Source organism: Zingiber officinale, chromosome 4A, assembly GCF_018446385.1.
Source record: "Zingiber officinale cultivar Zhangliang chromosome 4A, Zo_v1.1, whole genome shotgun sequence".
Classification (NCBI taxonomy): Eukaryota; Viridiplantae; Streptophyta; class Magnoliopsida; order Zingiberales; family Zingiberaceae; genus Zingiber; species Zingiber officinale.
The window spans coordinates 26,879,616-26,951,704 of record NC_055992.1 but is presented as its reverse complement, the minus strand read 5'-3'; the positions used below and the strand labels follow the sequence as shown (position 1 = coordinate 26,951,704).

Genomic DNA, 72,089 nt, shown 5'->3' with positions numbered 1-72,089 from the left:
TGCTCCAGGCGCCCCGAAGGGGAAAGTCAACATTTTGTTGACTTTCTCTCCGGGCCTCCAGCTTCGACTCCTCTTGCTTTGGTCCGGATCTTCTGCTTCAGCTCCACTAGCTTGGGTGATTTCGGCAATCCGAAAGAGGGATCACCCGAACCCAACTTTCGACTTTCTCGACCAAGCTTCCGCTCCTGGCTTCTCGTCTCTCGGAAACGCCGTGTGCCTCCTTCTCGTCCACCCGCCTACTCTTCCGCAGCTCCTTGTCCCTTAGATGCACCGAGCCCATTGGCTCTCTCCCATGCTGTCCTTCTCACTAGCTACATCTTTTGCCCAACGCCCTGTGCTCCTAAGTTCCTGTACACTTAGATACAAGGTTAAACACAACAGGACCTAACCTAAGTTATTTAATCATATCAAAACAACCTTGGGGGTACCAACATGAACTAATTACCATAACAAGCATCCATGTTTAACTCTCAACATCCCAATGTCTCCAGTCTATGAGAAAATAGTTGCTTGGCAAACCAAGAAGTATAACCCGTGCTAGTCTTACAGAATTGATGATGTCTGAATGCATCAATTCTACAATTAAGAAAATTCTAATACGTTCAGAATTACACATGTAGAGATAATCACTAGTTATGATCCAATCATAATTTCTCTCATGCTATGAATTGTATTACGGACAATCAGTAAATGAGTTTAAGGCAATCAAACATATAATATGTACTCAAATAGTGAATCTATATTTAGTAAAAATTATAAGGCGGATTGCCTTAGGGCATCCTTCAAAATCTAACATTTAGATACCTTATAAGCATCTACCATCGATGCCCACAAGGTATTCCTTGGAAAAACATTTAGTGCATACCTAATGATGCTTCCATTCTCCACTTTTTGTCCGATTGCATGGAGGTCGTTCAGAAAATCTTAGATAAGAGCATGTAACTAGCTCGCTGACTCACCTTCTTGTATTTTAATGTTATACAATTTATTAATAATTAAATCTCTTTTACTTACCTTTGTGTCGGAGGTCCCCTCCTACAGTTCGATGAGTTTTTCCCTTAATTCTTTTGCGATTGAGTAAAGGGTCGACTCGGTTCAACTCTTCTTTAATTATGCCACATTGTAGTGTACATGTTGCTTTTGCATCTGCCTCGATCTTCCTCTTTGTTGGTGTATCCCACTTGTGGCAAGGGATGAGTACTCCATCTTCTGTAAGAAATGTAAATCCAAATTGGATCATAATCCACATTTCCACTTGGGTCTTAAGATGGTACTCCATCCAACTTTTCTAGTATCTGAAGTCCTCATCAGAAAAAAGAGGCGAACGAGTGGTACTGTAGCCTTCTTGGTGGGCCATTGATAGAAAGTCTCATACACAAAAATAATGAAACATGTTCCAAGACTTAGTCTTGGGTTAGTAGTGCAGTATAAAAGAGATAAGACAAAAGAAAGCGACTTAACTAGTGTTGCACCAATTTTGAGTAAAAATTTGACAAATCAACAAATTTGTCAAGAGAGATTATTAGACCAATTCTAACTTATAGTAAAAATTTGAAAATGAAAAAAAGGTATAGTTACCAAAAATGGACAAGAAAGCAACGATAAATAATGCTTGAACGGTAGTTATACTGATTTAGAGCGTCCCCACTCTGATACCCATTATAGGATCGAAAGCCCTAGAGGAGGGTGAATAACACTCGTGACTTTCATGTTCATTTTTCAGAAAACAAAGTAAATACAGTAGAATAGTAAGAAAGAAAACCAAGCAATCGAAAACCAAGTTGACGCTTTTGGTTTTACTTGGTTTGGAACCTGTGACGACTCCTACTCCAAGACCTACACTCGTTGAGTCTTTACTTTAAGCAATTCACTATCAATTTGAAGAATTACAAAGATAAGTGCAATTACAATTGAGTATATTAAGTACAATAAATGAAAAACTATACTGACGACTTAGAGGGTTGAGATGCGAGCTTTCGGTCATTGGAACAGTGTTACGGCTTCGTGGACTTGTCTTTGGAGAAGCTCACAGGAGCATAAGATGTTTGAATTCGTTGTCTCGAAGTGCTGGTGAGGCCTCCTTTTATAGCCGAGTTGGACTTGATCCTAGTCCACTGATCACGGGGTCAGTGTTTGACTTGACAATAATGGGTAGATCGATCCCCCTAATCGATTGACTGATCTTTCCTGAATCAGCCCGGCTTCCCGTCCAAATGCTGCGGCTTCGGATGAGTCTTTGTTCGGTTGACTGATCCCGCCGTTTGATCAATTAATTCGTCGACGATCCCTGACTTATCTAATCTAATCAACTTGTTGTTTATCCACTGTTCAGTTGACTGAACTTCCTTATTCGATTAACCGATCCCTTGGTCAAAAATCTCATCGTGAGCTAAAATCTTATCCTTTTTTTAGGGGGTTTGATCAACTGATCTGGTCGTTTGGTCGACCGAACAAGGAAAATTCTGACCCTACAAAATGTTAATCTTCCTGTAAAATAGAGTTAGAATAAAGGTATATAAGAAGAATTAACTTTTGACAGCCTCTGGACTGTTCGGTCCTGACTTTGAGTTTCGCATGAAACTCCAGGTCAGACCGACGCCTACTGTTCCCTCTTCAAGGAACGCGTCCTCACCTACTCCTCTTAGGAGAAATTACCTTTTGTCGAACCGGTCCTCCAGATCGTCTGGACTTTTGTTCAGCGTCCGAGACTTTAGGCCTTCATGCTGAACGTCCAATCCATGACCTGTCTAGTATTCCACCTGGTGTTCGCGACCCTCAGGATTTTTACCTAGAGTCCTCAACTCTAGAATTTTATCCAAAGTCCTTGACCCACCAAGACTTTGCCCAGTCCCCCAGACCAAGACTTTGTTGCATAATCACGGCTAGGACTTTCCATCTGCTTAGAATCCACTAGGACTTTTATCTAAGATAACTTAGAACTTTCCTGCAAATTCAGTCACACTTGTTAGATAACAAGACAACTTAACTTTGAACCCTTTGTCATTATCAAAATACAGATTTGATTGTCTGGTACTCCCTGCACTAATAGAATAAAGCAACTTACAACCATTACGATGTTGCACCGCTAGACGTTAAGATAACTTTGTGACTTGTCTCTATAGATCTTGAATCTCGTCTTGAGTGCTACAACATTGGTGTGAGGCTTCCTCAGTCGGAACCTGTCTTTCACGACCACGATGACCATCCATGGGATCCAAAGAGCTCTGATACCAACTGACACCGGATGTGATAGTAATTATCTTGTGGGCAGTATTGATTCCATTGGTTCGACTGCGAATGATTAAATCAATCTTCTAAAACTTGTTGATTTTGAAAAATAGTAGGAAATAGGAAATAAACGACACCATTGAAAATATTATTAAACTAAAAAAAATTCTTAAATATCAATTAAACAGACCCTTATATAGATTAAAAACTCTAAAACACGCAAAAAGGTAAAAATCTTAATAAAAAAGAAAAATCTTAATAGAAAGGAAAAAAAATCCTATTAGATTCAAATCCTAAAAATTCTAAATAGATTAGAAATAAAAAAATTAAAAGACAAAAATTACTAAAAATAACTAAAGCACTAAAAAATAAAAATTATAAAAAATAATAATTTACTAAAAACAATTAAAAATGATGAATGATATGTGAGTTAAGTTGGGTATTTTGTGATCTAATTGCGTTACCAAGTATGCAGGAATTGACAAGTCCGAATGACCGGACACCACGCTGAAATCCAGCTAGGTCTGCTGGACCAGATAACTGGTGCAAAGTCTAAATAGGTCAACGGACAGACCGGATATTTGACAGAAAGTCCAGTTGGGTCCATAAAATCGGACAACCGACAGAAGTCCAGTTAGGTCTGTGGACCGGACAACTGACATAAAGACTTGATGGGTCAAGAGGCTAGTCAACCAACAACAAATTAGTAAGTAAAGGTAAGTCACTGGAGGAGAGTAACTAAGTGAGGATACATCCCAATTGAGGGACAGTAGGCGTCGGTCCAGATTATGTCCATTTTGGATTCCTAACTAAGACATGGACTAGTTCCTAGTCCTAGGGGGACAAGAGCTAATTACTACTACTTATTATCACTATGTTAATCTTGTTTTTCAAGTTAGATATTTAGTTTTGGACTAACATAACTTGTAGGGCAAAAGGAGCAAAAAACTTTCGGATGAACAGTACCCAAAGGCACCTTTAAGCAATGGAAGGTGCCTTCGTACTGTCCATGGAAGGTGCCTTCAATGGCTTGAAGGCACCTTCCAAGGGATAAAATTTGTACATTGTCGCAGATAAGGCATAGCGAAGTCGAGATCAGATTTCTCACGTCGAAGGCGCCTTCAATGCCTATGGAAGGCGCCTTTCATGGCCTTTATAAGCCAATCTCGACTAAGTTTCTCACAACAACTCACATACAAGCTCCTACGCATCTGGGTGAAACTCCAACTACTTCGACTTCCTGCTACAACTCTGCTACGCTCATCTACTGCTAAGAAGCTACCTAAACACCGAGCTTGAGCAGATAATCTTCTGAAAAGTGTTTGGTAATTTTAATTTTTGTACTTAATTACTGCAAAAGGATAAGTATAGTGTGTTATACTTGTACTGAAATTCCTTGTACTTGATTTCCTCTTCCAAAAGTACTGGAAGAGGTATTTTAGTGAATTACCAATCGATAGGTCCGCGGGACCTACGTCTTGGAGTAGGAGTCGTCGAAGGCTCCGAACCAAGTAAAACTGCTTGCGTTCGTATTTTGTCTGCTTGGTTTTTTCTTTAAGTTCTTAGTTTTTTGTTGCGTACTTATCTTTTAAAATTTAAAAAGAACAAGTTTTCAAAACCATGTGATTCACCCCCCCCCCCCTCTCACGTGCGACTCGATCCAACAAGTGGTATCAGAGCAAGTTCTACTCTGAATTGGTGCAACCACCAATCAAGCAAGGGGGAATTGATTTATTTTTGGATTCCAATTTTTCACATTCTATTTGAATTGGTAAAAGTTTACCTCTTCAAATAACTCTTTTTTCATTCAGTTTTTACTCGAAGTTGGTGCAACACCACTCGAGTCGTCGATATTTATTTTTTACTTCAAATTATACTAATCCAAGACCTAATCTTGGGGCATTCCTTCTAATTTTTTTGGCAAGATATTTGAAATGGAGCACAAAAAGATGCTCGAGTGAAATGTCAATGAACCACCTTCAATGAGATGTACATGAGGCATGAATTTAATTTGTGGAGGATGCAGATGGAAAGCTTCATCCTTATGAACGACTTCGATGGTGGTATGACACTGAGGCAATCAACCCAAAACACAAAAACCAACAAAGTAATAAATTCAATTGTAAAATTATTACCTAATGAAATCACATGCAGAATTGGAAAACACCGAGATGCCTATGAGTTCAGACTCGTCTGACCAAGCTTCACAAGGAGCTGATGGAGCTAGAGAATCAAGTTAAAAATGAATCCAGACTCGAGTTAAATCCAACGGAGAAACCTACTGAATAAGGGGGTACGCTCAAGGTTAGTAATATTTACCAAAGTACCATTTTTAGTAGTAGTTTAAAAAAATATGCATGTTAATTTAGATATCTTTGAAATGTATGTGAAAATAGTGTATTTGACAATACTTCCGAAAATATCCCTAGGATATTATCTAACAAAATAAATCTAATTAATTTAGAAAAATCCAAAAAAAATAATAAAAATTTAATTAACCCTAAAAATTCAAATGATGATCAAATCAATATAGATAAAATCAACATATTTCTTAATACAACATGTAATAATATAGATAAAATCAACTTGAATAACTCTACCCCTAAGAAAAATTTAACTAATAATACTAAAAATATAACATTACACAAAAATAATTCAAACAAATTAACAAATTCAGAAAAGTTAAATATTAATCTTAAAAATTCAAATTTAAACTTAAATAAATCTGAAAATTCAAATGATAATAATGACAAAGTTAACATTAATCTAGATAAAATTAAAAAACTTCTTAATAAAATATTTAAAAATCTAAATAATGCTAATCTTGTAACTACTATCCAAAATTAAGATAAGTTAATTAATAAAAAATTAAATCTGAAAGATAACTCAATTAATTTAACAAATTTGAAATTAAGAATTAATAAAAACTTAAATAATCTTTTAAACAAAGATAACTTAACTAATTTAAAAAAATCAAAATTTAAAATTAATAAAAAATTAAATATTAAAGATAATCTTTTAAAGAAAGATAATTTAACCAACTTAATTAATTTAAGATTAAAAACTTAAATTAAAACTTAAAAATTAAATAAAAATTAAACCTTAATACAAACTTAATTAAACTTAATAAAATCCAGAATATATAATTCAGGGAGAGGCACCAAGCTAGCTGGCACCTCCAAAATAATAATTTACCCTGCTGAATAATTAAGACTAGTTCAATTAGGGACAAAAGTTTAACTTCACCAACGGTACTGGTAAAGTTTTGAATGATAGTAAGTTAGGAAAATTCTGTCTATGCATGTCTAGGAAGATATGACTTCAATCTGGTGCATTTGGCTTAGTAGAACTAATTAAAACTACCCCTTACGAATCCTAACTAATTAGACCAAAGTTTTGTACTAAGTTCAGTAAATATAACTATTTGGATTTCAAAGGAATGGTTACTCTAATGATATCCAGGTGACTAACCACAGCTTAGAAGCTTATTCGAAGAATAACTATTTATTGAACCCAAAACTAAACTTGAATCTAACACAAAGTTAAGCTCAACCCTAAAATTTAATTTAACTCATCTCACAAAATTCTAGGATATCCTGACTGAAAACATAGATCGGGTGATATGACTAAGGATTAAAATTAAATTTTAAATTAAATTAAATTAAATTACATTAAAATAAATTAAATTAAATTAAAACTAATTTAAAATAAATTAAAATTAAAAATTAAAAATAACTTTAAATTTAACCTAAAACTAATATAGATTAAAACCAAATTAAAATTAAAATTAAAATTAAAATTAAAATTTGCTTTAAAAAAATTTATTTTAAAAATTGTTTAAAAATTCTGTCACCGGACGTATTAAGACTTCATTTGTCAAGTTATGAGTACCTTACATACTTGTTAATCACATATATTAGATCCACAAACAATCTAATTTTAATCTTACCATACATTAAAATATTGGTTCGATACTCCCTATATCAACAAAGTGTACGTACAATTATTGTATAATTGAAACTCTTATTCAGTTTTTATTTTTTCTCATAATCAAAGCATACATTTAATCATTTAAGAAAACTCTCTTAAGTTGGACCTAGAATAAGTTTATTAATTAAGTCGGTTACCATATTTAATTAGTGTTAAGAAAATAAGATACATTGTAATAAACGATAATATTCATTTTAACAAAACCCATCGCCGCGATTTAAATAAAGTTTTCTTTAGATTTATTGATCAAGTGGAAGAACAAAATATTTTAGGAATAAAAACTTAATTCACAAAATTTTTTCATAATGTGCGTAATTTATAATTTATTCTAATAGATTTATTCGGCAAATTATTAAATCATAGTTACAATTGTCGAATATCTAAATCTTACCTATAACTTTTAAAATTATCAAATCACCTACTCTATATCCATTTTACCCCTTCATATTCATATGCAATCTCTTGTGTCCATCATGTGCATCTAAACTGAAAGAGAAATCCAAATTATGTGCGGTTTTTCTTCATAACTTGCGTTTGAATCAAAATCGACCATTGACAATGGTGCACCTTCTTCATGAAAAAGGCAAACATAGAAAACATAAACCTAAACACCATGTCATCTCTAAACGATCGACGATGTGTTTTCGACAATTCAACGAAGACAAACATCCTTTTCCTCCCAACCACTGAAGTTCTAACTGGTGAAACACAACATTCCTCTTGGTCGCTTCGATTGCACCAGTCGAGCAGCACTCAGCTTTGTTCCTATTTTGGATCAGTGCTCAATTCATCTAACCAGGTGAAGCATCCTTAAAACTAAAGTGTCCGCACTTAGCTTTGGTGTAAATCATTATTCTGATAGCTTCAAAGCTCTCAACACAGGAAAATTATTCCAAAATTCTAAGCATTATAAAAAAACTTCAAAGTACCAGCGACATCTAAAATCCTACCAAGCACAAAGCTTTTCACTCAGATCAATTGAGACATGTATGTTTTTCTTCTATCAAATTTTAGATGTCATTTTCCCTATTTATAAATTAACATTATCAATGTCTAGGAAGATTAACATTGTTAATTCTTTTAATAAAAAACCTAAGTGTGTTTATGATCTAAAAATTAATTGTTTCTAAAATGATAAATCTTAAAAGGTCGAAGTACAATTTTATGAAGATGTGCATTTTATGATCTATCGACTTTCTCCACTTGACTATTGTGTTTTCGAAAATATTTACAATCTTAATAGAATTTTGTTCGCAATATGGTTAATTTCTTAATGTATCATTACAGGAAGATCTGATTTTTATTGATTGTTCGTAGTTACGATGTTATCTATATATTCACAATTAGAGAACCGAAACGTATCTGTTACTTCAAACATAAATATGAGTATTGATAATGTCACCTTCAACTCCCTCTAGTGTTGCGATGAATATTAGAGAGACTATTAATTATAGTTTCAATTTGAATGAACAGATCATGGTTTTCAGAATGACCCCGTACATATGAGTACAAGATTGGTAGATCTTTTTGAAGATACGTGAACTGAACACAAATATAACAACAATATAATGGAAGCAGAAATTAAAAGGGATGTCCTCGATGATGAATTCTTACCAAATGATATACATCATTCATTAGATGAACCAACCAACATTAACGAATATAGCAACCTTAAAGAGTAGTTTCCATTAGTTGAAGATGCATATGTAATAAACTCGAGACTTGTTCCATTGTAAATGCATGAACTCAATGACTCTCTTGAGGAATTTTATGTTGGTCAGGTGTTGTATTTTTGTTAACTTTCATAATATTAATTCACTAACATAAATATATATAAATTCTTGTTGTAGATTTATGTAATACAAAAATATTTTAAAGATGCACTTGCTAAGTATGCTATGAAAAAGCATTTCATATACAAAATAAAGAACACTAGGAAGAACAAAGCTAAGCAATGTGTAATGGAGAAAATTGCACGTGGATAATAATTACAAGGTGGATATTGAGTTCATGGTTATAAAATATTTAGAACATCACTAGTACGGTCTTAGCTTGGAAACAACTGATCATCCTACATGCACATATTCTTTTATAGCTTCTTAGATTAAAAGTCATTTTGTAGCATTAGAAGATTATAGACCCATAAACATTTAGAATGAGATGAAATGATGATTTGAAGTGCATATATCATATCGAAAGGCATACTATGCACCTGTAAAAGCTATAAATAAGGTGATAGGTGTTTTCGATAACGATAATGGTGATCTCCCTAGACTATTTCATGAGCTAAAAGGACATATGTTGCATTGAAAACAAATGGTGATAAATTCCAATGTTATTTTTGGGCTTTTAGTGAATGTGGAAGAGTTTTTTAAACATATTTTCGTAAACTTATTAGAATTGATACAACATACCTGAGTGGCAAGTATCCTAGTGTATTATTGATGGTCATAACAGTAGATAATAATAGAAATCTTCTTTGAATTGGCTTTGCAATTATTGAGGTTGAGTGTGACTCTACATGCGAGTGGTTTCTAAATCATCTAAAGATATTTCTTGTAGTTTATTAATCAATTATGACAATTATATATGATAAACATTGTGAAATATTATTTGCAATGAGTAAAGTTTACCCTACTGCACACTATAAATGTGTTGGTATAGGTTGCACTAATAATATGATTTTGATGTATGATAAATAAATTAAAATTAGATGTGTTGTCTAACCTTTCTACCAAATGTGCAAGAGTTGACTAGTTTGAAGACATGACATCAGGCTGAAATCCAGCTAGATTCACGGGACCTAATAGCTGATGTGAAGTCCAGATAAGTCCGTGGGACCCAATATCTGGCAGGAAGTCCGGTTGGATCCATGGGACTGATAATCGACCGAAGTATAGTTGAATTTACGAACCTGACAACTAGCGGGAAGACCTAGTGAGTCAAAGGCAAGTCAAGCGATTGTAGGTAAGTGGAGGTAAGCAACTGGCAGAGAGATCCAGTGAAGGCGCATTCCTTGTTGAAGGAACTGTAGGTGTCGGTCTAGCTTAGGTCTATTTGGGAAACCTAAGTTAAGACCTTGACTAGATCCTAGTATTGGGAAGACATAATCTAATTACTACCCCTATTTTATTATATTGTGCTAACTCTATTTTGCAGGATAAATATATTTTTACTTATCTGGACTAACTTATTTTTGCAGGAATTCAATCTGAAAAAAAAGGAGTTTGGGCGCTCGGAATGGATTCAAACACCCGAAGTCCTAGTGCTAGGACCAGCTCACCCGGGCGAGTGCCACAGGCACCTGGACGATGCATGCGCCTGGACCACAAAAGTTATCCCGAAGTTGAGTTGGAATGCAATGACTGGTCGAACCCACATCAACGTCCAGACGGTCGGAAGTGGATAAACTTTGCAGATGAAGTTTTGACGAGAGATCACCTCGTCAGCAACGGTCCAGGAGCCCGGAGGGGTTCCAGGCACCCAGAATGGGCCTATATAAGGGCCTTCGACCATCAACTTCATAACAACATCTTCTACAACTTTCATTCTTGCGTGCTCCTCTGAAAAAGCTCTTATGATACTATAAAACTCCTCCGACAACTGGTGATCAATACTTCTTATTTTCTTTATTGTCGATAACATTATTTTTAGTTCTTGTACTTAACTTTTGTAATCATTCGAGCTATTAGTGGATTGCCCAATGAAAGGACTTGACGAGTGCAGGCCTTGGAGTAGGAGTCGTCGAACATTCCGAACCAAGTAAAAACTACTTGTGTTAGTGTATGATTATCTTTTTCCTTCTAGTCTTTTTCTTTTATTATTCCTCTACATAATTCTCTCTTGATTTTCGAAAATCGTTATTCACCCCCTCTAGTGACTTTACGATCCTACAAGTGCTATCAGAGCAAGTACCACTCTGAATTTGTACAACCACCAATCAGATAAGGAGGTGATTTCTAAACTTGCTTTTAATATTTATTTTTTAGTTTTGAGCTTATTCGATAGAATCCAAATTGATATAATTATCTCTTTAGATTAACTTTTCCATAGCAAAATACTCTTGAATTGGTGCAACACCAATCAAGTTTTATTTTTATTATCTCCCACACTGCTAATCCAAGACCTAGTCTTGGGATTTCTCTCCTCCTTGTGTGCAAGGCTTCATTTCTCTAAATGGCCCAATCCGAAGGTTACAACATCATTCATCCCTTGCTCTTCAACGGAGATGACTTCCCATATTGGAAGAAATGGATGGAGGTGTACCTAAAGACCGACATCGATTAGTGGTTCATCATCCAACGAGGGTATAAGGCGCCGATTGACGAAGCAACAAAAGTACTAGTCAACTGAGAAAGATGGAATCCGGAAGACAACAAAAAGGCCCAGATCAACTCAAAGGCAACAAATACAATCCAATGTGAACTTACCAAGGAGGAGTTGAACTGCGTTGGCCCATTTGAAAATTCCAAGGAGCCTTGGGACAAATTGATCGAATTACATGACGGCACAAGTGATGCAAAGGTAATGAAACGTGACTTACTATTAAATAATTTGTTTAACATTAAAATGTTGAATGGAGAAACAACTATTTAGCTACACACTAGAATCAAAGACATTCTAAACGAGCTCCACCTAATTGGTCACAAACTAGAGAATAGGGATATAATTGAAGGGCGCTGGAATTCCGTTCTATTTAAATTTTTCGTACAAAAATTGTACAAGTACAGAACTATTCCTAGCAACCCGCACGTTCGATCAGACATGTGTTTGATCAATTAAGCAAGTTCTTGAATGATCAAAGCACACATTGATTGAAGTACAAGATCGCTGCCCTCTTATGTTGGTATTCAAAATCGATATCCAAAATCGATACTAAGAGGACAAAACTAGATACGCAGCGGAATTAAAGAACTGGTTGTACCTTTCTTCGTAGCTAAAGACCTCTTGATCTTCTGCCGTATTCCTCTCCTCTTCTTGGGCGTCGTGTGGGCGACGATCTACCAAGACGACATCACCCTTCTTTTCTTCTCTTCCAAAACGCCGACCACAAAATGAGTCTCTAGGATGGGGCAACTTCTAATCTTCTTCCTTCTCTTCTTCTTCCTCTTCTTTCTCTTCTTCCTCTTCTTCCTCTTCTTGCTTTTCTTCCTCTTCTTCCCTTTCTTCAAGCCGCCGGCCACCAAGATAAAGAATTGGCGCCGGCCACCAAGGCGGAGGAGGGGATAAGGGCGCCGACCCTAAGCAAGGAGGAGGAGGGTGAAAGGGGCACCGACCCCTAAGCTAAGAGAGGGAAAGGGCGCCGACCACAAGGAGGAGGAGAGGGGGTTGTGCCGCCGACCCTAGGAGGAGAAGAGGGGGTGGCAACCACAAGGAGAGAAGGGAGTTATGGAATAATAAAAAGTTAGGTTTTAGGGGCCACATCCTACTCCTTTTTATAGACTTACCGTCGGTTACAAGGAAAGAAAAATTAACAAAATTTTGTTTAGAAAAAATCTAAACAAATTATGTTAAAACAAACCAAGTTAAGTTAAACCAAACAAAGTTACATAAGTTAAATCAAACCAAATTAAGTTAAATCAAACCAAGTTAAATCAAACCCGGTTATGGAAAGGTGGAAGCGAGACTTTATATATTGAGGCTACAACATGGACCTAGAGGAGGAATTGGTTTATGCCTCCCGATGGGCTTGGGTTTCCCGTGTTCGCCCCGAACACCCAATTCAAGTCCATCAATAATAACTCATACCACTAAAGGGTTATTATTGAACTACCGCACCAATCTCATATTACAATATGAGCTTCTTCTTATTATGAGTGCGTTAATCTCCCCGTGTTTAAGATGTCGTATGCCCGTTAATTAAATGAGTTACTGATAACTCAGTTAATTAACATCTAAGTCTAAGAGTAGTACCACTCAACTTTATTATCATGCTGAACTAAGTCCACCTGCAGGGTTTACATGATAATCCTTATGAGCTCCTCAAGGGGATATCATCAGCCTAAATAATTAGGGCACAGATTCATTTTATAATCAACAACACACCATATAAATAATATTATCTCCCAACTCATCGGGCCTATTGATTTAACGGATAAATCTCACCCATTGATAAGTCAAAGGAATAAATACTAAGTATACGTGCTTGTTATTGTATTGGGATTAAGAGGGTGCACATCCATAATAACAGAGGTTCTGTTCTTTTATGTAGTCAGTATAAATCGAATAACCTCAAATGGCCTTGCTTAATACACACATAATGTACTAGTGTAATTTTATAGTCAAGATAGACTAATACCAAATTACACTACAACCATTCTAATGGTTTGTCCTAATCCATTTTGGTTGTGAGCTACTATTTATAATTTATAAGGAACTGATAACATGATCTTCTGTGTGACACCACACACCATGTTATCTACAATATAAATTAAATGGACAACTGCATTGACATATGTATAATTATAAAATGTAAACATTTAACCAAAGTGATTCTCATTTCAAAATATTTTAAAACAGATGTTCATACAAAAGCTAGGCTTATAGTATACATCCCAACAATCTCCCACTTATACTAAAAGACTATGTTGCCATAACCCAACCCTTCAACATGCCTATCAAAAGCTCCCGTCGGAAGAGCCTTAGTGAAAGCATCTGCCAGGTTATCTACTGATGTAATCTTGGCGACAACAAACTCTTCTCGTTCTACGATGTCTTGTATCAGGTGGTATTTACGCTCAATGTGTTTACTTGTCTTATGGGCTCGTGGTTCCTTTGAGTTTGCTATTGCACTACTGTTGTCACAATAAATTGTGATAACTTTGGGCAAACCAGGAATCACATCTAAGCCCATCAAGAAGTTCCTGAGCCGTACAGTTTTTTTGGTTGCCTTAGAGGCTGCCACATACTCAGCTTCTATAGTGGAGTCCAAAACGCATTTCTGCATAACGCTCCTCCATGTTATGGCTCCACCTCCCAAAGTGAACACATACCCTGAGGTTGATTTACTACTATCCCTATCTGATTGGAAGTTCGAATCCGTGTAACCCACAGGGAACAAATCATCTGCCTGGTAAACTAGCATATAATCTCTAGTCCTTTTCAGGTATTTTAATATATGTTTTACGGCGGTCCAATGTCCCGGTCCTAGGTTACTTTGATATCTGCTAACCATGCCCACGGTAAAATAGATATCGGGTCTCGTACATAACATTGCATACATTAGGCTTCCTACAGCTGAAGTATAAGGAACTATCTTCATTTCCAATATCTCCTTTGATGTCTTAGGACACATCTCTTTAGATAAAGGTACTTCATGCCGAAAAGGTAGAAAACCTTTCCTGGAGTTTTGCATGCTAAAACCAGCTAGGATAGTATCGATGTATGAAGCTTAGGATAAGCACAACATCCTTTTCTTGCAATCCCTTATTACTTTGATCGCAAGAATATGTCCACATTCTCCCAAGTCCTTCATATCAAACTGCTTGAACAACCATACCCTTACGTCTGACAACACTTTGACATTGTTGCCAATGAGCAAAATGTCATCTACGTATAGTACAAGAAATACCACCACGTTTCTGTCACTTTTCTTGTATACACAAGACTCATCCGGACACTGAATTAATCCATAAGATTGGATCACTTCATCAAACCGGATGTTTCAAGATCTCAAAGCTTGCTTCAATCCATAAATGGATCGATTGAGCTTACATACAAGATGCTCTTTGCCCTTCGCAATGAATCCCTCTGGTTGCTTCATATAGATGTTTTCTTCAAGACTTCCGTTAAGGAAAGTTGTCTTGACATCCATTTATCAAACCTCATAATCTATATGAGCAGCAATAGATAAAAGAATCCGGATAGACTTAAGCATGGCTACCGGCAAAAAAGTTTCCTCATAATCAATTCTTTCTTTCTGAGTATATCCCTTTGCAACAAGCCTCGCTTTAAAGGTTTCCACCTTCCCATCTGTTCCTCTTTTCCTTTTGTAGACCCATTTACATCCAATGACTTTTATACTATTTGGTGGTTCTACAAGCTCCTAGACCTGATTAGAATGCATAGATTCCATTTCAGAGTTCATTGCACTTTGCCAAGATGTTACATCTTGATCTTGGAGTACTCATATGCCCAGGGATCAGCTTCATGTTCACTAGGGATCAAGTCTGAAAACTCTCTAAAAAACATGAATCTATCAGGTTATGTAACAACCCTCCCACTATGACGAGGCACTACCTGTAATTGTGCATCATTTGTGACACGTGTTGCAGTTACTTGTGATATCTCATCTTGTACAGTTGGTACTAAGATAGAAGTGTCCTCTCTTATTTTCTCAAGAACAATTCTACTTGATCCGACAGTAAGGACAGGGGACCCCTTTGAGGGGAGTCAATGACACGTAGAGGTCAAAAGTCAAAAGGGTCAGCATGAGGTCCGTCCGATCGGAGAAGGGTCGGGTCGATCGGCCGAACGGGTTTGGGCAGAATCAAAGACAACCCGACGGGGAGTCGGGTTTCCGACGCTCATGGTGACCAGGGTCGCCGGGCCGAGCGGGTAGCCCGCTCGGCCGAGGTGTAAAGCATCAATACTGTAAAGGAACAGTCTCAGCCGAGCACCCGGTCGGACCGATACCTACGCTCGGTCGGACCGATGCCTACCGAGCGGATAGACGCTCGGCTCGGGGAAAAAGGAGACAAGGACAAGGGGACATCTTCTAACAACAGGCATATTCAACGACCAAGCCATGCGCAGAATCTTACGACAGAAGGTTCTGTCGTCCCATCAGAAAGGTGCTCGGACTGTAGTAGTATGGTGTCAGACATGCTCTTCTGACAAGCCCATACTAAGGTATGGTAAAGGACACGTGTACGCCTCTATAGGTGTGCATACGCCTCCCCACAGCTCTATATAAGAGCCCTCAGACTTCAACGGAGGTACGCGAGCTCTCAGTTTTGAAGTCATTTCATAGTTTTCCTCTTTCCTGACTTGAGCGTCGGAGGGTCGTCGCCGGGAACCCCTTCCCGGCCTGACTTTCTTGCAGGTTCGTCGGAGATCCACGTCATCAGTTCGGAGAGCGCCACGTGCCCAACGTCCATCGACTCAGCGTTCGGGCAGGATCACTACTCATGGGCTTGTGGTTCATTACATAGTCCTCTTCTAAAAATCAGGCATTGATGCTAATAATGATCTTCTGATCTTTAGGACTATAAAACAAACCACTTTTCGTTCCTTTAGGATATTCCACAAACAAGCGAACTTCTGTACGTGATTCCAACTTATCAGCGTCTCTCTTTAGCACATGTGTTGGACTACTCAAAATCCGAATGTGTTTCAAACTAGGCTTACGCCCATTCCACAATTCTGTGGGAGTAGAAGGTACTGACTTAGAAGGTACCAAGTTCAGAATGTACGTCGTCGTTTCCAAATCATATCCCCAAAACAAATTTGGTAATTATGAATAACTCATCATTGATCTAACCATCTCCATAAGAGTCCTATTCCTTCGTTCCACTACACCATTCTGTTAGGGTGTACCAGGTGCAGACAATTGGGATTGAATCCCGACCTCTGATAAGTAACTCTTAAACTCTCCTAAGAGGTACTCTCCACCACGATCAGACCGTGTCTTGATACTTTTACCATGACGTTTCTCCACATCAGCCTTATACTCTTTGAACTTATCAAAGCACTCAGACTTGCGGCACATCAAATAAATGTACTCATATCTCGAATAGTCGTCTATAAAAGAGATAAAATATTCAAAACCACCTCTTGCTTGCATAGTCACAGGCCCACACAAATAAGAATTAACCAATTTCAACACTTCTTTGGCTCTATACCCCTTTGCCTTAAAAGACCTCTTGATAATTTTTCCTTCCAATCAAGACTCGCAGGTCGGAAAATTTTCCACTTCCAATGAACCCAAAGGTTCATCAGCTATTAACCTTTGAATCCTACTCAAGTTAATATGACCCAACCTTAGATGTCAAAGATATGTTTGGTTTATTTCCGAAGGTTGCTTTCTCTTATTAGATTTAGAAGATGTGTTATTAATTTCTATTTGTTGCATTGTGAGAGTAATTGGATTAAGAGTATACAAATTGCCAACCAACGTACCAAAACAGATAACCACCCTATTTTTCTTAGCAACCACTTTGTCATCAAAAGAAACAGAATATCCATCCTTAAATAATTTAGAAACTAAAATTAAGTTCTTTCTAAAACATGGTACGTAAAGACAATTTTTCAAAATCAAAGTTTTATTCCTATCAAAAGATAAATAAACATCTCCCACTGCAATAGCCGCCACTCTCGTAGCATTGCCTATGTAGACGATGATCTCCCCTTCATGTAGTTGTCGGGTTTCCTGGAACCCCTGTAATAAATTACAGACATGATCAGTGGCTCCCGTATATACACACCAGGTATCGGTAGATAACACTGCTAAATATGTTTCAACAACTAATGAATAAGATACACCTTTATTGTTCTCCTACCTGTGAGGGCAGTCCATCTTATTCAAACGAGCCATCATCTTGAGGATATAATCCCTTACGGGTGTCCCCTCAGTCATGATGGTCGTCATTAAGTTTCTCATGGCCTCTTGCCTGGCAACCCGATTCTGGTGTCCGAAGAGTCTCTTGAGATTGAGCATTATGTCATAGACAGTGGATAAGGCCTAATGTTGATGTTGCAGCACATTTGACATAGAAACCAAAATGTAACACCGCGCCATCTCATCTGCCTTGACCCATTTCCTATGTCTCTCTATCTCCTCTTCACTAGAATCCTTATCAGGCACGCTAGGATAGACCTTGAAAAGTACGAACTTGTATTCTTCAGCAGTTAAGAAAATGTCCAAGTTTGGTTTCCAATCAATATAATTTGGACCAGTAAGTTTATTTTCTTTTAAAATAACAGTAAGATGATTGAGAGCCATTTTGAAATCCTGAGAATCACAAAATAAAATACTTGGTTAAAACTTTAGAATTTAAAATAATATTGATTCCTCAAATAATATAATTTAAATGCACCAACACCTCAAAACACTGTGAATTTCGTATGTCACGATAATGTGGACGTATACTAATTCAAACATTTGTAAGAGGAGGTTTTACTCATTAATTTTATTATCTTGTCAACCTAACTTTATGTAACGCCCGCCCTCCCTGCTATCAACAAGGGACGGGGCTACGATACTCTACGTACGTATTACAGCGGAAGACTTAAAAATTATTTTTCTTAACTTAATTAAAACCGAACTACACTAACATGGTTTCATAACATGATAACAAAATAAATAAAAACTTAACATCAAGTCACCCATATTGTATTACATTTCACAAAACCAAAGCATAGTTCTTAAAGGTTTTAAAGCAGGTTCTTAATTAGTTGCCTAGCCACCGCCACACACATCTTTGTTGCCCCTCCTGCTGCTCCTTTAACTCATCCAGCTTTTTTCTTTATCTGTGGTACAAGGAAAGTAAGCTATGAGCACTCATGGCTCAGTAAGTTCCTTTCCTACTCACTAAAACCAACAATCAGTACATAATCAAATAATGTCTCAACTTAACATGATCTCAACTAGTCATGACATAACATATCATACTCTTTAAGCATATCATGTAACATAACAAACATTATAACTAGTCATGGCATATCATCTCTTAAAGCATAGCATGAAACATAACATAATCATATCATGGCATATCATCTCTTAAAACATAGCATGAAACATAACATAATCTTATCATGGCATATCATCTCTTAAAACATAGCATGAAACATAACATAATCTTATCATGGCATATCATCTCTTAAAACATAGCATGAAACATAACATAATCTTATCATGGCATATCATCTCTTAAAACATAGCCTCAACACAACATAATCATAGATTATATGCATCATGATTTTAAAAACATGTATCCGAAAAACATGTGTATGTCTCATGATCTTTTAAAACCATTTTCTTCTTACATATATATACTTGAACATAATATCAACATATTTAGGGCCCCGGCTTGTACCATACATACATAACATAGATGCGCGCGTCCTAAGTATATCCAAGGTAGCAAGTCTTGAATCATACTAGGAACTAGGTCAAGATCACAAAGCATGGCCTAGGGACATACTCAAAGAGTCCATCCCTTATCAGCCTAGATCACAAAGCAAGGCTTGGCCTAGATCACAAAGCAAGGCCTAGGGGTGTACTAAGGAGCCCATCCCTTATTAGCCTAGATCACAAAGCAAGGCTTAGCCCAGATCACAAAGCAAGGCCTAGGGACTGATTAGGAGTCCACCCTTGGTACAAGCCTTACAAAGTAAAATAGCATGTATAAAAATGCATCATTTAGTCACATAGCATAGCATAAAAGTATGCATCACTTAGGCATACATTATGTCATAAAAGTATGCATCACTTAGGCATACATCATATCATAAAAAGTATGCATCACTTAGGCATACATCATGTCATAAGAAAGTATGCATCACTTAGGCATACATCATATCATAAAAAGTATGCATCACTTAGGTATACATCATGTTATAAGAAAGTATGCATCACTTAGGCATACATCATATCATAAAAAGTATGCATCACTTAGGCATACATCATGTCATAAGAAAAAGTAGGCATATTTTAAACACATAGCACATCATAAAAACATGCATATTCTAAGTACATAGCATATCATTAAAACATGCATATTTCTACTCACATAGCATATCATAAAAGCATGCATATTCTAAGCACATAGCATATCATTAAAGCTTACATATTTCTAAGCACATAACATATCATTAAAACATGCATATCCCTATCCACATATCATATCATAAAAAGGTATAAATCACAAGTATACATGGTTAAGCATAAGGGTATATCATGTGATTATACTATCATAAGAAACATGGTAACATAGTTAACTTGGGTTCTAAGCTTCCTAAACCCTTGGGTTCCTATCATGGCCGAACCCCCTTAGGTCTCAATTTAGGTAAAAACAACCTCCAAGCATGTGAACCCTAAATCATCATCACATAAATTTCATAGGAAGCATTATAAGCATGATTAACTTGGTTTCTAAGTCCTCCAAGTCCTTAAACTCATGTGGCCGAACCCTATCAGTATATAAACAAGGTCCCAAATGTCATGAAAGCATGGAAACCTTAAACCATATTTATAGCATTTTTTTCCAAATAGCATAGTAAGCATATTGAGCTAGTTCCTAAGTCCTTCAAGCCCTTAACGTATGTCTTGGTCAATCTTTTAACAAGTATTCATTAGGGCTAAAAACAAACATACAAGCATGTGAACTTGAACTAACATCATGTATAAATTCATAACAAGACATCATACAATAGGTATGGCCGAAACTTACCCTAGCCTCATTTAGGTCACTAAACAACATATAGTATGAGAACTTTGGTTTTCTACTTATCATATTTCATGTAGAGTGACATAAGCATATTTAATTTTTGTTCTAGGGTTTCTAGGGCATTTATCCCTTCATGGCCGAAACACACAATGATCCATTTAGGTCATGGAAAAATTATACAAATATGTGACACAATCAACACATTATCATATTTTCATAAGAAGCACTTTTAACACATTTGGTTTCATTTCTAAGGCCTCTAGGTCTTTTAAACCTTACTTGGCCGAAACTCACAGAATATAAACTTGCTTCAAATAGCCTAAAAGCATGAGAAATTATACAAGTTTCATAGCATGTATATAAAGACAAGCATAATAAACATACATGTGAATTGTGTCTTAGGCTTCCTAGGTTTCTTTCCCTTTTTCTTTTATTTTTCCTTATGGCCGAAACCTACCAATCTCTAAACTAGGTTTTAAGTGGCCTAAAGCACAGAAAACCTAAGTAAGTTTCATGGCAAAAATTACTAAGAACATCATATACAAAGTTGGTTCATAAACAAGCTAGGACCCTTGTGATCTTACATGTCATATATCATGTAACTAATTTTCTATACTCAATTTAAACATAAGAGCATTAAACAACTTTCATATCATAATATCACAGAGGTTTTGAGCATATTAGAATTTTGTTCAAGCTTTTCTAAACTATCCATCTTATCATGGCCGAAAATCTAAAATAAGAGTTCATGAATTTCTAGCAATGTACAACATGCAATTCTTTAAGAGAACTCTATATTCTATCATACAAACATGGTTATTTAAATTTAAAGGTCTTCCTAACCCTAAGCCCTTTTCTTGGCCGAAACATATAAATGGATTTCTTTGGTTCTAAGTAACCTTCAAGCAAGAAAACCAATAAAAACCCTTAGTAGTTCATGGGAGAAATTTTGTACTAGTTTAGTTAAACAATATTTTTCCCTAACCTCCTTAACATATTTTTGGCCGAAATTCTAGGGTTAGGTACTCCTCTGATCAAGCATCATTTAAGTATAAAAACATGAAGAAAATCCTTCCTACATAGCATAGAAAGAATATCATGAAATAAGGACTTGTTTAAACCATCCTAGATTTGAAAATCCTTTCTTTAGCCGAATTTTCTTAAATTCTTTTCTAGGTTTTCTAATCCTTATAGAATTCGAAAATCACATAAAAGCCTTGTACCACAGGTGAGGGGAAGCTTACATCCTTTTCGCTTGTGGATCTTGTTGGAGCAATCCCAATGGTCCGCGGGACCATGTGTTTTGGTGTTTGGGCAAAGGGTTTAAGTTAGGTTTACCCTCGTTATTTGATATGTGTACTTGAGTTGTGCATGACTGCAGGTGACACATGTGACTCAGGTTGACGGCTTCGGGTCCGGTGAAGGATGGAGCATCCGAGGGACCGTGGACAAGGCAGCAAGGACAAGGGCCGAGGGAAGCGACTTCGAGACATACGCGAAGGATGGCATTGGGGACGAGCCGCGGGCTTGGATGCATCCGAGGGACGAGAGCCAAAGGAAGTAGGCTTGAAGGCAAGAGGTCAAGGCTGCAAAGAAGAGTCAAGTGAGTCGTGAGGGTCCGAGTGCGAGAGAAATGTACTCGGGATGGGAAACCCTAAGTTTAGGGTTGTACCAGTCGACTGGTACTGGAACCAGTCGACTGGTGGTGAGCACAGAAGCATTCTGTGCCCGAAATGGCTGGGATCAGTCGACTGGTCATGGGACCAGTCGACTGATAGATAGTCGTTGGAGTGCCGTTGGGCTGGCACCAGTCGACTGGTGCATGGACCAGTCGACTGGTAACGGGCAAATCAGCAAGGCTGATTTCCCCAAGCTCTATAAGAAGGAGCTTGGGATGGCCGGCCAACTTGACGAAATTAGACTTGGTTAAAGCCTAATTAGTAGTCTCTAAGTGCTCAAAGGTTCCCTTGTGTCCAAGTGTTTTTGGAGAGTGTTGTGGTGAGGTTTCTCCACCCACAAGGAGGTTGAGCTAGCCGGAGTTTGCCGGGGACTAATCCACCGACGGATTGAGGGATCGTCCACCTTACGGACAGCCGTGGAGTAGGAGCATCATCTCTGAACCACGTAAACAAACGTGTTAGCGGTTTGCATTTCCATTCTTGTATTTAGTATTTAGCTTTCGTATTCGTATTTGTATTCTTTGTATTCCGCTGTGCTAACGAATACGTAGGAAGCAATCGATTTGGGGGTGCCGTCTATCCAACCCCCCTTCAAGCCGGCCATCGATCCTCCAACAATTGGTATCAGAGCGAGGCCGCTCTCCATTGGACTAACCGCCAAGGAAGCAAAGATGACCGGCTTGTTTGAACCGCCAAAGCTTGAAGGTAGAAGCTTATGGGACATCACATATTGGATGATGAAGATGGAGGTCTTCTTCAACACGGATTGGAACACCATGATGGTGGTCAAAGAGCCGTTTGAAGTTCCGAAGGACAAGAAAGGGAAGAAGCTCCGACCACGACATTGGACGGAGGAGCAAACCTCTCGGTCAAAGGCAAACGACAAGGTAATATCTATATTAATTGATATTTTGCCTTATGACGTAATGAGCCTTGTAGGTAAATACGAGAATGCTCACGATTTGTGGAGCAAGATAAAGAAGGCTCAATGGGAAGAACCTATGCATACACAAGAAAAAGAAAAATCCGAAGAAACGGATGAAGAAGCTCAAGTAGAGGAGGAGCAATCGGAAGGTGAAGAGCACTCAACTTCCGAGGAGAAAGAGGAGAAGGAGGAGAAGGATGAAGAAATGTCATCCACTAGTGTGGATGAGGAGACATCCTCAAAGGTTGAAGAACAATCCAAGACAAGCGAAGAAGAAGAAGTCTTGGAAATCAACCTAGCAAGCACCTCCACCGAAGTGAAGTCAAAAGACCATATAATATGCTTCGGGTGCAATGAGAAGGGGCACTACAAGAGTAGATGTCCATTGGGTAAGAAGAAGGTAACTCCTAAACCCAATCAAGTTATTTTGAATACTAACATGGGTTGTAGGAATAAAGAAGCCCAAAAGAAGGAGAAGAAATGGCGCATCATATGCTTCACGTGTGGAGAGAAGGGCCACTACCACACCAAATGCCCCAAGAAGGGAGAAATTAAGAAGCTAGCGCATCTAAAGAAATGGGAGAAGAAGGAGAGAAGTAAGTGTCAAGGGGGAGCTTCAAGGGTAAGGGAGGTATACCCTAATTTGAAGTGTAATTCAAATTCAAATTCTTATGTTCCCATGCATGCTAGGAGAAATAATGATTATAATTATGTAGCAATGAAAAATTTTGGATTTAGATATCATGATAAGAATAGGGTTAATGTAGATCATAACCCTAAGAGGCCTATGCATGATAGACCTAGGCAAGTTAAATTCTCATTACCTAAGGAGAAGAAGGTAATAGAGAACCAAGGCATTAATCCCAAGAAGGGGAGACATATGCCTAGAAAGGGTAGGTCTAGGAATGTCCAAGGTGGACATGTTGACTCTAGGTTTAGGAACCTAGAAAGGGAGAATCAAGCTTTGAAGGCAAAGCTTGATGGTTTAGAGAAATTCCTTAAGAGATTCACTATTGGATCTAAGGGATTAAGTATGGTGTTGGGTAGTCAAAGACCCAACAATGATAGATCGGGCTTGGGATATCGATCTAGTCCCTCCAAGGTCAAAAGAAGATCATGTGCTAGGGTGGCACATGATAAGGGCAAGGGAGAGTCATCTAAAGCCAATGAGAAGAAATATGCTAGGGTTGCATATGATTATGGCAAGGATGATGTGTCCAAGGTCAAGAAGATAAGGAGATCTTCTAAGGGACACCATTGTGGTTTGGTCACAATAGATGAGTCACCTAGGGAGGTGACTAAGGTAAGGAGCTCTAGGGGGAGCTCCAAGAGTCAATTTGGGACCCATGGCCAATGGATCTCAGGTGGGTTCTACTTGGGGGTCTAGAGGAGCCATGGAGTGTGCCAAGTGGTTTAGAGACGGACTTGAGTCTCAAACCTAGGGATTTGGCACACATGGTTTGTGTTTCATGCAAGAAATATGACATTTGGGGTCATATAGCATGATAATTGGTTTTGGATGTATAGATGCCATATAAATCAATGCTAGAGATGCATTGTGGGTTGGTATGGGCAAATACATCAAAAGGAAGCCAAAACTAGGACTTTAGGTCAAGGTTCAATTGAACCATTTAGCTAGTTTTGGATTTTGTGTCAATCTTGGGATTGGTAATAGATACATTTTGTAATGTATTTTTTCCAAGTAGACAAGGGTACAATAGACCTCTCCACAAAATTTGGGAATTTTTGGAGGTCTAGGGAATTTCTGGTGCATTTCTGAAGTTGGCCTGAAAAGGCTGATTTTTTCAGAAATAGGGTACCAGTCGACTGGTACAGATACCAGTCGACTGGTAACAATATTTTTGAGCACAGAATGGTTCTGTAAGCTCATTTTGTCGATACCAGTCGACTGGTGCCGATACCAGTCGACTGGTAACAGTATTTTTCGACCACAGAATGCTTCTGTAAGGTTCTGTCGAAGGGGGCAGTCGACTGGCACTTGGGGCAGTCGACTGATACCAGTCTGAAAGTGTTTTTCAGCGCTGATCTTGACCATGTCAACTCGTTTAGATGTATGAGATCCAAGGGGGATTAATACATGAGTTTAGGGTCAGTTTGGATGATAAATTTTCAACAATTGGGATATTGTTGGAGAACTTTTTGGATGTTAGGCAAAGGGGGAGAAGTAAGGTTTAGTTGGGAAAACCTGAAAGTACCTTTGTGTAGGGGGAGCCTTGGGATAGGTTCTTAAAAAGCCCGTTGTAAAAATCCTAGCTTATTGGGGAGCATAGGTGTAGGGGGAGCCTTGGTATAGGTTCTTAAAAAGCCCGTTGTAAAAATCCTAGCTCATTGGGGAGCATAGGTGTAGGGGGAGCCTTAGGATAGGTTCCAATACATGATCCATTCGGCGGTTGCCAAGTGTGTAGTCTTGGCAACGTAAGTCCATTCGGCGGTTGCCAAGTGTGTAGCCTTGGCAACGTAAGTCCATTCGGCGGTTGCCAAGTGTGTAGCCTTGGCAACGTAAGTCCATTCGGCAGTGTAAGTCCAAGTGTGTAGCCTTGGCATAGTAAGTCCATTTGTTTTAGCATGTTTTTTTTTTGCTATATGTTTTCCCTAACTTAAACGTATTGCCAAACACCAAAAAGGGGGAGATTGTTGAAGCAATCCCAATGGTCCGCGGGACCATGTGTTTTGGTGTTTGGGCAAAGGGTTTAAGTTAGGTTTACCCTCGTTATTTGATATGTGTACTTGAGTTGTGCATGACTGCAGGTGACACATGTGACTCAGGTTGACGGCTTCGGGTCTGGTGAAGGATGGAGCATCCGAGGGACCGTGGACAAGGCAGCAAGGACAAGGGCCGAGGGAAGCGACTTCGAGGCATACGCGAAGGATGGCATTGGGGACGAGCCGCGGGCTTGGATGCATCCGAGGGACGAGAGCCAAAGGAAGTAGGCTTGAAGGCAAGAGGTCAAGGCTGCAAAGAAGAGTCAAGTGAGTCGTGAGGGTCCGAGTCAGAGAGATATGTACTCGGATGGGAAACCCTAAGTTTAGGGTTGTACCAGTCGACTGGTGGTGAGCACAGAAGCATTCTGTGCCCGAAATGGCTGGGATCAGTCGACTGGTCATGGGACCAGTCGACTGATAGATAGTCGTTGGAGTGCCGTTGGGCTGGCACCAGTCGACTGGTGCATGGACCAGTCGACTGGTAACGGGCAAATCAACAAGGCTGATTTCCCCAAGCTCTATAAGAAGGAGCTTGGGATGGCCGACCAACTTGACGAAATTAGACTTGGTTAAAGCCTAATTAGTAGTCTCTAAGTGCTCAAAGGTTCCCTTGTGTCCAAGTGTTTTTGGAGAGTGTTGTGGTGAGGTTTCTCCACCCACAAGGAGGTTGAGCTAGCCGGAGTTTGCCGGGGACTAATCCACCGACGGATTGAGGGATCGTCCACCTTACGGACAGCCGTGGAGTAGGAGCATCATCTCTGAACCACGTAAACAAATGTGTTAGCGGTTTGCATTTCCATTCTTGTATTTAGTATTTAGCTTTCGTATTCGTATTTGTATTCTTTGTATTCCGCTGTGCTAACGAATACGTAGGAAGCAATCGATTTGGGGGTGCCGTCTATCCAACCCCCCTTCAAGCCGGCCACCGATCCTCCAACAGATCTAAGGTATGGTGAAGAAGAAGTAGCCTCTTCTTCTAGTTCCTTTCCCTTGATTCCTTTGCTAAGTCCTCCTTGTATCTTAGGCTTTCTTAGGGAACAAACTTGGCTTTGGGGCCGAAGATGGAGGAGAGGGGGCTGTGGTGTTCTCGGTGAGGGAGAGGATGAATGAGAGAAAATGAGAGAAAAATAATTTTCTCTTTTCTTGCTCCCTTTTATGTTAAGGGGGAAGAAGTAGCAAAATTGATTTTTGCTTTCCTTCTCCCTTAACCCATTTTCTATTTTTCTTACATTTATTTTATTTTCTATTTATTCTCACCATTCATGATAAAATAAGGGGGAATGAATCCCTTTAATCCCTTCTTTAAATTTTTGGCAAAATGAAGAAGGAAAGAGGGAGAGAATGAAGGAAGGCAAGTTGCCTTTCTCTTGCTCTTTTCTTGTTTTCTCTTCTTAGATCTTTACTCCTATCTTTATCATGAGTTTCCCTCCTTTGTTATCAACATCTTCTCTCTATCCCAATTGGTTTCTACTAATTAATTCTATGAAATATAATATAAGAGGTTCATGGTTCAATCCTTGACCTCCTCTTCTTTTTATTTCATTTTATTTCTTTTTGCTTCAACTCACTTCCTATTATTTTTCTAAGGAAAAATCCCATATTCATATATTTATCTTACAAGCTTAGTGGGTATTACACTTTATGATAAATAAAATTAATAGTTGGTTCATCTTTGGTCACACAAATAATAGCAGTGACTTCGATGAGGAGGATACTATTAAATGCGCATAAGTATATACCATTACTTGATACTTAGTCCATTAATTAGGATTGTGTCCCTTCAGATGGAGAAGATCACACATACCTAAATAATTTCCTATAATCATCCATAAAGAAAGTTTGATCTAGTGATCCACAAGCAAACTCATCCGATATGGAGGAAGATACTTAAAGCCAACGTGCAAGTTTGAATGCATCACTTACAAACCAGTAATGGAGATCATGAGATTTATTTAAATAATCCCTCTCCTACTTAGTTATTTAAATTGAGGAATATTAATCATGCACGTATATCACAACACACACATCACAACACATAAAAATAGCATATAAGGCAATAAACATGAAAATAAAATTTCCAACTATTATGGCCTCATCCAACGTTGTCCTCCAATATGCTGCCAATGGATCGCTGCCCTCTAATGTGCCGCCAATGGATCAAGTCGTCACGTCTATCTTGCTTCCTTCTCCGCCGCGCCTCTAATCCTCAAAATAGCACCACACATAGCAAGGATACAAGCCACAACAAAAATAAAATTTTACATTTATCGATCCTATATTCTACAAAGGAATTTACATATAATCTAGATCAAATAGAATGTAAAACAACAATAATAATAATACGACAACCGACCGTATTTAATTATTATAATCATGCACACACAATAACCTCAACATGCCCGAGGGTTCAAATCACACACAAACACACAAAAAACCATAATAGTTGGATCTAGGATGCCTGCAACCATAGAGTTAATCTATCTAGCACATCCTACTATTATCCGGCCTAAACTTAAGTATGAGCAGTGCATAATTTAACCGAAAGTCAATCACACAGAACCAGAAAACTCACTCTGATACCACTTGAAGGGCGCTGGAATTTTGTTCTATTTAAATTTCCCATATAAAAATTGTACAAGTACAGAACTATTCCTAGCAACCCACACGCTCGATCAGACATGTGTTTGATCAATCAAGTAAGTTCTTGAATGATCAAAGCACACCTTGATCGAAGTACAAGATCGCTGCCCTTTTGTGTTGGTATTCAAAATTGATATCCAAAATCAATATGAAGAGAACAAAACTAGATACGCATCAGAATTAAAGAACTAGTTGTACCTTTATTCATAGCTAAATACCTCTTGATCTTTTGCCATGTTCCTTTCCTCTTCTTGGACGTCGTGTGGGCAACGATCTACCAAGACAACACCACCCTTATTTTCTTCTCTTCCAAAACGCTGGCCACAAAAGGAGTCTCTAAGATGGGGAGCCTTCTAATCTTCTTTCTTCTCTTCTTCTTCCTCTTCTTGCTTTTCTTCCTCTTCTTCCCTTTCTTCAAGTTGCCGGCCACCAAGATGAAGAAGTGACGCCGGCCACCAAGGAGGAGGAGGGGATAAGGGTGCTGACCCTAAGCAAGGAGGAGGAGGGTGAAAGGGGCGCCGACCCTAAGCTAGGAGAGGGAAAGGGCGTTGACCACAAGGAGGAGGAGAGGGGGTTGTGCCACCGACCCTAGGAGGAGGAGAGGGGGCAGCAATCATAAGGAGAGAAGGGAGTTATGGAATAATAGAAAGTTAGGTTTTAGGGGCCACATCCTACTCCTTTTTATAGACTTGCTGTCGATTACAAGGAAAGAAAAATTAACAAAATTTTGTTTAGAAAAAATCTAAACAAACTATGTTAAAATAAACCAAGTTAAGTTAAATCAAACCAAGTTAAACCAAACTCAGTTATAGAAAGGTGGATGCGATGCTTTATATATTGAGGCTACAATAGGGACCTAGAGGAGGAATTGGTTTAGGCCTCCCGATGGGCTTGGGTTTCCCGTGTTCGCCCCGAATACCCAACTCAAGTTCATCAATAATAACTCATGCCACTAAAGGGTTATTATTAAACTACCGCACCAATCTCATATTACAATATGAGCTCATTCTTATTATGAGTGTGTTAATCTCTCCGTGTTTAAGATATCATATGTCCGTTAATTAAATGAGTTACTGACAACTCAGTTAATTGACATATAAGTCCAAGGGTAGTACCACTCAACTTTATTATCATGTCAGACTAAGTCCACCTGCAGAGTTTACATGATAATCCTTATGAGCTCCTCAAGGAGACATCATCAGCCTAAATAATTAGGACACAAATTCCTTCTATAATCAACAACACACTATATAAATAATACTATCTCCCAACTCATCGGACCTATTGATTTAACAGATAAATCTCACCCATTGATAAGTCAAAAAAATAAATATTAAGTATATGTGCTTGTTATTATATAGGGATTAAGAGGATGCACATCCATAATAATAGAGGTTCTGTTCTTTTATGTAGTCAGTATAAATCGAACAACCTCAAATGGTCTTGCTCAATACACACATAGTGTACTAGTGTAATTTTATAGTCAAGACAGACTAATACCAAATTACACTTCAACAATTCCAATGGTTTGTCCCAATCCATCTTAGTTGTGAGCTACTATTTATAATTTATAAGAAACCGATAACATGATCTTCTGTGTGGCACCACACACCATGTTATCTACAATATAAATTAAATGGACAACTGCATCGACATATATGCAGACATTTGACCAAAGTGATTCTCATTTCAAAATATCTCAAAACCAGATGTTCATACAAAAGCTAAGCTTATAGTATACATCCCAATAGAAAGTCGATAGAGAGGGGGTGAATATCGATTAAAAGATGAGTACGTAGCGGAAAAACAAAAACACAATGCTAACAAGAATCATTTTACTTGGTTCGGAGCCTTCGTCGACTCCTACTCCAAGGCCCGCACTCGTTGAGTGCTTTCGTTGGGCAATTCACTAGCAATTCGAAAAAGTTCTTACAAAGTGAAAGTACAGGAATGCTAACAAAAAATGAAGTACCGACAATATTTAAGAAAAAATGAATAGTGCGTTGTCGGAGAAGCTTCAGTGTCGCAAGAATACAGCACGACAAAACAAGCATTGGATGACGTAGTAGTGAATTGTTCTTTGCTCCAGGGCGTATGCTCCTTATATAGGAGGCTCCGGGCGCTCGGATCCCTTCCGGGCGCCTGTAGTGTGACGTAGTCCAACCAACCATAGAGTTTCATGTGGCGATGTGCGATGGGGATAAAGTTTGCACTCCGGGCGCCCCGACCTCTATTTTTCAACAACCTGCAAGAAAATGTTAGTCCGAGGTAAAATGTAAACCCACCCTACAAAATAAAGTGTTAGCACAACTTTAAAAAGAATAGTAATTAGATTCTGTCTCACCGAGACCGGAATCTAGTCAATATCTCAACTTAGAGTTCCAAAATAGTTCTAAGTTGGATCGGCGCCTAAGTTTCCTTTCCGGGAATACGTCCTCACAGTCACTCCCCTCCAGTGACTTACCTTAACTTACCTGCCAGACGTCCGGTTAGCCCTTCGACTCGTCTGGACTTCGTGCTAGCTATCCGGTCAACCTGTTGACCTAACTAGACTTCGTGTCAGCTATCCGGTTGGCCCGTCGACCTAGTTGGGCTTCGTGCTAGCTATCCAGCCGACCCGTCGACCTAGCTAGGCTTCTCCTGCACATTTGGTCAAAGTGTTATATCACACTGAAACTAACTTAACCTACTTTATCATTTATCAAAACTTGAGTTAGACCGTTAGTACTAACTGCACAAACACAACTAGTATATGTGATTTGATTATATTTTTATCACATTATACTTGCTATCATTTACTTCAGTTTGTTTATATATATTCAATATTGTTTGCATTTTTAAAATTGTCTTTCAATATTTCAAAACTATTTTTAAAAGTATCATCTTTTCAAAAGTTTTTTGATATTTTTTTAAACTGATGTAAAATATTTTAAAACTTAGTTTTTTTCAAATTGTTTACAAAATATTTTTTGAAAAATTTAAACATTTGAAAAATATTTGTAAAATTTTGAAACTCTTTTCAAATTTTCCCTGGTAATTTCTTTCACAATATTTTTGCAAAGTCATAAGATCGTTTGAATACTATTGCATAAATTATTTTACCAAATTATTTGAAAATCCTTGTAAAATTTTCGTGAAAACATTTATTCCTCCCCAACATGACCCTGAGTTTTTACCTTTGTAGCATTTTTATTTGAAAACATTACTTGCAAAAGATAGCACTTTCTATTTGAAGTAGTTGGTTTTCAAAACCTTGTTTTCAAAATTCTTTGAAGTACTTGCTATAATTGTTTGAAAACTTGCTTAAAAAACTAAGTTTAAAAAGTCCTTTTTGCTAAATCTTTATTTAATTATGCTTCATGCATTATTTTTGATGTATACCAAAGGGGGAGAATAGTGGGTTAGGTTAGAAAAATCATCAAATCATGTTAACTCACCTTACTCAATTTTTAATGCTAGATTAATTATATATATTTGTTTTAACTTTAACCCAGGTTATCATTGCATTAAAAGGGGGAGATTATTGGTACATGTTGTACTAATAATCTAGTTTTGATATATAACAAATAGGTTAAACTTAGATGTATTGTTTGTCTAACATTTCTACCAAGTGTGCAGGAGTTGATTAGTTTGAAGTTCCTGACACCAGGTTGAAATCTAGCTAGGTCTACGAGACCCGATAGCTGGTACGAAGTCTAGATAGGTTCGTAGGACCCGATATTTGGTAGGAAGTTCAGTTGGGTTATGGACCTGACAACCGGTCGAAACCCAGTTGGGTCTATGGACCTGACAACTGCGAAAATACCTGATAGGTCAAAGGCAAGTCAAGCAACTATAGTTGGTAAGTTGAGATAAGCAACTGGAGGAGAGATTCAGTGAAGACGTGTTCCCTATTGAGGAAACTATAGGTGTCAGTTCAACTTAGGTCAATTTGGGAAACCTAAGCTAAGATCATAACTAGATCCTGATCTCGAGGAGATATGATCTAATTACTACTCCTATTTTATTATGTTGTACTAATTCTATTTTACAGGATAAATATATTTTTACTTACTTGGACTAACTTATTTTTACAGGAATTTAATCTAAAAAGAAAAGGAGTCTGGGTTCCCGGAAGGGATCCGAGCACCCAGAGCTGGTCCGGGCACTCAGACTAGCTCGCTCGGGAGCGTGCCGCAGACACTTGGACGATCTGGGCACCTGAAATTGGTCTAGGCACCTAGACTACAAAAGTTATCACGAAACTGAGTTGGAGCGCGACGACTGACCAAACTCACGTTAATGGTCCAAGCACCCGAAAGGGGTCTAGGTGCCCACAAATGGATAAACTTCTCGGATAAAGTTTCAACGAGAGATTGCCATATCAACAATGGTCTAGGTGCATGTAGGATTTCCAGGCACCTGTAATGGGTCTATATAAGGGCCTTCGACCAACAACTTTATAACAACATGTTCTATGACTTTCTTTCCTGCGTGCTGCTCCGGAAAAGCTCCTACAATACTGTAAAGCTCCTTTGACAATCGACGATTAAGATCTTCTTATTTTCTTTGTTATCGGTAATATTATTTTTAGTTCTTGTACTTAACTTTTGTAATCATTCGAGCTATTACTAGATTGCCCAACGAAATCACTCGACGAGTGAGGGTCTTGGAGTAGGAGTCGTCGAAGGTTCCGAACCAAGTAAAAACTACTTTTGTTAGTGTGTGATTGCCTTTTTTCCTTCTAGTCGTTTTCTTTTATTATTCTGCTGCATAATTCACTCTTGACTTTCAAAAATCACTATTCATCCCCTTTTAGTGACTTTACAATCTTACATAATTATGTTGTTATCATTGTCTTGTAATATGGTTACAAATACTCATGATAGACCTGTATTAGGATTGTTTTGGACTACAGCTAAAACAAATACAATTCCACAAATATAATCGAGTCATGTAAACTATATTAAAGACATATGCAGGCTTATAGATGGTTGCAAAATATAGAACTTACAAAATGGGTAAATGCACATTTTCCATGTAGAAGGTACTCAATGTTAACCATGAATTATTCTGAAAGCATGAATGTATTATTCAAGAACACTTAATAACTCCCAATTACAATACTAATTATAAATGACACAGAAAAATGTTGCACAATGATTTTATAATCGTAGGGAAGATGTGTCTAATTTTGTAAGAGTATTGACATAGTAGCTATGAAGGAGATTGACATTAAGTGATAAAAAATTGGGTCCTATGCAATATTTCCACATAGTAGAACAGAAATGAAGGTAAAAACTTTAGTATCCTCCTATATAGTTGACATGGAGATTTGCAAATATATTGCGGCGATTTTCATATTTCAAGGCTTCCTTGTTCACATACTATTGATGTGTGTTTATATAAGAACATGGAATTGTATAAGTATTGTGAGCATTATTTCTTATTTGAAACTTTGAAAAGTACTTACATAGATCGTATTTATCTATATAGAAGTAAACAATATTGGCAAATATATGGACACAATTGTATTGTTTTACCTCTTAGTAGACTTTCTCAATTTGGAAAAAAAAACAAGGCGAGGATTCCATTTAAGCACATGGGGAAGGTTAAAAACAGATATAGTAGGTGCAAACAATTATGTCATAATAAAAGATCATGTAGAATGTTTCCATCAAGTTGATACATGTGTTAGTGTGTTTTTTGTGTGATAATGCTCAACTTTTGTATGTATTTAACACACAAATTTATCATTATAATGAATGTGTTGGGTTGCAATGATTGTAAATAAAGTCCCACATTGAAAACACATGGAAATGATTATGGACTTATAAGGAAAAAAATATTTCCATTGGTATGAGCCCTTTTGGATAAAGTCTAAAAATAAAAATATAAGGGATTAAACCCAAAGTGGACAATATCATATCATTGTGGAAATATCTTAATTCTTTTGATCATAACAATTGATATTAGATCCCAGACTGTTAGAAGGACTAACCACCAACTGTATACAAGAGTCATGGTCCAATGGATCCATGTGGGGGAGTCATGGTCCAATGGATCCATGTGGGTAGAATATTGACCTCTAATGAAGGAAGTAAGGGCTCCCATGTCTGGATTAAGATGACTAGACACTAGGCAGAGGAGTTCTAGTTGTGGTTAGACAAGGAAGTCCTAGTAGGTCGATTGGATCGAGAGGCAGGAAAGTCCTGGTGGGTCAAGAATCAGATGACATCAAGTGGATAGGCTTGAAGGGACAACCCTTCTTTTGAGGGGGGGGGGGGGGGGATTGTTGGGTTATAATGGTTGCAAACAAAGTCCCACATTGAAAATACATAGAAAGGATCATGCACTTATAGGAGAAAGATATCTCCATTGGTATGAGACTTTTGGGTAGAGCCCAAAAATAAAACCATGACTCATGCTTAGGCCCAAAGTAGATAATATCATACCATTGTAGAGATATTTTAATTCTTTTGATCATAACATAATGAATATATAAGTGTTGATAAATGAATAATAGACATTTGCCATTCAGATAATCTAATGATTGATATTTTCCTAATGAGTTCTACAAACTCATTTCTAGTGTTGGTTAGTGAATATCATTGGTCTAGCCCTTACAAACCTACCTTTGATAAAATTTCTCAAAAATTTGCATGTTTAAAAGATTGTCGCACTCAATATGATGTATCATAATAATGTTTGAGAGCATGAATATATTCATGAGCACTGCCTAAGCACATAAGACTTGGTTATATATTATTCCAAGGTATTTACGTCCATCAACTAATTTGTCCAAAATTTATTAATGTACCTTAGAAATTCAAAAAATGAAAAAAATTTATATCTTCAGAAAGAGGGAAGTCCAAGGATTTCAAATGTGGTGTAGTTAAGTAATTATCATTGTCGTATGATTTCTAGTGCTTGATTAATGTTTAAAAAATTGTTGCTCTTAATACAGTACATCACAATAATGTTTAAGGGCATGGATACATTCATGAGCACTACTTGAGTACAGAGAACGTAGTTTCATATTATTCAAAGGTCTCTAGATTCATCAGTTGGTTTTGTCCAAAACTACATATGAACCTTAACAATTTAAAAAATATAAAATTTTATATCTTTAGAAAGAGGGAAGTTGATCCAATGATCTCAATTGTTGTGTAGTTCAGTGATTATCATCATTGTATCATTTCTATTAAGCTTTCAGCATCAATTCTCGTGCTTAATTCGTGTTTAAAAAGTTGTTGCTCTTAATATGGTGTATCACAATGACGTTTGAGGGCATAGAAACATTCATGAGCACTGTCTGAGCATGTAAAACCTAGTTATATGTCATTCCGATTGCCTAGATCCATTAGTCGATTTAGACCAAAATTGACTGATAGGACTTAACAATTCAAAAAATCAAAAAAAAAAAATTATATCTTCAAAAAGTGGGAAGTCCAAGGATCTCAATTGTGATGTAGTTAAATGATTATCTTCGCTGTATCATTTATAATGAGTTTCCGATATTATTTCTCATGTCTAATTTATGTTTAAAAATCACTGTTCTCAATATGGTGTATTACAATAATGTTTGAGGGCTTAGAAGCATTCATGAGCACCGCCTAAGCACATAAAATCCAGTTTCATGTCATTCTGATATTTATAGGTGTCTATTATCTAGTTTTGTCCAAAATTGATTGATGGACTTAACAATTCAAAAAAAAAAAAAATATATGTTCAGAAAGAGGGAAATATACGGATCTCAATTATGATGTAATTTAGTAATTATCATCGTCGTATCATTTATATTGAGTTCTCGACCTCATTTCTCATGCCTGATTCATGTTTAAAGAATTGATGCATTAAGTATAATGTATCGTAATAATGTTTGAGAGTAGGGCTGTAATTGAGTCGAGTCGAGCTCATGCTAGCTCAAGCTCGAGCTTGAAAAAACTACATAGGCTTAGCTTGAGCGAGCTTGTGAGTTTGAGCTCGAGCCGAACTCAAGTCAAGCTCAAGCTTGACTTGAAAAAATAAATTAAAATCATTTTCAAGTGGGATTACCGTATACCTAAAATACACTAAAGCATTTCCCTGATTCATGTTTAAAGATTAATACAGTGTATCATAATAATATTTGAGAGTAGGGCTGTAATCGAGCTTGAGCTCATGCCAGCTTGAGAAAATATACCAAATGACACGCTCTAGCACAAACTCCTTAACTTATTCTTTATTTTAAAAGTAATAATAATTTTAATTATTAAAAAAATTAAATTAACCTACTTCATAAGGCTCGATGAGCTCTCGAGCCCGTGTTAAATGAATTCGAGCTCAACTCAAATGGTAAATGAGTCGGCTCGAATTGAGCTCGAGCTCGGCCAACTTTGAGCTCCAGTCGAACTTTGATCGAGCCATTCACGAGTGACTTACTAGCAATTCAACTCATTTATCTTTATTTGAAAGCATGAGTATATTCATGAGCATTGCTTGAACATCTATCCGAAGATTTGATTATATATATATATATATATATATATATATATATATATATATATATATATATATATATATATATATATATATATATACAAATTTGTTATCCTGCGTGATGTCACAGTGCGCGATTGTACGCGCCGCGCAGGATAACAATTGTTTTTATTTTTTTTAATTTTTTTTAATTTATGAATTAAAAAATAATTGAAAAAAAATATAAAATAAAATATTTTTTTAAGAGTTTATTTTTAGGGTTCAGGCTTTGGTTGTAGTATTAAAGTTATTTTTTTTTTAGATTTTACCTCTGGGGTTTAGGCTTCCCAATTAGGTTATAGTGTTTGGTTTTAAAAAAAAATTAAAATAAAATTAATTTAAGCATTTATTGAGTATTGTAATATGTTAAAGGGATATATTAAGGTATTAAAAATTTATATAAGGAAATGTTTAATTTTTTAATTGATTTTTAAAATTTAAAATATTAAAAAAACAAAAAATAAAAAAAAGCTGATCACAGACCGATCAGTACATATCCTGATCGGTCTGTGGACCGATCAGGACATATCCTGATCAGTCTGTGGACATGCGTCGCGTACAGTCGCGCATCTTAAGTCCCGCAGGATATCATTTCTCTCTATATATATATATATATAAATAAAGTAACATGCATAAATAAATATATGAGTATTCTACCACTTTAACTGTGCGGTTTAATAATTTGCCATAGATTTAACATTCATCTTTAAATATTTTTTTAAAAACTAACATGCATTTTAAATATTTATTTATGATTATTGCGTCTCATTTATTGTTAGTGTTTATTGTTTGTGGCGTGAATTTGTTGTTATTAATTTATATATGAAAGTTACGTAGTTCTTTATATGTATAAATATACTTGGAAAAATTAAATTATTTTGTATTTGTGGTGGTGAATATCATTAAAAAAATATTTTATAAGCTAATATTTGATTATATATATACACATATTAATTTTTCAATATGTTGCTATGATTATTCATGATTTTAAGCCCCTTTAAGTTGTCAAATTGTTTTGGCCAAACCTCTTAATATCTAAAAAAAAAAAAAAAAAAATCGTTCCATGCAAATCTTTATAGTGTTTTTATACCTTATCCATGATTTTAAACTATTTTAGGTTGTTTTGCTCAAAATACCTTGATGATCCTAAAGAATTTAGGATCATATTATATGTGCACCATTATATTATATTAGTCTCCTAGTAATATTTTTAGCCTTTATCCATCATTTTAATTTTTTATCTTTCAAAGTGTTTTGATAAAAAATATTTTGACAGTGAAAAATGACTCAAAATTATAAAACATGATTATCAATCTCCATGATTTTAAGCTATTAAACTATGCCTCATTCGTCGTAAATCCTATCCGAGTGCAAACTCAATTGGAGGGAAAATGCTTTAAAAGAACGATTAAAAGAAAAGTAGCCCAATTATTATCGGAGTTTTGTTCATTGAACCCGAAAAGCAATGACCCACGAGTCCACGACCCATCAAGTCGAGCGCGGATCCTTTGGTCCGCGTTTTGCGGACCAGATGATCTGAGCCGCATCAAGTCAGTTCCTAAAACCCTTTGCCAACCTCCAGGGCAAACTCAACTCCAGCAGAAACCCTTATGGCCCAAGACCACAGCGCCGACGCCGTCGCCGTCGCCGTCGCTGCCGCTGAGTGCCAGCACCTGGCGGCTACTTCTCCTCCGACAAATCCAAAAACTACCTGGGAGGGCTGCAGCGTTCTTCTAGACATCAACGACGGTGACCGCCTAGTCTTCGCTCGCCTCTCTCCCGCCGCGTTCGTCTCTTTGCCCTTAGCCTTTTCCTCCTTAGGGTTCTTTCAAATTCCTCATTTTTTTTTCTCCTCTGCATTTGGCTCTCAGGACTCTTATTCGTCCCTTTACCCTTAGCATTTTCTTCCAAATTCCTGATCTTTTCTCTCGTCTGTATTTGGCTCCACAGGACTCTTAAAATTGGGAACAAGAAATGCTCGCTCGGCCCATTGTTGGGTTGCCCGTTTGGCTCTCTGTTTCGAGTTGGGAATGGTCCCGGTGGACCGTGCCTGTCTCGTTGTTCTCACTCCACCTCTGGGGCTTCCGGTAGGCTTTCTCGTTTGCGCGTGTGAAAAATTAACGTTTTTTTGTCTCGATGGCGCAATATTTCTCTGCTTGCTTCTGTGGTTCCTCTCTTGTGGTTTATTGCTTGTTTGGTTTTCCATGATACTATCATGCCAGGTCTGCCATTTCCTTTGATAAATGTCTGCAATGATGTCTATATCTTTTATTGATTACCGCTTCTGTATTTTGTACGACTTGCTTTGCCTTTCCATAGTCGTTACTTAACAAAGTATTTTGAATTTACATTTGGACAATGAGTTTAACTTTGCAAGTCCCCTGTGGTCCAGATTTATTAATCGGTTTTACTCAGGCTGGACCATTGGCATGGAAAGATTACTTTCACTTTTTGTTGGTGCAACTTTTGGTCCACATTAACACAAGTTGGAATCAAGAAAGATACAAGTGGTAAAAGCTTAGTTTTGCTCAACTTTGCCAAACATTGTGTTTGTTAGCTTTTGGTTTCAACCGTCTAATTTATTATAAGCTTGGAATTGGCTGTAATGTTATAATGCATAGTCTTGCTTGAAGAAGCTTTCGAGCTCTTCCAGTTCCGAGTAAATCATCTAATTTTCATACTGCATTAGAAACAAAGAATGCACTAAAAATGGAACATAATGTTTTTTTTTAGTTGGAATTGTTGATTAGATTAACTGTTTGATGTTTCCTATGGCTTGGCCATTATCTTCTGCGGTAAAAACTTTTAGAAGGATTAAGCTTTATATGTTTTCTGAAATGCTGCTAATGCCCATAACCATAGCAATCAAGTTGTCTTTATGAGAAATAAACATGGTGGACATAATCAATTGATTGTTTTTGTTGGCTTATCTAAGACGATGGCTTATCACAATTGACATTCTTTTTTACAGATAATGCTCTACAAGCAATTGAGGAGGAGAGCATAGCTGAAGATTCAAGAGATAATCGACTATTAATTGACAATAATACAGCCCAAAATTTATCTAGTGATGATATAGATGCAATGCGGAGGTTAGTTAGCCCTAATTTTTTTTTTTCTGATATGTTGTTTATTTATATTTCCTATCATTTCTGTAGCCAGAATCAACATTAGGTATACAGTCTACTTTTTTTTTTTGCTAATTAATAAGGGATGAATTTCATTTAAATCAGTCAGATGCCATAGTATTTTTTTCCCCCTAAAAACAATAAAAATTTGCAAGCTTTATGGGCTATTGTTGGCATACGCTCTTTTTCATACAACATGGATTAATGTTGATTGTATAATTTTATGCTAGGAAGTAGCAATGCAGAATATAATGTACACATGCTATGCTCAAGGGTCTTTAATCTTTACTGAATGAGATTATCAAATATGGACCACAACAAGACAATCACATTATTCAATTTGTTAATTCTTGCATGTGTGACTTCCACTTTCTTGACCATCTTCATTATACAATTGCTACTAGATATTGCAAGCGATATTAACTCTATTGATGTAATCAATTTCTGCTAGCCTCATTCTTCAGATGATGAAATCTCAAAAAGGTTTATTTTACCTTTTTGATATCTGCAATGCGCTTAGAGACTTTATTTTTCCTATTCTGATACCTCTAAGTCTTACCAAAAGGTTTCTTTTACTTTGCCTGAGTCGGTCATGAATATTGTTGTTCTGGTTTTGATGATGAACTAGATAATTTTTTTTAGCAAACAATGAAAATTACTGTTCTTGATCATAAATTCTTCCTTTGAAATAGTGTAGGACTCAAAACCAGAAACAAACATCAAAACTATGGTGCAAGAATTTTCTTTTTTTGTAGCTTGCATATAGTTTTATTTTAGTCAATCCTTGTTATTTGGTATTTGCTTGAGCCTAGTATGGTGCATTATGCAAAGCAGCCATTAGCATTTAGATTGTGCTATATAATGCCTATTGATTAAATTTTACCGGACTCTATTGCATGTAATTGATTAATATTTATGGACATTGACGATTAATGTTACTGTTATTTGCTTCTGCTAATGTAGAAACGGTGCTACTGGTGATGAAATTGTTGAAGCTCTTATTTCTAATAGTGCAACATTCGAGAAAAAAACTGTGTATTCACAAGTAAAGAACTAAACTTCTCAGATTTATTAAATATGAAAAGATTTTGAGTTGATCAGATTGATCAATTTATATGCAGGAGAAGTACAAGCGCAAGAAACAAAAGAAATATGCACCTAAGGTACTCTTAAGGAAACCATCTGCTCGAAGGTGATTCATTTGCTAAATTGCAACTTGAGTCTTGGAGCAGAATTATATTTACTAATTTAATTTTCTTTTGTTATGATGCAGCATATGTGAAACATACTTCAAGAAATTTCCTGCTCGAATAGGGTATTTCTTTCCTTCTTTACAATTTCCCCTCTAGGTGTTTGCTCAATTGGTTGCTGCAACAAATCTTTGATTATAACCTAATTTAAGGGAAGCATGCTACCTTGTTGCCTTTCATTTTTTTTTTTATTTTCCGATAGCGCTACCTGCACTATGAATGGATGAGTGCAACACTTTGTTAATCAACATGCTTTTGCCTTAGGCACCAACATTATTTGTTTGCGTGGTTTCTCTTTTTGCTTCATGCCCCTTTTTACAAAGCAAAATTTGACATATTTAGAGTTATTATCATGACTTAGTTGGCAAGTAGTTAAACTAGAAATCTTATTCTGCAGTTACTTGAATAAAGGAGTGATGTTTCTTTACTAGAAATGCTTCTATATAGTTACACCTCCAGATCATGATCACTGTTTATTTGTTGTTATGGCCTATCTAAAAGTGGATTTCCATGAGGAATAAAAATGTTACTCATGAATCATGATGATTAAACTCTTTACTCATTTCCACATACTTGCTAATTGCAGCGACTCATTTAATTGAGCAACTTTTGTTACTTATTTGTTTTTACTATTTGTATCCTCATAGATTATCATAATCATTAAGTGATGCTACACAAAATTGCTTGGGGTTGGCTACATGAATGTTATGCCTACATTGTACTCCATAGAAGGCTATGCCAATAGTAATTTTCATATTAATGATATAAACATATAGATCAACTTGAAAAAAAAATGTTGAACTAGGACCTGGGCGATCGGCCCGGCCTCACGGAAATTTTCCATCGGCTGCTAGGTTAAATTGAGAAACGCTCACGGCGGGCGTGGTTGCGTGCCTTATTTGGAGAAAAAAACCTTTACAAATGCATCGTAGCTAGGGATCGAACCGCGGGTGTCTGGATGACAACTTAGCCCCTTTCGTTGCATCGTTGCCCGAGGGCAACATATAGATCAACTTGAGCTTGTAGAATAAGTGGTTAACTTATAAACTTTAAAATAGTATCAGTGTGGTTGGTCTTGTAGGTCCTACATATGACTAATAATATCCCATCAAATCATGAGTTGAATTTAGCCTAGCTAAGTATGCTTAGTTACTCATCTACACATGAAGGTAGATTATTGAGAATATAAATATATAGATTGGTTCTTTTCCTTACTGCTTGAACTTTTGGAATTAGTAATCAGCCAATGGCTTGCTTTGCTCAAATCTCCTAAATCATTTATAGTTGTGTGAATGAGAGTTTTTTCTGTTCATATCCCTGTACCCCTTTAGCCCTTAGGTCTCATTGTGTAACATGTCTAACTATAGGATTGATGGACTTACATTCCTGAGGATAAAATTTCTTAAAACATGTTTTTTATGTCTTATTATATATCTACTTTAGAAAGAAGAAACTAAGGAAAATAACAAGAAAATAATCACCATTAACCCATTGGCAAGAATGTATATCATCAAATTAACCTTGTTTGTTAGTGCTTATATTTAATGCTCTTATTTAAAGGCTAGTTGCTATGAATATAATAAGTTGCTATGAAGTATAACACTTCACCCAGATGAGTGAACCGCCCCCTTAACTTGATAAACCCAACCCACCAACAAATCTTGTCTATTCAGGGTCAGCTATATGAATTCTAATTGTTTCATGCAGTCAAGTACTATGCTTGTAGAGCTTAGACTCATTTTATGCTGTCAAAGTCTAACACTATTGTCATCCTTTTTATTTAGGCAAGGGATCAACATTGGCAGTTTTAACTTGTAATCTCAACCATTGACACAGAATGTGTAAACCAAAGTTATAAACCTTCCATGCATCCACAACTTTCCATTGTGAGACTATATCGGGGGCATACAATCTCCACTGCCCAGGGCTCAAAGTTACTTGTTAAGGTTTGTCCAATGCAGCCCAATGTTTTCCATATCGGTAGCATATGAAGCCCAGTAAGTCAGTAGTGGCAGCATCACATGCAGTCCTTTCCAATTGAACACTTAATCAGGCTTGTTGCTTAAGCCTAAACTTGTTATTATGGCATGTATAGTTGCCTACCAAACAGCACTGTCTTATTAACATGATAGGCCTTACAATTGGTGCAAATGTAAAACCTGATTTACTCATCTAAGCCATATAATTCCTGATCGCTAGCCCATAATTATGTTGGATCATCTAAGCCATATGATTCTCAATCATTAGCCTCTAACAGTGGGACTGTGTGGGGTTTCATGCTGTGTGACACTAAAATTGGGGCTACAGGATAGTTTCAAATAATTAACAAACAATTAATGCAATGCTTGATTAAATAGATTAACAGAATTGTGTAGTGAATCTGATGCAGGAGGAATCTATAGATCATTATTATTATTTTTGGTCATTTTGTAATTTTCAGATTTTTTGGTATTCATGGTATTTTTGGTCTTCAAGGTATTTTTGGTTTTTTTTTTATATATTTTAGGATTTTAAGCCCGTTTAGAATTTTTTAGGATTTGTTTTTTCTTTTTTATTACGATCTCTTTCCTTCCTTTATAAGATAGGAATTGAGGTATAAATATTGAGATTTCTTTCCTTTTTGTGTTTTAAGGTTTACTGTCTATGTAAGAGTTCTGTTTAGTTGTTTAAAGACAAATCCTCTATTCTTAATAATATATTTTTTTTTGGTAAAATCTAGAGAACAACGGATTTCCCTTTGTTTTCAAAGGATTTTTTTCTTGCCTTCTCAATTCTCTCTTCTCATCGGTGCGCAGGATAATCGTTATTTTACCTGATGTTAGTTGGTATCAGAGCAAGGTTGGTTCCGGTTGAGGAAGCCATCATATCCAATGAAAGGACGTCGTGGAAGTGGTCGTGGTAGGCAAGTTCCGATGGAGGAAGTTGAGCACCGTGAAAGACGGTTGAGGATTGAGGATTTATAGAGACAAGTTGCAGATTTAAATCAGCGTGTAGTGGTGGCTATGTGAAAACTTGAAGATCGTGAGGTACGTGGTCAAGAGGATCGACTTGGAGATCTCAGATTTCAAATTAATTTACCCAAATTTTATGGTTCGTCACAAACAGAGAATATTGTTGATTGGATCAATAAAGTGGAGCGGTTCTTCGACCATAAACAAGTTCCGGATCGGATGAAGGTGAAGTTGATTGCCATCAAACTCAAAGGTCTAGTATCGACATGGTGGGAGCACTTGCGACGCTTACAAGGCCGACAAGGTAAGGCCAAGATCAAGAATTGGGAGAAGATGAAGAAAAATATGAAAGGTCAGCTTCTTCCCTTTGGCTACACTCAAACTTTGTCCCAAAGATGATTAGGTTTTGCCATGGAGGATAATAGCCTCGATGCCCAAGAAGACCTTGACGAAGACGTAATTTATGGTGATGGCCCTGAGACTTTATTTGCTTGTAAGGAATTTGACTCAGAAGAAATTGAAGAGAAATCTCGATCTTAAATTGGAGACAAGACCAAGATGATTAGCGAGCCGATATATGGGAATAATAGTGATAGAGATTGTGTTTTGGTGGTCATTGATTCCAATGCTCCATAAAATTCCCTTGAACAATCTGTAAAAGCTCCAGAAGCTGATGTAAAGGAGTTGGGAAGTACGGTCCAACATCATGAAGGTGGTGGGAAAGAAAGAGGGTTTCAAATGCACGTTTCCCGACTGCATTTTGCATGTCCTCACCAATCACGCTCCTAAATTCCTCGGCCTCTTGCTTGGCATGAAGATCCTGATCAAGGAGTTGGGTGAGTTGCGGAGCTAGTGCGATGACGTCAAGCGAGAGGTCAATAACGAGGCCTGCCAGGGCATGGAGGCCACCAACGAGGTCATGCTTTGGCTCCAAAATGTCGAGCGTTGCAGGCAGCCTGCATAACGAATAACTTCGAGATCAACAACGTAAACCTGGCCACCGTCGACTCCCGATCCAAGCTCGCCATCAGCTACCACCTCAGCAAGCATGCCGAAGTCGCCCGCGGTGAGACCACCATGCTCAAAATCAAGGCCCGCTTCAACAAGGATGCCGATCCGCTTTGTGGAGAGCCCCAGCGCGCTCACCGTAGGCATGGACTTAAAGATCAAGCAGCTTCAGAAGACATGCAGAGACGATGTGGGTGCCATTGGGATCCATAGCATGGGCCGCGTCGGACAGATGACGCTACTTAACTGGTTCATCAATGAGTTGCTCGTCTAGGTGACACACCTCGACGTGGTGAATTCAGTCAGGGTCACCCATAATTTTGACGTAGAGAAGATCCGATCATGTGCCATCATCATGTGTTCGACCTCTCAGGAGAATTGCCTGAGGTCGGAGCCACGACCGAGGGCGAATAAGTCTGTTGCTAAGGATGTCGCTTTTGGGTCGAATTCTGCTAACGCTTCTAGATTTTGTAGTCACATTGAGAAGTTGGCATTCCTCAAGATGTATGGTGAATCTTTGGAATTGTTTGAGATCTATAGATTGAAGCACAAACTTGTCGCAGCTAACACCAACACCTATGATGCTCTCATCAGTGCTTGTATCAGTCTGAAATCAACCAGAGCATTATATTTGGTGTTTCGGCATATGATCGATGTAGGTTTTGAGATGGATCAGTATATGTGAAACCGTTTGCTGGTCATGCGGGTGAAATGCAGCATGATGGCGGATGCACGAGGACTGTTTGATGAAATGTCTGAGAGGAACATTGTGTTTTGGAGCATTCTTATCCATGGTTACGTGCGATGCGGATACCCAAAACAAACTTTGGAGCTCTACCAGCGGATGCTCGTTGAAGGAGTTAGAACTGATCAAGTCCGTGTAGTCGGTGTCATTTCCGCATGTTTGCAATTGGGTGCGCTTGATCAAGGTCGATGGATACACTCCTACATGAAGAAGAATAGTCGATTGCTGGACGTTGTCACGGAGACAGCGTTGGTCGAAATGTACATAAAATGCGGGGACTTGCAGCATGCCCGGTTGGTGTTCAACCGAATGCCAAAGAGGAGCTTTTGGGTGAAAACATGCCGTACGGCTTCAAAAAGGTTTCATAACAAGATATCACTGACCGGTAGTTCAGACCAAGGTATCAGGTGCAGCCCTCTCTCAAGCAAGGCTCTTAATTGCTCTGCTGGTAGGAGGGACAGCAAGACCCCAATTGCAGCGACAAAAAAATCTATTGTTTCTTTCCAATCACTATTCCATTGGAGCAATGGAATAGTGATTTCATCTAAGGATGTTTTACCCTCGAATATCACAAGAGGCACCTACTTGGAGTCCAATCAATTTCCCCTGCCTTTACATTCATATCAGACTTCACAGATGAGGCAGTGCTTGACCAACTCTACACCTTGGTTTTCTCCGAGTCCTCATCATGCTTCGTGGGTTGTTCCATCACACGGGTCACCTTTTGATTCAACGACACATCATTCTTCTGCAATAACTTCTGAAACATCTCAAGTAACACCTGCTAGAGACACTTCTAAATTTCATGCAGCAAATATGCAGTTTACCTCTCCAAGTGCCTTGCTGCCTCGTCAAGACACTCCAAGTATTTTTACAGTAATGTTAAGTGAGATTCAAAATAAGGAAGCTTCTCCTGTAGGAATTAAAAGCCCCTCTACTAGGGAGAAGTCCAAAAAGAGGAAAAATATTTCTGCATTGGAGGAGCCTCTGTTGAATATTTCTACTCCCCAATCTCAATCAGATTCTGCTTCTGCCATATGTCACTAGTAATCTGCCTAGTTCTTCATCCCTTCCTCGATTGTTTAGTTCACTAAGTCCTATTTCTACATTGTGCTTTGATCCAAGTGGAATGTTGCTGGTGACAGCTTTCTATCCACGGTCACAACATCAACATTTTTGGTTTTATGATCTCTATGCTTAACAGTTCTGAAGGATCCAATGCTAAAGGCTCTTTTATTCATCTCTATAGGTTGCAGCGTGGCATTACCAATGCAGTTACAGGACATCAGTTTCATTTATTTGAACTTTTTTCTTCTGATGCTGTTACAATTCAGGGAGGTTAAATTTGCAAACACCTCGTATGCTATAAATACACAGGTTGTTGATGCAAACGATCAAAAGATTGAAGCTGATGAAGCAATCAACTTGGTTGAAATATAGTCTGCTGATGGAATTGATTGTGCAAAATTGGTTTTGAGCTTCTAAAATTTGGAAATAAAGTTGCATCTGGATCAACGAGAATTCCCAAGGTTCAACAACTGTTAGTATTTTTGCTGATTTGGCATCCGATGATCTTCCTCATGGGCTACCACTTGAAACTACTCTGAAGGGCGAGTTCTTTTCAACCTTGGGTCAGATTATTGTTATTATTTTTGTAATTTTATAATTTTCAGTTTTTTTGATATTAAGGATATTTTTGGTTATTTTTATTTTTATATTATATTTTAGGATTTTAAATCCGTTTAGAATTTTTTAGGATTTGTTTTTGCCTTTTTTATTAGGATCTCTTTCCTTTACAAGATAGGAGCTGAGGTTTAAATATTAAAATTTCTTTTCTTTTTGCATCTTAAGGTTTAGAGTCTATATAAGAGTTCTGTTTAGTTGTTTAAAAGATAATCCTCTATTCTTAATAATATTTCCTTTGTTTTTGGTAAAACATAGAGAACGATGAGTTTCTCTTTGTTTTTGGTAAAACATAGAGAACGACAGGTTTCTCTTTGTTTTCGAAGAATTTTCTTTTTGCCTTCTCCTCAATTCTTTCTTCTCGTCAGCCCGCAGGATAATCACTATTTTGCCCGGTGTCAGAATATGAATTTATAATTTCATTAATTGTTATCATTATCATTATTATTATTATTATTAAAAGTTATAGTTATTAATTTGACATTGCAAATATATTTAATAATAATATATATATTTGATTAATACGGTGAGGATAGTTTAAAACAATAATATACTAAAATATTAGAAAAAGTACTAACAATAATTTGAATGATTTTAAAATATATAAGAACAAATATTATTAAATATCGAAACTATTGTTACTAATTTATTTATTTATTATATTCAATTATTATTAATTAAATATAATTATTAAATTATAATTTGATGAGTATATAATTATTTAGCAAATAGTTCTATTTATTTTTATATATTTTTTATTAATTTTTAAATACCTAATATGTACGCGTAGAATGACTTATAGTATTGTTGATAGTGTAGAAGTGTAAATTAGGTTGGGTTGTGTGTGACTCAACGTGCCACGATGGGTTGTGCCTGACACAACATGACAATAGTTGTCATTTTAGGCCTGACCTGTGCAGTGGTCGGACCAATGGCGGTGGCTTGGCTCGATTCGAAGCTAAGCCAAGCACCCGATTTTGGGCTATGTTGAGCCAAGTACTCGATCCTGGGTTGTGCACGGCTTGCGTGCCAAGCTTGGCTCAGATTCTTAAAAATAGGGTTGTAAACAAGTCAAGCCGAACTTTGGGGTGTTCACGAGCTTAAAATGAACCAAATTTTTGAAATGATTGTTCAAGCTTGACTTGGTTTATTTTTTATGAGCTTGAGCTTGTTTGAAGTTTGAAACTTGGCTTGAGCTTGGTTCGTTTAGATGTTATCAAGCTCTCAATTCAAGCTTGACTTGAGTTTGATTTGAGCTTGGTTCGTTTAGATGCTATCGAGCTCTCAATTCAAGCTTGTTTGATTGTTTGAAACTTTTAGTTGTTTGATTAATTATTGAGCTTGATAATTCAAACTTATTTGTTTATTTTATGTTTTTTTATTGTTTATTTAGCATATTGATAAGAGTTTTATTAATGAATATGGTTCTTGAACATTATTCACGAATGTTGTTCACAAATATTGTTCACGAATGTTGTTCACAAACATTGTTCACGAACGTTGTTCACAAACGTTAATGAGTTAAATACATATGTGCTCAAGCTTATTTATTTATTAATCTTGTATATTGAATGAACATAAATAAGCTCTTACTAAGCCGAACACCAAGTTTGTTCACGAACGTTTGATTCATTTACAACCTTACTTAAAAATAAAAAAAGAAAGAAAACAAAAATAGAGAAAAAAATAAAAATTTTAAAAATAAAAAAATCTATAAAATATCATGATATATATTATTTTATAAAAAATATTTCTATTATTATTATTACTATTACTATTATTATTATAAAATTAAGGTTAGGCACGTCTAATCTGGGCTCTCGCCTTTGTCTGGCGGCTAAGACCAACTTGGAGGTACGTGCCTAGGCCTAGTTAACTCGTTTTGACATGTTTAATTCTAGACACGCAAAAGAAAACAACTTTGCAGGTGTAGTGCCATATAGATTTTTTCATGTCCTTGTTTATCAAAATTTACGAAAAATCTACTTTTAGATCCAAACATTCAGAACATGCTTGCCCATTCAATTAATCTATTTATCGGGGGCAACCCATCATATTTTTAGTATTTTGAATAATTTCTTGAAATGTAAGTTAGTATTTGCAAGGGTGTAGCCTAACCAAAGGTAAAATGGAAATTGTTATATTGTTTCAAAAAATTTGTGTTGCTTTGGAAGTGAATGGGATTTTCATGGCTTCCTCTTCTAGAATGGTTCGATTTGTTAGTCTCATTTAGTTAAAAAAAAAACAGCTTATGTGAAGTGATTTTCATTTATCAAATGAAAACTGAAATGTGGATCACATATAACTTTAATTTTATTTCTTTGAACACTTAAACAAACATCTGAAGTTCAATTTGCAATTGGCTCTATCCATGCTTGTGTGAAGAAGAATTTTTCTATGATTGCTCCAGTTTTTGCATCTGTTCAATGTTTCTTTTTGCACAAGATTATTCTTTGCATTGCCTATCCATTTCTATTATCACATATTCAACTAACAGTTACTAATTATTCTTAGCAGAATATTTACTTTGATTCTCTTCTTCACTGTTAGATTTTTGCGAGTGGACACACTCTCTCTCCTCCTCAGCATGGCTAATGTAGGCGTTCATTCAGATGTCCTTGTGGTAGATATGATTGGAGGCATGGTTACCGGTGCTGTTGCTGAACGTCTGGGAGGTTGGTCTTTCATTTACTCTTGAGAAATATTCTACCATGAATATATGAAGGCATTAGCACAACTTTTTTTTATATACTTTTAAATGTTTTATTGTTATCCAATCTATATTACAACAATCAAGCTTTATCCCATTAGGTGGGGTCGACTTTTATTGTTACCCAATCTATACTAGTTTAAAAAAAAATATATCATGAAGTACTGTACGTGGCCTCTTGTCTCTATATGGAGTGCTCTATTCCATAAGATTCATTCCATTATTTTTCATCCATCTTGTATCCAACCTCCTTCCCATTGCTAGTTATTGCATTGCTACTGTTCCTACTGTCAATTCCTGTTGCTCTGTCTTTTTGTGGCTACACAACTCACATGTGTCAGCACCACCTTGTCCCTTTACTCCAATGCCCCCATGTTATGACCTATAGTTCTCATGCTCGGATGTCGTGGATCTAAGGTCTTGACATGGATGCTCCTAAAAATTTACATTTAAGCAAATGTGTCAGTTTTCAACTCCAAGAGTAGGCTTTGGACATGAGTGAAAGGGGTGTATGAAGACTCTGATATTAGTAGTTGCAACTTACTCCTTCCCTGCCATCACTTTCACTGTCCTTCATTTCATGCTCTAAGCCACTTCGATAGAAGGTCTCTAGTAAAATGACACTCCTAAGTTTTTAAAGTGGTAAGAATTTGCTTATGTGGCACATATATGGCTTCTAATATTAATTTATTATTTTTGTGATAACATTTTGTAAGTCAGAAAAGATTTTGTGATAATCTCTACATTTAAACTTCCAAGAAAGTAATGTTTCTTAAGCAAGGTCCTTTACTCTTAAGATTGTTGCATTGCAACCAGGTAGTGCTTTCTATTTAAGACTATTTTGCTATTCTAAAAGAGAAATGAGATGAATTGAGTCTATATTAATCATTTCTCTACAATAACAACCAAATTTTTATTTTGCTAAGTAAGGTTGATTATATGGATCCTCCTACGCTAATGATCTCGATCGCCTACTATATCATTATTTATATTTAAACAAATTTTATTTTATTTTATTGTTGCTCATAATTTTTTTTTGCCTCCCTCTTTCTCTATTAATATGTATATTTATTATAGTCTCACATTGCCTAATTAGATCATTCTATTAATTGCCTAAGTACATGCACGCACCATCCTAAATATTTCTCTCGAGTTTTCCCCTAATGGTTGTAATCCTCATTCTTTTTTAATGTTCACACTTCTTATCATGTCAATTGTCGTATGCCCGCATATCTACCTTAATATCCTCATCTTTGCAGCTCTCATCTTTAGCTTGTATGTTGATTCATAGTCTACCATTCAATTCCATATAACATAATAAGCTGATCATCATTTTATTAAAATATTCCTTTAAGCTTTAGAAGTATCTTACTATTACAAAGAACATACATCATCCTCCATTTAAACTATCCTGATTGTATCATATGTAAAACATCTCTGTCAACCCTCTATCCTTTTGCAAAAACGAATATAAATTCTTAAAACTCTTAGCTACGAATAACTCGTCATCTGTTATTTTGATAATTGTCTACTACTACTAAACAAATATAAGATATTCTATCTTTACTAAGTTTGAAATCTTTTTTGGTGTTTTTGACCAAGATTCGAGTTTATCATTTATTTTCGCACATGTCTCATCGTCTAAAATAATATCTATAAACATGCACTATGGTAATCCGTTTCGATGTTTGTACAATATGTGAAGAAGAGGCCAAGTAGATCAATGTTGACCAGATACTTAATATGTGAGAGGAAAGTTTAAGTAGGTCATAGAGGATCTGATACTTAAATGAGAAAGTCCTAATTGGAGGTTAGGTAAGACAAAGCCCTAACTCGAGAGTTAGGCAAAGGTAAAGTTTTAACTGGAGGTTAGGCAAGGTAAAGTTCTAATTGCGGTTAGATAAAGGAAAATCGATTAAGGAGAATCACATGTTGGTAAAAGGAAAGTCCAAGTGGGCCGGGGGACCTCATGTTGGCAAATGAAAGACCTAGTTGAGGTTAGGTAAAAAACAAGTGGGTTAAGGAGGACCGCACGTTGGCAAGAGGAAAATCCTAATTGTGGTTAGGTAAGAGGAAATTCAAGTGGGCCAAGGAGGACCACACTTGGTGATCATAAGTCCAACGGAAATTTGGCATTAGAGAAAGTCTAAGTGGGTCAAAAGGTTGATCGAACACTTGGTGAAGAAATCCCAACATGTCACAGTTGACTGGAGGTTGAGCAAGGGAACCCTAGACTTGGTTAAGCAAGTTAGGATTGGACAATCGATTTAGTAATTGATTGGGCCAAAGCCAATCGATCAGGTGATCGATTGGGAGTATTTATTCGCAAAATAGAGGGTGTCTGATCGATTGGGTAATTGATCAAGAGTTGCGCCAGATGATCGAATGGGTGTGTTTCTTTGCGACGAACACTGGGTTTTTGAATCGATAGGTGATCGATTGAAGCCATGTTAGTCGATTAGGTAATCGATTGGGAGAAAAAGTTCATGACAAACAGTGGCTTCTGAATCGATCAGGTGATCAATTGGGAGAAACTTGCGAGCGAATGAGCTTCGTAATCGATTAGGTGATCAATTAAGAAGCCTCGTAATCGATTGAGTAAACGATTGGGAGAGGCAGAAAAAAGCCGTTGCGAGATTTGTACGATTGGATTTGATCGGATCTGACGTGGTAATCGATTGGGGGTAAGATCAATCAATTGGGAGTTCTAATACGGGGGATATAAAGGTGTTCGCAGAGATTCAAATTGCACTCTTCTTCTCCGCTCTTCTTCGTCAGTTCCTGGAGCTTTTGGAAGATAAGTGTTTTGCACTTTCCAAGCATTAAGAGGCAGTCCAGAGCAACAAGAGATCAAGAGCAAGGCACCTTATTGTTGTATTTACTTTCCTTATTCTTGTTGTATCTTTGTTGCATCTCTCATTGTATTTCTCGTGTTGTGATTGTACGAGGTTTCTCCGCCTCCTAGAAGGAGGTTTTCATAGTGTACTGTGAGTGAGGAGAGTGGATCCTTGGATTAGTCACCTCAAGAGGTGGATACCAAGTAAAATCAAGGGTGTTAGTATTGCTTCGAGTTTTCGTTGCAAATCATCATCGACGAAGTGATTAGAGCTAATCAACCCCCCACCCCCTCTCTAGCTCCCAAAGTGTCCTAACATATACTAGACGACCAACCCATGACATTGTTGGACGGGTCGACCCGCCAAAAATCCGTCATCTAGTTGGACGGGGCGGGCTGGGAAATTTCTAATCTAACCCAACCAAGATGGGTTGCGGGTCAGTAGTGCCAAGCCATTAAAAATATAGAAAACCCCTTATAATTCATTGAATTTGATCATTTCATAGATAAACTTTGAATTGACGGTCTATTTCTATTTTGAAATTTCCATTTTTTTTCCTTTTCAAGCCGCGGGTCAACTCGAGCCCATCGTGCCTAGATTCACAGTCTGTGTGGGTTGGCCTGATTAGACCTACTTTTAAAGGAGTTGATAAAATTTCAAGCTAATCTGCTTAAATTATTTGATGAGTAGGCCAATCCGATGAACCCAATCCAAATTGATGACTCTACAATATACACTATGTTAATATTTTTTTAAAAATTCTTCACGTAAATTTTCTCCTCGGGACTTTGTCATAAATTTTTTCTAAGTCAATGAATTTAATGTGTAAGTCTTTTTTTCCTGATACTTTTTTAATCAGTTGTCTAAAAAGATGTATAACTTCTATTGTCAACGATTTATCTATGAATCCAAATTGGTTTTTAGTCACTTTAGTTTTAATTTTTTTCCCAATCACTTTTTCTCAAAGTTTTATGGTATGACACATCAGCTTGATGCTCCTTTAATTCACACAATTTTGTACTCTATTGTTATATCAAGGATGTAGAGTACCTACCCTTCATTGATAAGACATTTTCTTTATTTTCAATATAACTTTATAAGCTATTTTATACTCTGCTTCTTAGGCACTTTCATTTCTTTATTAGAATATTTAATTATTTTCCCATTTTGCATTCCTTTCAATGGTGGTTTTACTTTTGAAGTTTAAATTTTTCAATAAAAAATTAAATTTCTAAATTATTGTTTCACTAAGTTGTTGACTAAAATCTTTATTCAAAAGTGGATGAAATTATCTTTTTACCACTCTTAAATTTTCATCCTTCACTAGTACCCTATTGAATTCATTCAATTTAATATATTTTATTTGAGTAAGACCCATTGTTTTCCGCTCTCGTTTTAGCTATTATATAGATGACTCTTTCCTTTTCTTTTTTATTAAGCCGTCGATACAAGCGTTCGACAGTTTTATTCTTGGCTTCACTCACCGCTTTCTTAGTTTTTTTTACTACTACACACTTGTTTAAGTTTTCTTCGTTCTTAACCTATATGCTATTTATTTTTCCGTCACTTTCTCTTGTATTCCTCATTCCATCACTAAGATTCTTTATTTAATGATATATGTCCTCTTGACTCACCGAGTATGTTCTTAGTCATCGTTTTAAATTTGTCGTCATTTTATCTTATGTTGTAGTCGAGTTGTTATGTATATTTTTTAATACTTTTCTTCTATCCTCTCTTTAAATATACTTTACTTCTCATCCTTAAATTTCACCCCTTGATCATATGAATATGCACATTTATCCATAGTTATTTAAGGTGTGGCCGAAAATCACATTGGTGCCGTGGGGACTACGACACTAGACGCAAAGTGAGGCGTACACCTTACCGAAGTAAGACATTTGAGCGTATATTTTTACAATTCAAACATATATAGGGAATTTTTACCAAAATATTTTACTAATAAAATTTAAATATTTCATAAACTATTAAACAATAATGTAAATATAAAATTCACTAACATTCAAATATTGTAATAGATTATCTTCATAATCAAAATCAAATTTCAAATTAAAGAAAAATTAAAATTAGTGGTATGAAAATTCTAAACTAATTTACAATTTGAATTTGTGAGGAACGAACAAAATAGAATCATTAGAATGTAAATTTCTTAACTAATTTACAATTTGATTTGTGAGAGAAAAAATAAAATTGATAAGAAAACTTATGAACTTAAATATGTGAGGAAAAAACATACCATTATGATGAAACAAAAGGAGAAAGACAAGAAAGTGTAGCCAAATTTAGAAGACTGATGTTGATGTTGTAGGCGGGAGAAGAGTTCACGTTTGAGAAAAGAGTGGAGGGGAGGGGAGGTGAAGTTGATATTGATTTTTTAGGGGAGAGGAAGAGTCATGCAATAGAAAATAAATAAGTTTGCAAGAAACCAAGGGAGATTGATGCTCATTTTCTAGGGGAAAGAAAAATATGCCACATGCATGCAAGTTAATGCAACCTAATTAATTTAAAAGGTATTTAAAGGTATGTGTTACTTTAAAAAAAAATTTTAAACTTCAATAAAGCGAGGAAAATTGTGTCTTAAGCGCGCTTCATTCAAATACTGTGCTTGGGTCACTGCCCAAGCGCAAATGGCACACCTAGTTGCGCCTTACACCTAGGCGTAGCCAGACGTGCGCTTTTCATAACTATGCATTTTTTTCCTACTAATACTATATTTGAGGCACCTATCTAACCCTATAATTTATGTTGGATCGTTAAGTTTTCTCTAGGGAAAATCTTGCAATATTTATAAACTATTCTATCTCTTACCGACCATAAGAAAATTGATTTGAGACTTATTATTTTTATTTTTTAATTAACTAGTTCTTCTCTCTTCTTGAAAAATATATTAGCTATTATATCGCAAAAATCAAATTTACATTTTTTCTTCATTTCTTATTCCAAAATGTGGTTAAGTTTTCTCTAGGGAAAACCCTACAATATTTATAAACTATTCTAGCTCTTCCCAACAATAAGAAAATCGATTTGAGACTTATTATTTTCAGTTTTTAATTAACTAGTTGTTCTTCTCTTTTCTTAAAAAGTATATTAGCTATTATATTGCAAAAATCAAATTTACCTTTTTTTCTTCATTTCTTATTCCAAAATGTAACCCCTATACATCCTGATCATATTTCTCATTTTTTCTCCTACATGCATATTTAGATTTCCTCTTCGAGATTTTTTTTTATACTAACTCTTCTAGGTCTTCCCAAAATCAATACCGATACTTTCATCAAATTTTAGTTGAGGTACATATATACTAATTATATTAATAGTTTTTTTTATCACTATCTTAAAAGTTATAATCCTATATCTCTTTTTAATTATGCTTACTACTTTGGCCCTTAACGAACTATCTACAACAATATCTACTCTATTTCTTATTTCCCCATTTCCCATATATCATAACTTAGAACCTAAGTATCATCTTTGCTTCCTCCCGTACACATTTTATCTTTTGTAAACATAAAATATTAATTTTTCTTCTAATAATTGTTTGTTTTTACTACCTCCATTGCTTTGTAGTCAATGTTCCTATGCCACATATTTCAAATCTAAGACAATCGGTATACTTAGCATCTTATCCAATATAGTGTGTAAGTACCCTTACATATTTAATACTACACCTAAATTTTTATGGAGATATAACGGTGCTTGTTGAGACGTTGCAATTGAGACTTATTATTTTCAGTTTTTAATTAACTAGTTGTTCTTCTCTTTTCTTGAAAAATATATTAGCTATTATATCGCAAAAATCAAATTTACCTTTTTTTCTTCATTTCTTATTCCAAAATGTAACCCCCATACACCTTAATCATATTTCTTATTTTTATTCCTACATTTTAATTAACTAGTTGTTATTTTCTTTTCTTGAAAAATATATTAGCTATTATATCGCAAAAATCAAATTTACCTTTTTTTCTTTGTTTCTTATTCCAAAATATAACCCTCATACACCTTGATTATATTTCTCATTTTTACTCCTACATGCTTATTTAGATTTCCTCTTTGAGATTTTTTTTATACTAACTCATCTAGGTCTTTCCAAAATCAATGCTTGATACTTTTACTAAATTCTACTTGAGGTGCATATATGTTAATTATATTAATATTTTTTTATTATCATTATCTTAAAAGTTATAGTCTTAATCTCTTTTTAATTATGCTTACTTCTTCGGCCCTTAACGAACTATCTACAACAATATCTACTCTATCTCTCATTTCCCCATTTCCCGTATATCATAACTTAGAACCTAAGTATCATCTTTGCTTCCTCCCGTATACATTTTATCTTTTGTAAACATAAAATATTAGTTTTTCTCCTAATAATTATTTGTATTTACTACCTCCATTGTTTTACCGTCAACGTTCTTATGCTACATATTTCAAATCTAAGACAATCGGTATACTTAACATCTTATCCAATATAGTAAGTACTCTTGCATCTTTAATACTACACCTAAGTTTTTATGGAGATATAGCGGTGCTTGTTGAGACGTTGCAATTGAGCCTCAATGCATTCCATCCAAAAAACAATCTAACATTAGCACAATATGTTGATAGATCCATATTTAATATTTGTCTATGTTTTACGTTGATTGGCAACCTAACACAACCATCCTCCTTTAGCTGAGCTTGGGACCTTTATGGCGGAGTTTATTTGCAACCGGCGGAGTTATTAATATTTTCTTTCTCAGTTATAAAATATGTAATTTCTTAATGCAAAGATTTTATCTAGCTTATATCCTTCTCTTTTCATGGGTTCCAGCTCATATCAATTCATCGATAGCCTTATCTTGTGTAGTTCATGTAGCAATGTTGTCTCAGGAGGAATGTTGGCGTATTAAAATCCTCTCACCATCTGAATCAACCTTTGTTATTTGTTTGCTTTCTTCTCATTTTGTTCCAATTGCTCACCTCGATGTGTCTTTATTAGTAAAGCTCAAGCCTCCTCCCAAGCCAGGCAATCTAATTTAGCCATCTTTAACCCTATGTTTACTTCGAAAGATGAAAAAGGGAAGGAAAGGAATTGACGGTGGAAAAAATCCATAGGGCATGGTAAGAGAAAGGAAGAGAAAAGAAAAGAATATGAGGGAAAGGGAAAAGGAAAGAGGAAAAATGAGGGAAGACAAAAAATCACATGAGTGGAGTTGTCGGTCTCGGTTGCACGAGGCGACCTCGCACGGGCGGAGCCGACAACTATCGTTCGTGGCCGCACGAGTCGATCTCGCATACGGGGGCTACAGTCGCACCAGATCGTCACATTGCGCTCGCGGGGCCGTTCATTGCGGTTGTGCTGTGCCACTGTGCTGTTGTGTTGGAGAAGGGCCTTTGGCTGTGCACGAGACCTAGGTGGGACTTGACTTGGGTTGGAGAAGTGAGAGCACTATAAAAAAAAAATAGTCAATTTGTGAATCTGTGACAAAAATTTTTTCGTCCCGAATTAGGGTCACCAAATTCTGTGATGAAATTATGAAAATTCTGCGATGAATTATGTTTTCATCGCAAGTTTGTGACGATTTATTTTTTGTTGCCAAATTGTGCGAAGAATAGGAATTCTGTGAATTTCAAATCTGACGAAAATATGTTTTCGACCCAAATTTTGGGATAGATTTGCGAAGAATTAGTTTTCGTCGCCAAAATCGTTTGAACAATAGGAATTCGGCGCACGACTTCATGAACTTCAAATATGCGAGAAAACACTTTTCGTCGCAAATTTGGGGCGAAAAATTTTTCATCCCAAATCTGTGACGAAAACATATTTTTCGTCATAGATTCGGGGACGAAAACCTATTTTCGTCCCAGAACTTCGATAGACAGTGACATTTTGCAACGAAAAATATCGGCGCCAAATTCGTCACAAAACACATAATATTTCAATAGAACCTCCCCATTTAACGTGTTCATACAAATCATATATACATACAAATTAAAATCTGTTCAAACCATACCAACAAATACATTCTAGTTTAACATCCCGACACAACATACACAACACAAGATATACAAATTCAAATATCCATAACAAAATCAAGTTCAACATTCTTCCAGTTTAACAAATCAAATCTCCCATAAACAGTCTCAAAAGGATAGATAGAGGAAATACAAAAAGAGATCAAATCATCGTCCTATTCTTCCTCGGTAGTCACTTCCTCTTCCATACTTCCTTTTCTTCTTTTCCTGCATCAGAAAACAAACAAACAAACAAACAAACATACATAAAGTAAAATATTACATAATTACACATGTATGCCACCACAAATTTGGTAATTCATTTAAGTTAGGGCATCAACTAAATGAAAAGTAGATAACAAGTATAAACTTAATGCACCCTCTCAACTTAAGCTTGCCTTAGATTTGATATTTTATCATGGAGTGAGCTACTATTGATGCGGTCATAGGTTTACTAACTTAAACCTCTACACTTCTCTTTGATGCAATAAAAATAACCAAATGACGACAAGAATACATGCAATTGACCACAAGAGTAATAAGATAAGCATGGTGATGAAACATGTCATTTCAAGTATGGTTTAAGTGTTGTGCCGAAACGGTTGAAACGGGCGAAACGTCTGGTTCCGCTCGGCGATTGGCATCGGCACGACCCCAGCACCAGATCCACGACAAGTGCGACGTGTTGCGAGTCACAGCAGAGGGGTCGCTCGACCTTGCAACAGTAGCGGAGAGGTTGCATAACCCTTTTGCTGCCGCCGTGGAGGCATCGTGCGATCCTGCGGTCACTACATAGGGGTCACACGACCAACGTGGTTGCGCTGAAGGAGTCATGCAATCCCCGCGGCCATGGCTGGTCGCGCAACCCTACGACAGCACCCAAGTCGTGCGGGCTCGCGAGTGATGTCAGATTTCAGATTTTTTTTTGATAACTTAGGTTAGTTTTTTTTAATCAACTCCTAGTTATGGTGGAGATAATTTAAAGAGGCTTTATTAAATCCTAATAAAATTATCTAATTAATTTTATATTTCATTTATTTTAATTCAAAAATTATAATAAAATTTTTATTTATTTATTTATCTATTTTCATATCTTTTCCTTTTTTAAAAGATTATTTTTTATCTTGTTTATTTTTTAAATATTTATGTTAAATATTTAGTTTTTAATTAATATATTTTATATTTAAAAAATACTGAAACTATATCGGCACGATACGGTACCGAAACCGTATTGTTCCGGTCCAGGATCGGAACCTCGGCACGGGTTGAAATTTTAAACCTTGATTTCAAGCAATATTATCATAATACAAATACTAAAATGCTTAATTGCAATAAATATAATTACCCTTCTTTCTTCATTTGAAGACGCTGATGCAAGAAGAAGAATAAAAGATATTCTTTCTCCATGTGACTTTGATTCTAAATTATTACAATTATTAAAAGTTTGAATATTAAGTTTTTATATTCTTGAAACCTTTTATTTTATATGAGCTGATTAAAATTATTTCCTTAGTGTGTATATTTATTATTGAGTATTACAACAAAATTATTCTAATCGACTAATTATATATTCAAATTGACAAGATCAAGAGTCAACCGACTTAATCAAGCAAATTTGTTTCATAATAATTAAATTTATTTGGACATGACCTTTGCTGTTAAGATACTCTAGGATGTCTAGTATCAATGAAGAGGGAGTTCTATTGATAATCTCGATGCGATCATCACTAGAACATATAGATGCAATAAAGGGCCTAAATGGAAAAGATTATTTTTCATTGTATTTTTCCTTTATAATTACATGATGTAGTGTTTTCAGTCAACAAATGAGTTATCGACCAAGTGTGAAGAACTTGAGGCTATTTAGTATTGCAAAACAAATGCAATTGTTACTCTATGCAATAATGAATTTCTATTGATCATGTAGGAGTTCAAAACTCGTAACAATTTTGAAAAAAAATGGGAATGATTTGAACTTCATAAAGACAAACTGATCAAGTGTTGAAGACATTGCATCTTGCAATTCCATCGAGTCTAGTGAGTACAATGGAATGATTTGACAAACATGCAAATCAATCTACATGTAGTTTTGGAAAAATCTGCTACAATGTGAAGCAATTTTGCCCAAAAATATTCCATGTTGTAGTAGATATTTACCAAAACTGCAACACTATCTCACGATGCACATTCAGTTGATTGACCTATCCATGTAACATTATGTTACTAAACAATATTGGTGACATTTGTATACTAGTCGATGCAATATGGCTTAGAACGCTTATTCTTACACCATGGCCAAATGATACCAAGTGGATTCTTGGTGACATTTGGTGGAAGATCAAGGAAAGTGTTCTTCTATTGTTCCAGAAATAATAAAATAACAATGAATTCCTCATCTTATCACAAGAAACAATCAATAGGAATACAAGTCCAAAGTAGAAGCAGTACCTTACATTCTGGCGGTTCTTAGGTTTCACTCATCTTCTTGGAGCTGCATGAAACTACCAATTGGATTAGGAAGACCCAAAGACTTCGGTAACTTATACGATAGGCCGAGAACCAATTGCTAATATCAGAGGTTCTGAAGCACATCAAAATTCGCAAATGTGAGACTATTCTATCCAACAAAAGTATCAAATCAAAAGGAAAGTATAACTCACGGGACGGCAAGGAGAACGAAAAACAGTGAGTTTTCAAGCCCTAGGCGGAAGAAGGATTAGGAAAGGTGAGAAAACGGAGAAAGATTTAGTATGTGAATAGGAAAGAAGCAAAGGGAGTATGATTTTCTACCTGTGAATGCCGCGGAGAGAGATTAGGTGATTGCTCCGATGAAGGATTGTAGTTCTTGAGTCGTTTCTCCAGGGGTTTCTACTTCTTTCGATTCCTGACTACTTTGATCTATTTCCCGCAACGAGTTTATCGTGAGTTTTTTTTGAGGATTTTCCCAATAAGACTAGTAAGGGCCAGCAGGGGCCCCTCGTGGTCCTCGCGCTCAGTAGGGGCCTGCCGTCGCTGTTGAGGAGGGGAAAAGATAGGGGAGAGGAGCTTATACGTTCGTCACCGTCACCCCGGTGGGAGGGGGGGAGATAAGAAATTAGAGATTAGATCGGCCGGGATTTTAGGGTTTATTTGGCGACGAGGGGAGAGGACCGGAGGAAGCTTATCGCCGTAGCAGTAGGGTTTTTTTTTTTTTTTTTTTTTGGGGGGGGGGGGGGGTCGGGATGAATCTAGGATTTGTCCCTGAATTATAAATGTTATATATAATAATCTTAATTATAAATATTAATTTCCTTTTAAATATCATCTTTATTCAAATATTATTGGTTAGTTTTATTCTAAACTGCTATAATATATAATTAATCTTAATTATTGATAAATTTATAAATATTAATTTTAAATAAAGTTAATATAATAATATCAAGTTAATTAAAAAAAGTCACAAAATGACATGTTTTTAGGTTCGTGTTGATTGTAGAACTTATTTCTATTATTATTTTAATGATATGTTTTTTATGTTGTTCCTAATTAAAATAGCTACAACTCCAAGTTTAAAGCCCCTATGGTTTGTCCAAGTCTAATTATGTTGTATTAACAACAACCATATTTGGTATGTATTTTTTTTTCTAATATTAAATATTTTTATTTTCGTATATTTTATATTAATTAATGCAATTTGTTTTGATTTTTTTTTAAAAATTTTGTGATTCTACGACGAATCCGTGGATTTGTCGCCAATCTGCGATGAATCCACAGATTCATTGCAAATTCTGCTACGAACCCATGGATTCATCGTAGAATCACAAAATTAAAAAAAACTGAAATAAATGAACATTTAAATATTTTATTGGGTATGTGTTGATTGTAGGACTTACTCATTTGCATTAATATTTTAATGACATGGTTTTATGTTGTTTCAAATTTATCTAATTATTTTAAATAATATATTATTTCCAATTTGGGAAAAATGATAATCTCTTTCCTAATTAACGTAATATAGTTAGAACTCTAAGTTTAAAGCCGCATGGTTTTGTCCAAGTCAATTATGTTGCATTAACAACAACCATATTTGGTATGTACTTTTTCTAATATTAAATATTTTTATTTTTATATATTTTATATGAATTATTGCTTTTTATTTTGATTTTTCAAATTTTGTGATTCTGCGACGAATCCACGAATTCGTCACAAATTTGTTCATTGCTAATTTTGTTTGTAATTAGTGACAATTTATATTTTTGTCGCAAAATTCATCATAAATTTGGGACGAAAATAGTTCGTTGTAAAATTTCATTCCTAAATGATTATTTTTTTTAGTGGAGTTGGGAGGTAGGGAATTGCTTTCTACCCAATTTCTACGGATACAAAAATGATCAAAAATTAATCCGCAGACGGATTCGTAATTCAGTCTGTCCATCGGGTAAACAAAAGAAAGGAAATAATCCATCTTTTTTGCATAGTAAATAGGGACCAGGGAAACTTTCCATTGTTTTTATTTCCGTTCTCTCAAGTAAATAGAATCTAATGGTTTTGTTAACCTTTGGTTTCCATTTTATGATGGCTCCTTGTCTCAAGTATGTGGCAAAAAATTTATTTGTTCTTATTTATTGCTGCATCCTAAACACTTTGTTGTTATTCTCAATTAGTGCTCTTACCAAATCAGTTAATTGTTTTATCATTTTATCTTTTCCACTCTGCTCTTAGATTCTCGAAATACTAAGTCAATTGATTGAGTTGTTCAAGCTAACATTGTCTAGCTTCTATTAACCTTGTATCGTCTACCTATTTGTCTAGCTTATATGAACCTTGTATCACCTACCTATTCCATCTAACTGTTTGCGTCCACCTAACCTGTTCATGCTGTTCCCTTGATGTCACCCACACCACATCAAACGCAACTCTGCTGCTGCTAGAAGATAGCTAAATCCCCCCTCCGATTTACTTGGTGAGCGGAATGTGGGGCCGTACCATCTACCTCAGGATTTGTCAAGTTGTAAGATCTATATATATATATATATATATATAAAAGAAGATAGGTAAACCCTTTCAATGTCCCTCTGCTGCTCCCTCATCATTCCTGCCCTCTGCTACCCTGTTGCCTCTCATTACTTGCAACTGAAATGAATTCCTATCTTCTTGTGAATATAGTCTTCTCTTGTTGTCTTCCTCCTTTTCCTACTCCATTCCTACTGTTATATGAACTTTGCCCTCAATACTTGAATTGAACTATGATCACAGTGATTCATTTTTTTGCACCCATATGAAATGGTTTCCTTCGATTTTCGCCGACGAGATGTTTCTCTAGCCTTCTTATGTTGCTTGTTTGTGTTTATGCCCTTATGCTTGAGAAATTGGGAAATCAAATCAGTCATGGCTGATGCCCATTCATTTTATTTGAAGAAGATTTAACTTCTTCCAGTTATATTTGAAGAACTTTCTGAGAACTTCACCAAGTCTCAATAAGGTTAGTTCCACTATGTTACATTCAACTTACTATCTCAAACCTTGCACATATTGTTTAAAAAATGATTCTTAAGTAGCTAATTGGCATCTGGTTATTGGCAGTTGTTAAAGTTGTGTAAAGAGTAGGGCTGAACATTTTGGAACTGATGAAGTTGTGTAAACAGTCATATCTACATGCCTTCATTTAAGGGGTTGGAATAAGGCTGTTCCTCATATACGATAGGCTTTTATATGTATAATTGTTGTAATATTCTTTCTAGGTTACAGTACATCTGTAATATTTAGTCATGTCATCTGTATAAACTCTTTTTATCATATTCAGAAATGGGGCACTTGCTGATGATATTCTATAATTTAAAAAAACTTTCAATTAGTCTGAAGGGTACATTGTTACGCATGTTTTCTTCTGGTTATATTGTGATTTTGGAATCTTAATTTATCTTGCAGTAAGATTTGTAGCAGTTTGTTAAATTATGAGGTTTAATTATATTAAATACAAGTATTTGCTTTCCTTCATATGAACAAAGAGCATTTTATGGTTGCTCAAAAGCTAACAATAGAGACAACCTAAAGGTCACGAGTTCGAATCCTAAAAACAGCCTCTTGCAAAAAACATAATAAGACTGCGTACAATGAATCCTTCCCCGAGACCTCGTATGACGGGAGCTTCGTGCATCGGACTGCTCTTTTTTTATATGCCCAACATGATGTTGAATCCTGCTTACTTGAATAATATTTCACTTGAATGTATTAGAAATTTATTTTCTTTGATATGACAGGCACAGGCTATATTTGTAGCACTTATTTTGGTGTAACGCCATACCCATCAGATATAATAAGAATGTTCAACTTCAATAGTGAAGTATACAGCAGGTATTTTTTTTTCAATAATCATTTGAGACATTTTTTTAAATTGGTTGTGAATATTCACCTTTGTATCATGAGGAATGATAAAACAAGCCTTGGGTTTGGGACAAAAATGGCCGTGGCCATTATTCTCTAATATTTGGACGCATTCATGTGCCTCTCCAGAAATGTGTTGGATGCATACTCAAAGTTGACTCTCAACACCGCTATTGGTCTGATGTAAATTTTTTTGGAAAATACTGTTCGGACACTGATCCACATCAATATGGATACTCATACTTGAGTTTGAGTAACATAGATATTATTTTGTGTATATAATCAAATTCAAAAAACATTCGTTAGAAAAGTTGAAATCAGGTATCCAATAAGTTATCCCTTTTGTCTGTACAACCATTATGCTTATGGTAATGAAACTCATTTGCACATTGGTTAACTGCATTAGCACTCTAGGTTGAATTTGGCCGATGGTGGTGTATTAGGCTTGTGCCAGAAATTTTGCAGAAAATGAAGAAATGTCTTATAACAATCACACTAAGAAATTATGAGAACTATTATTTTTTTCACTTCAGTTCAAATAATTTATTTTTCATTCAAAGTGATTTGGTTTTTAAGTTTTGTTATCCAGTTCATATGATTGTACATTATGCAGGATTGTGCATGTACCTGTTTCTGATCTCTCCAAATCACTTGATGACTTTGTGCACTCAGAAATAAATGCTAAAGAGCCATCTATGCTTCCTGAATCTGCTGAATGCAGGAATTCAGTGGATATATCAGAAGTACCAATTCAAAATTTTGATCTTATAAAGGAGAAATCTCTGAACAATGAACAGACATCAGTTATGTCTGATGTTGGTGAATCTCAACATGTTGCTTCAATTTTATGCCCCTCTGGTGCAAATGATTTGGAGCTTGGACATGATACACCAATATCTGATAAACTTGTCAATAAGGGAAGGCAAGCACCATTAGAAACCATAAAGCAGTGGAAGACTAACGGCTTTAGTGGGTAAAACAGATCTTATTACACTAATTGGAAGTGAACTCTTCTAACTTATTGCTCTTTTCAATGTCTGTAGTTTGATAGTTGCTGCACCAGAAGCTGAGGTGGGGTCAATAGTTCACAAGCTTCTACCACTTCTAGCATATTCTGCACCCTTCGCAATTTACCATCAATATCTTCAGGTGGTTTATATGTTGGTTATTAATCTTAATTGTCAATTATAAGTTTATAACTTTGCAATGATTGAGGAAATACAGGGTGAACTTACCCTCAGCTTCCTAAATCACTCCACTTTCCAAGTGTCTACAAAACAGAGGATTATACTTGCAATTCCTTCAATCCAAATGAAGCCTAGATTTTGAAGTTCTCTTAGATTTTTACTTGATAGTGGGTCTGCTCGATGAATCATGGTTTCTATTTGCTATATTTTCTAGCCCTACTTGATAAAATTTTTTGTTCTTTAAGTGAACCTACTCATTATGCCTCTAAGATCCAATTAATGAAAATGGTCTCATGAACCAATTTAATAGTGTGATCTCCTATTTAGTAAAGGCTCCTCCCTGACTCATCTATCTGCTAAGTTAACGTGGTTTGGGTGTAAATGTAATCATTGATTTTGATGTTTTCCTTAGTGATATTTGGAATTTGATTACATTTGGATCTTCCTTGAATGCTTATTATAGCTTTATATTCAATTTCAATTTGCATTTTATTTTGTCATCTCACCCTTATTGTGCTTCACATTGTTATGTTTGCAGCCCCTTGCAGCATGCATGCACAACTTACAGACTTCCAAACTAGCAATCAGTTTGCAAATTTCTGAGCCTTGGCTTAGGGAATACCAGGTATCTCCTGTGATAGATTAGATTATCACTATAACTCATGTGACCAAGAGTGATTCTTATTGATCAATTAGTTAATCTTGTAGAAACTCATTAGTCAAACTCATTTTGATCTGCCCATTTTGTATTGGTGGATAAGTAAATCAAATTTTGTGATGGAGCAGGTTCTTCCATCACGAACTCACCCACTGATGCAAATGAGCAGTTTTGGCGGCTACATTCTTAGTGGAATCAGAATCCGCAACAGTGTTCCAAGCAGCATATAAATGCTGCTTTTGCTCTGGGGTTCTCTTCTATTTAAACCTTTAGCGGACCTTTCCTGACTGGTTGTGGTTGTCGTCGGCTGTAGCATTCACTGTGGCCTGCTAATTATGAGATTTTTCTGAGGATGTGGTGAGTGCAGCCATCTTGTTGTACATGTATTTATCATATATACTATCTTGGTCCTTCAAAGTAACTTGTTCCTTTTTGAGAAATCATAATGACCTAAACCAACCCTGAAGCTTGAGATTCGTAGCCCAACCTTGTCAGGAAAAAGCAACTGGTTAATGCAGCTAGTGATTTTCTGTCTTCCAAAATGTTATTCCATACCGTTTTCATTTCGAAGATAGTGAAATGTTTACGCTTTGAATGACTAGATGTGATTTCTTAACCTATGAACTTAGTGATAGCTATATTAATGTGACTTTTTTCAATTTCATGTGTATTTGTGAAGGCTAAGCCGCTTAAATTATGTTCGGCTGTTAATCATCAAATTCTTTAATTTTGACTTTAGAGTGTATTCACTACTGATCATTTTTATTAGGAAATTTATTCATGTAATTTGTATGAGGCAAAAATTAAATGCTGTTTCTCATTTTCTAAACTATCAAAGATTAGTTTAAATAATTATCAAAAGGCTGTATCTGGCATAGTTTCCTCATTTGTTCGTACAAAAATATACTATCCCCTCTCAAAGTGTATCCTTAAAAAAAAAAAAAATCCTATGTTATGTTGCAAACATTGTTTACATACATTGAGATTTTTCTTTTTGAATTCTTTAATTTCATCTAATAATTTTAATTAAAACTGTTTTATAATACTTGTTAAATCTCACAAATAAGTACTTTGTAGTACCTCTTAAATCTCTCGACTTTGGGGCTTCTGGTCAGAAGTACATCTAATTATTTTTTCTTTAAATGGGCATCAAAAGATATTGAGTTTCTAGGTTGATTGTCATGTGCATTTTTTGATTCTTTGATGGTTGATAAAATTTTTTTATGAGATCGAATCGATCATTACAAAAATAATTAATAAGGTTAATTGAGTTTATCATTAAATCTCTCAACTTGATGTCTTAGTTTTGTGGTTTTGACCCATTAAGGTTTATGTAATAATCTCTTCATATTCGTGGGATCAGCTCTAGAGAGCTATTAGTGTGGTAGTTCCACATGTAGCTAGGGTTGTAAATGAATTGAATGTTCATAAACAAATTTAGTGTTCGATTTGATAAAAATTTATTTATATTTGTTCAATACACACAAGATCAATTAAATGAACAAAACTTGAACAACTCGTTTAACTACACGAAGAAGTTTGACTACATGTGTTCAACTCGTTAACATTCGTGAATAACATTCATGAATAATGTTCGTGAATCATATTTATCAATACAATTCTTATCAACTTACTAAATAAATAAAAAAAATAAAATAAATAAATAAATTTGTATTATCAAGCTCAATAACTAATCAAATAAACTTAAAATGTAAACATTTCAAACAAGCTTGAATTGAGAGCTTATTAACATCTAAATGAGTCAAGCTTAAGTCAATCTCATTAAAAAAAATAATTCAAGTTTGAACAATTATTTTAATGACTTGGTTCATTTTAAGTTCGGCTTAACTCAATTACCTTATTAAACAAACTTAAACACTACAAAGTTTGGCTCGACTTGGCTTGTTTATAACCCGACATGTAGCTAACTTTGCCAAATACCCAAATCACGTACCCTACTTTTAAAATTACCAAATCAAGTACCTAATATTCATTTTATCCTTTTTGTATTTATCCCAATCAATTTCTACGATTATTTTTTTTTAATATATATATATATTTTTTAAAAGACCGATTTAGGTTCTAAAAATCAATGCTCTTAATATATTACGTCAAATTGATGTTTAAGGGTATATATATAAGCAAGATAACTAGATGAACATATAAGAATGGTTCCATGTCATTCCGATCTCTCTAGGATTTCGGTCGAAATCGGCTGATGGACCTAGAAAGTTCGAAATGACATGGAGCTAAGTCCTATGTATCCATCTAGTTCTCCTGATTATATATATATATATTGATGTAGAAATTAAGAAGAGGAAAAAGTAGTCATCTTGACCAATCTAAAAAGTATATGAGAAATAAAGAGTACAAAGCCTTATATAGGTAGATTAAAAAAATCCTAAACCCTAAACTAAAAAAGGAAAAACTAAATTGTCTTAAAGGCTATAAATAAATAATTCTAATAAATACATACAATCTAACATTTCCCTCAAACTCACGATGCTATAGCTAAAAGTATTGAGAGCTTGTCAAGAAAAAAACAGAAACATGAAGTGGAATGAGTCTTGGTAAACATATCAGTTATCTGCAGTGAGGAAGAAACAAAAGACATCGTGATAGTGCCAAGCTGTAGATGATGACAATCGATCTCAATATATTTAATTCTCTCATGAAAAACTGCATTGCGCACAATCTGAATGCCACTCTAATTATCACAATGAAGAGCAATAGGTTGTCGAAGAAAAATTCTCAAATTTGCAAGCAACCAACGTATTCAAACAATCTCACAAGTGGTGGTAGCCATGATATGATACTCAACTTCTACATCTTACTTCTTACTCTTCCAAGAGATGAGAGAATCTTCAAGAAAAATGTAGAAGTTGGTGGTCAACTTATGATCCATAGGGTCGCTCGCCCAATTAGTATTAGAGTATGTACACAGTTCTAACGAGGAAGTAGAAGGGAATAAGAGACTCTGAAACTGAGTTTCCTGAAGATACCAGAGAATGCGAAGAACAATAACCCAATGAACTTTGGTTGGTATAGTGACAAACTGACTAACCACATATACAATATATGGAATATCAGGACGAGTTACAGTGAGATAAACTAAGCTTTCCACAACTGTATAGTAGAGGTTAGGATATGGCAAAGGAGAACCATCTGATGGAGAGTATTGAACATTAGTCTCAAGAGAGTATCAACTACCCTGTTGTCAGTGAGATGTACACGCTCAAATAAATCAACTATGTACTTTGACTGAGACAAGACATAACCTTTTGACAAAGAGGCAATCTCAATCCTCAGAAAATAGCGTGATAAATCTAAGTCTTTCATAGCGAAACAATAAGGTAATTCAAACTTTAAAGACTTAATTCTATCAAAATTATTACCAGTAATTATCATGTCATCTACATATAAAGATAAAAGTATATGACTTGCACGTGTACACTTGACAAATAAGGCCGAATCATGATTATTGGGATGAAAACCAAGCGAGGTAATCACCGTGGAGAACTTTACAAGCCAAGCATGTAGTGCTTGGTTGAGTCCATAGAGAGCTTTGCGAAGCTTGCAAACTTCACTAGGTCGGTGAACAACTCTAAGAGGAGGCACCATATACACTTCTTCTTGAAGATCATCATTCAAGAAGGTATTCATGATATTCATCTGAGATATTTTCCATTGATGCACAGTGACAACAACAATTAACATACGAATAGTTTATTTTAGCAATAGGGGAAAAATTTTCTTCATAATCTATGTCATACTCCTAAGATTAGCCTTTTAGCAACAAGATGAGCTTTGTATCATTCGACAGAACCATCAGATTTAGTTTTAATCTTATAGACTCAATGGGAACCAATGATGCATTTCCCAATTTAGTCTTTTCCTTTTTAGTTTAGAGTTTAGGATTTCTTAATCTACCTATATAAGGCTTTGTATTATTTATTTCTCATATAATTTTTGGAATGATCAAGATGACTACCTTTTTCTCTTCTCAATTTCAATTGGTAACAGAACTTTGAAGTCATTGAAGATGGTAAGATAATCAGATCTATGTTTTATAAGATAAACCCAAGTATAATGAGTGCAATCATTAATAAAAGAAATATAATATCTTGATGCCCCTTTTGTAGTAATAGGAGAAGCTCTCATATATCAGAATGAACAAGATCAAAAGGATTAGGAGAAAATTTAATTGAAAGGTAACGTAGAAAAATTTGCCAATTTATAGCTACTACAATCAGAAATATTATGTCTTTTTAAAGTTTCTAATACTCTAGACGAAGCTAAAAATTGTAAATGAGACGTTGAAACATGACCTAGAAGAATATGCCACAAATAAAAATCAGAAGAAGAACCACTTAATCGAAAAGAAAACATATCGACATTAGAAGCTACAACATTTGGTACTTGGAGTTGATCCAAGATATAGAGTCTCCCTTGCCTACAACTTATCCCAATCACTTTTGAGATCG

The 72,089-nt window shown here is 36.0% G+C and overlaps 2 protein-coding genes across 3 annotated transcripts; both read left to right on the top strand.

Moving 5' to 3' along the window:
• The first annotated feature begins 38,613 nt into the window (after nt 1-38,613).
• Nucleotides 38,614-68,264, top strand: LOC121969744 (tRNA (adenine(58)-N(1))-methyltransferase non-catalytic subunit trm6-like). Of its 2 annotated transcripts, XM_042519976.1 has the most exons (12): nt 38,617-38,859; nt 39,024-39,160; nt 40,045-40,165; nt 41,165-41,246; nt 41,323-41,393; nt 41,475-41,516; nt 50,389-50,513; nt 65,637-65,730; nt 66,374-66,733; nt 66,804-66,909; nt 67,486-67,572; nt 67,734-68,264. In XM_042519976.1, exons 1-12 carry the CDS (start codon nt 38,684-38,686, stop codon nt 67,833-67,835), a joined length of 1,503 nt encoding a protein of 500 aa, XP_042375910.1. In that variant the 5' UTR covers nt 38,617-38,683; the 3' UTR covers nt 67,836-68,264. The 2 variants fall into 2 exon arrangements, 1 of the variants encoding a protein (XP_042375910.1); XR_006108639.1 differs by lacking the exon at nt 67,734-68,264 and having other exon boundaries at nt 38,614-38,859; nt 66,374-66,729; nt 67,486-67,505.
• On the top strand, nt 44,321-47,780 carry LOC121969745 (putative pentatricopeptide repeat-containing protein At3g49142). The gene is made up of 2 exons (XM_042519978.1): nt 44,321-44,477; nt 44,557-47,780. Exon 2 carries the CDS (start codon nt 46,111-46,113, stop codon nt 47,200-47,202), a length of 1,092 nt encoding a protein of 363 aa, XP_042375912.1. The 5' UTR covers nt 44,321-44,477; nt 44,557-46,110; the 3' UTR covers nt 47,203-47,780.
• Nucleotides 68,265-72,089: the final 3,825 nt, after the last annotated feature.

Excerpts from the sequence above, each read along its gene's own strand:
- LOC121969744 (XM_042519976.1), top strand. The coding sequence starts at position 38,684 with ATGGCCCAAGACCACAGCGCCGACGCCGTCGCCGTCGCCGTCGCTGCC. Across the intron at positions 41,517-50,388 it reads AAATTTCCTGCTCGAATAGG|ATTTTTGCGAGTGGACACAC; the intron begins GTATTTCTTTCC and ends CTTCACTGTTAG. Across the intron at positions 67,573-67,733 it reads CTTGGCTTAGGGAATACCAG|GTTCTTCCATCACGAACTCA; the intron begins GTATCTCCTGTG and ends GTGATGGAGCAG.
- LOC121969745 (XM_042519978.1), top strand. The coding sequence starts at position 46,111 with ATGCGGGTGAAATGCAGCATGATGGCGGATGCACGAGGACTGTTTGAT.